General features: G+C 36.7%; 3 protein-coding genes and 2 pseudogenes across 5 annotated transcripts in view; 2 read left to right on the forward strand and 3 right to left on the reverse strand.

The window, feature by feature from the left end:
* The first annotated feature begins 12,212 nt into the window (after nucleotides 1-12,212).
* Nucleotides 12,213-25,901, forward strand: LOC143586694 (ADP,ATP carrier protein 1, mitochondrial-like). 2 transcript variants are annotated; one of them, XR_013144746.1, is made up of 4 exons: nucleotides 12,213-12,785; nucleotides 13,444-13,815; nucleotides 13,912-14,328; nucleotides 25,885-25,901. XR_013144746.1 is itself a non-coding variant. In XM_077068179.1 (3 exons), exons 1-3 carry the CDS (start codon nucleotides 12,315-12,317, stop codon nucleotides 14,206-14,208), a joined length of 1,140 nt encoding a protein of 379 aa, XP_076924294.1. In that variant the 5' UTR covers nucleotides 12,213-12,314; the 3' UTR covers nucleotides 14,209-14,348. The 2 variants fall into 2 exon arrangements, 1 of the variants encoding a protein (XP_076924294.1); XM_077068179.1 differs by lacking the exon at nucleotides 25,885-25,901 and having other exon boundaries at nucleotides 13,912-14,348.
* Nucleotides 25,902-36,037: 10,136 nt separating this feature from the next.
* On the forward strand, nucleotides 36,038-38,785 carry LOC143586695 (uncharacterized; annotated as a pseudogene).
* A 610-nt stretch (nucleotides 38,786-39,395) lies between these two features.
* On the reverse strand, nucleotides 39,396-45,594 carry LOC143586696 (xanthine dehydrogenase 1-like; annotated as a pseudogene). Its single transcript, XR_013144747.1, has 13 exons — nucleotides 45,487-45,594; nucleotides 45,279-45,418; nucleotides 44,266-44,365; nucleotides 42,354-44,181; nucleotides 41,953-42,268; nucleotides 41,622-41,861; nucleotides 41,240-41,524; nucleotides 40,944-41,165; nucleotides 40,644-40,805; nucleotides 40,427-40,561; nucleotides 40,106-40,342; nucleotides 39,863-40,036; nucleotides 39,396-39,781 (listed from the first exon to the last, which is right to left on the reverse strand). The product of XR_013144747.1 is annotated as a xanthine dehydrogenase 1-like (transcript).
* Nucleotides 45,595-57,744: 12,150 nt separating this feature from the next.
* On the reverse strand, nucleotides 57,745-61,176 carry LOC143586701 (1-acyl-sn-glycerol-3-phosphate acyltransferase 2-like). Its single transcript, XM_077068183.1, has 11 exons — nucleotides 61,099-61,176; nucleotides 60,728-60,850; nucleotides 60,078-60,117; nucleotides 59,897-59,970; nucleotides 59,638-59,697; nucleotides 59,486-59,563; nucleotides 59,252-59,410; nucleotides 59,051-59,176; nucleotides 58,765-58,857; nucleotides 58,314-58,400; nucleotides 57,745-58,216 (listed from the first exon to the last, which is right to left on the reverse strand). The coding sequence occupies exons 1-11, from the start codon at nucleotides 61,174-61,176 to the stop codon at nucleotides 57,992-57,994; spliced, it is 1,143 nt and encodes a 380-aa protein (XP_076924298.1). The 3' UTR covers nucleotides 57,745-57,991.
* A 3,947-nt stretch (nucleotides 61,177-65,123) lies between these two features.
* Nucleotides 65,124-72,089, reverse strand: part of LOC143586698 (aldehyde dehydrogenase family 3 member F1-like) — a 7,432-nt gene continuing 466 nt past the window's right edge. The window contains exons 2-10 of the mRNA XM_077068180.1: nucleotides 67,929-67,997; nucleotides 67,739-67,835; nucleotides 67,373-67,579; nucleotides 67,025-67,149; nucleotides 66,782-66,886; nucleotides 66,524-66,696; nucleotides 66,265-66,355; nucleotides 66,017-66,166; nucleotides 65,124-65,478 (exon numbers count right to left, since the gene is read on the reverse strand). Coding sequence (XP_076924295.1) covers nucleotides 65,236-65,478; nucleotides 66,017-66,166; nucleotides 66,265-66,355; nucleotides 66,524-66,696; nucleotides 66,782-66,886; nucleotides 67,025-67,149; nucleotides 67,373-67,579; nucleotides 67,739-67,835; nucleotides 67,929-67,997 — 1,260 coding nt within the window. The 3' untranslated portion in view covers nucleotides 65,124-65,235. The remainder of the gene's footprint in view (nucleotides 65,479-66,016; nucleotides 66,167-66,264; nucleotides 66,356-66,523; nucleotides 66,697-66,781; nucleotides 66,887-67,024; nucleotides 67,150-67,372; nucleotides 67,580-67,738; nucleotides 67,836-67,928; nucleotides 67,998-72,089) is intronic.

Genomic DNA, 72,089 nt, shown 5'->3' on the forward strand with positions numbered 1-72,089 from the left:
CAATCGCATCTGGATCCCTTGTGATGAGAATCTTCGCGCTGATATCCTGAGTGAAGCGCACAAATCTCGATATTTTATTCATCCTGGCGCTGATAAGATGTACAAGGATTTGCGCATTACTTATTGGTGGCCTGGCATGAAAAAGGATATTGCTGTGTTCGTAGCTAAGTGCCTGACTTGTTCTAAAGTGAAAGCTGAACACCAACGCCCATCTGGTTTGCTCGAACAACCAGAAATTCCTACGTGGAAATGGGAAGGTATAGCGATGGACTTTATTACCAAGTTACCTTTGACAGCAAGCAAACATGATAGCATTTGGGTAATAGTGGATCGATTGACTAAATCTGCTCACTTTCTGCCCATTCGTGAAAACTACCGTGTTGAGCATCTCGCGCAGCTTTATGTCAAGGAAATCGTCTGCCGCCATGGTACTCCTTTGAGCATCATATCCGATCGCGATGGCCGTTTTATATCTCGCTTTTGGAAATCTCTCCAATCTGCGCTAGGAACTCGCTTGGACATGAGTACGGCATATCATCCTCAGACTGACGGTCAGTCTGAGCGAACTATTCAAACTCTTGAGGATATGCTCCGATCTTGTGTTCTTGATTTTGGAGGTAATTGGGATTCACACCTGCCTTTGATCGAGTTTTCTTATAACAACAGCTATCATTCCAGTATCGGTATGGCCCCATTTGAAGCACTTTACGGTCGTAAATGCCGCTCCCCGATTTGTTGGAGCGAAGTGGGTGAAACTCAAATCACAGGACCCGAACTTGTTCAAGAGACAACCGATAAAATCGCCAAGATCCGTGATCATCTGCTGACTGCCAGAAGCCGACAGAAGAGTTACGCAGATCGTAGGCGAAAGCCTCTCGAATTTCAAGTTGGTGATCTTGTTCTCCTCAAAGTGTCGCCTTGGAAAGGTGTTGTCCGCTTTGGAAAGAAGGGTAAGCTTGCTCCTCGTTATGTTGGTCCATTCAAGATTCTCGCGCGTGTGGGAAAAGTTGCCTACAGACTTGACCTGCCGCTCGCGCTCAGTAATGTGCATCCAACGTTCCATGTTTCCAATCTCAAGAAGTGTTTAGCTGACGAGAACCTTCACATTTCACTTGATGAAGTTCAAGTTGATGAATCCATACATTTCATTGAGAAGCCTGTTGAGATTATGGATCGCGAGGTTAAGCAAACCAAGCGCAGTCGTATCCCTATCGTGAAAGTTCGCTGGGAGTCCAAGCGCGGAGCCGAGTTTACATGGGAAAGGGAAGATCAAATGAAGATCAAGTACCCGCACCTGTTCTCTGCGCAACCTACTTCGAGATAAATTTCGGGACGAAATTTCTTAAAGTAGGGGAGACTGTGACATCTGCCCCGATCCGACCCGACCCAGGTACCCGTTTCTCTGACCCGATCTCTCTTTTATTATTTAATAGTTATACTTATATTTTACTTTTAATAATAATATATATTTTCCTTCCCGCCTCTCTCTCTCTTTCTTTCCGCCGTCCCGTCCCTCTTCCTTCTCTCTTTCCGCCTTCTTTTCCCTCTTGTCGCCGCCCCGCCCTTACGCCTTGTTTCCCTCCTCTTTGCTTGTCCTTTGGTTCTTCCCGCCTAAGGATGTCTGCAGCTCCACGCGCCAGACTCCTTACATGGAAGCCTGCGTGAAGACATCTTGTTCCTGCGATGCGTGAAGAGAACTCTTCTCGCAGCGCGCTAAGAATGCATGTTCTTCCCGCAATGCGCTAAGAATGTATGTTCTTCCCGCGATGCGCTTAGAATTCTTTTCTTCATGCAGCACGCTAAGGATTTGTGATTCTTCCCGCAGTACGCTAAGGATTGTTGTGCCAGCCTTCGCGCTCGCGCACTCAGCCTTCCCGCGCTTAACCCTTGTATCTTCTGTTTAATCTAGCCGTTTGCTTTTGTGTTGTCTTATCTTCTGTGCTGTTGACCTAACCTATCTAATGTCTGAATAGTTACTTTCGGCGCAGCATGCGTACCAACCCCCATTGGTTGGTAGAAAAAGTGACTGACATTATCTTTTGAGATCTGCTTTTGCCAAGCTTTAGCCAGTACCTTTATCTGACCCGCCCATGCTTTTTACTGTTCCCTGTCAGCTTTTCCTTTGCCCCCTGCAGCTGCCATATCTTTCCATATCTTTTGCTTTTGGAATCTTTTACTTTTTGAGATCTTTTCCCCTTTTTCTAGGGATTGTGTCTCCTAGGGTTTTTCTATAAATAATAGTATTATTTTTCCTAACACTACACACACAAAACACTTAATCTCTCCTGTTCTCTTGCCCCTTGCTCTCTCTGCCGTCTTCCTCTCTGCCTCCGTCTTCCTCCCTGTTCTGCCCTGCTTTTTCGGTAATATATATATTATATATAATAATTTACTTATTAATTATGCTAACTCATAATCAAGACTTAAAACCAATCATTAAAACAATAATCTTATTTATAGGTTAACTTGTGCTTGTTTAAAGTTGGTTCTTGCTTTATCTACCACCGCATCGTTTATCATGTGAGTAATCTCGTACCTAATCCCTTTTTGCTTTTAATGTTTTGGGATGTTCATGTGTTCATACAAACTTAGAGTCTTAAACTTGTTTATGAGCTTTAGTCGCGCAGTATCCCATGTGTTGAGGACGTTTACTTGGCTGTTTATTTGTATGTGTGTATCATTAACCGCTTTGTTCGGCCTATTCCGCAGTTCCGTTGGTACCATTAGTTGAACACGGGAGACCTATCGTTTACGGTTTTCTTTGTTTACACTTGCACAGATGTTTTCTCGTTTTTATGCTCAATTGGGAGCATGGATTGAACTATGATCTATGAACTATCTTAGGCTTGATCACAATCTGATTACACCCTTGTTAAACTCTAGACATACACGTGTTGCGCGCAGATTTACTGTGATTATCTATGATTATCTATTAAACTTGATTTCTCACCAACACGCAAGTGTTTGACGTTTATTTTAACACATGTTCAGGTTTGCAGTAGCTGTTTTGGAGCTTGTGGACACGTAGGACGTTTTTACTTTTGGACCTAGAATTAAAATGTATCAAGACAAGTTAATGTTGTTTGAATGTTATAATTTATAATATATTGATTTATGTTTAATTTATGTTCTTTATTTTCCCCGCTGCGCGTGCGCGATAAAATGTGTATTAATAAATATTGACACCAATAGTGTCACGAGTAATGAAACAATATGTGGCGCCCCGATGTATAATCCGCCTTTGGTCGGGGTGTTACAAACTGGTAGGCCGTGCAATGACCCACTTATAAACTTGATGAATGGGATTCGTGAATCGGCATCTAAGGGGCAAAGAGGAAACACACCAAGTAGCGAACTTGGTCGATATAGTGGAGCAAACTATGTTGAGGGCGCAACGGTCGACGAAATTCGCAATATTGATTTGTTGGCTTGGTGGAAAGGTAAACAAAACGAATTTCCCATTCTATCCGCCATGGCTCGTGATTTGCTTGCCGTACAAGCCTCAACGGTTGCTTCCGAATCGGTTTTTTCTCTTAGTGGGAGGGTGTTATCTATGCGAAGAACAAAACTAACTCCCAAGTCTCTAGAGGTTTGCATTTGCCTAAAGGACCATTTGGATGCGGTGGATCGTGTACAACACAAGGCGAACTTTGAAGACGAAATACCAATAGAGCGTCATATTCATGATGAGGAGGCGGAGGACGGGGTTTCTTCCGATAACGAAGACGAGGGTGAATGCGAGAATGAAGACGAAGAAGAGTTGTAATTATTTGTTTTGGTAAAATTATTTGTAACTTGTTCAACTAATATTTAGTTTTGATTTGTTTTATTATAATTACTTTTGTTACTCATGATTAAGTGTTTGTTACTTTTTTAATAACGACGAACATTTTATTCATCTAAAAAATAACTATTACAAACATTATTAAAACGTAAACGATACTAAACATAACAACTAAAACATAAAAAACAAAGTCCGTCGTTTTAATCCGGGAATACTTATTTTTGGGTTGTAGAGCCGGATGACTCTCCCACTTCCGTTTTTATAGCTTCCAATCTTCTTTTCTCTCGACAATACTTATTCGTATGTTTTCGTAATGTCGAGTTGGACGCTGCTTTAAGAAACTTCGAGCAATATTTGCAACGTGCCAACTCATGTGAGTCGGTCATGAGACACAAATCGTAATGAAACCAAACATCGGGGCATCTTGTTGTTTCGATCACCATAACGTCATCATTGGTTGCCATTTGTTGTCGGTTTAAGGTTAATTGAGGTTTGGAGTGTGTTTTATAGTTTTGGGAGTGGTTTAACAAGTACACAAACAAACCTTGCTATTTATAGAAAGAAGATAACCTATTTATAGTTAAAAAACCGGTTCCAACGGTCAAAAACGGCTATATAGCCGTTGGAACCGGTTCCTAACGGCTATAATGTTTAAATTTTAAAAAAAAACCGGTGGAACCGGTTTTTACGTAAAAACCGGTTCCGGTTCCGGTTCCACCCTACCCGGTTCCTAAAAGTTTGCATTTCTGGGCATCAGTTCGGGTCGGGAACCGAACCGGTTCCTGACTGGAACCGGTGTCATTTTGTACCCGGGGTGAAAAAACCGGTTCCGAACCGGTTCGGGTTTTCAAGGTGAACCCGAATTGTGCACGTCTACCTGTAGTAGTTGGTTGAATAAACCAACCTAAATTGTTTAAAAAATCATGGGGATTGAAGCCAATAAGTTATTATAAAAAAAACAGCAAGTCCTTTGTGCAAGGGACATTGAATGCATATATCAAGAACATAAACACACGTGCAAGTGACCCAACAGTCACGTGCGCCCTTGAGATTTGTTCATCTTAATTTAATTTAAATCTAAATTACATCTTTTCCCTTTTTGTGTTTCCCCTTGACCTTGTTTCCAACAACTTCTGTTCCAAAACAAAAACAAGGAACCAAAATACAAAAACATGTTTGTCTCCTGGACTAAATCAATGGGAAAAGAGATTTACTTTCACACTTTGATGAACATAGTTACTTACATTTGGTTTCTTGAATTAAACATGAACACTAATTTTGAGACATTTTAACCTTTTTTTACACCAATAACAAATGAGGTTGGTGTAAATGTCAAGAAACTAAATTCAAGATTCAAAAGTAGTAAATGCATTAAAACCATATTTCTTGGTGAACAATCATTTATTTTTGGGATGTGATTCATGCAACATTTGAAGTGATACATGATGTTTGAGTCACCAAGATACATTTGCTAGTTTTAATACCGTATTAGGTGCGACATTTAAAGCATATATACCAAGTAGGGTAAAAGTTGCTATGGCTATAGTTTTTTTTTTCTTTTTTAATGATTATGAATTCAAACACATAACTTTTTGTGATTATGATATTCAATTTTGTCCAAATAGCCTACGATACCTAGGTAGAATGTTCTCCTTTTTTTAAACGGCCAACAAAAAACAACTATATTAAAATCACCACGATTACAACAAGGTTGGCCCTAGCTAGAAGCTAACCCACAACACCAAACCACCAGCAGGAAACAACAAGCAAACAAAACCACCTAGTTACACATTAAATCTACTACAAACCTTCCATGACAAAGACACACTATATGATCTATTTTTAACCCAAAAAAACTAAGAGCCTTTATATCTCCCACCACCCTTTCCACCGTTACCGCCTGGCCATCAATACATATGAGAGCATGAAAAGCGTTTAGGTTTTAAGCTAATAAGTGTGAACATAAATAAAAAAAACAAAATTAATAGTTTATTTAAGACATGGCTAACAATTGTTTGGTTACAGTTATGTCGCACATTCAATTTCTATTATAAATCTGTTTTTTTTACAAATTTTCATATATTAAATAAAATAATTCAATTACAATAAAAAGGTAAGTAAGCGGGCAACAAGCTGTGCCGTCACTCCCTTTTAAATGACAAACCCGATCATACTGAAAATAAAATTATAGTTATTTGACATTGATAAGTTACTGTGCACGACTCGTTGAACATTTAAGAAACATGATAGCTTCGGGTTAGACTCTTTAAAAAAATGTAATAGGGTCGAAGAGTTTATAAATCAAACTGGTTAAACTCTTAAAGTTAAACACAAATCTAAAAGATATTCATTTTGGTTAGAGGTGCTCATAAACTGTTGGAACTATCTGAACAGTTTAAACCGAAGCAATGATCCGTTTTACCAGCTTGATATTTATAAGGTCATGGGGTATACTCTAACTCATCTTAATTCCACATAAGCTTCATATCACTCATTTTTTTCTCTTTCACTCTATGTCATCCAAAGAAAATGGTTTAACCTCCTTTTAACACATAATTAATATAACAAATCAGTTGGTAATTAATACATAATTAATGCATATTGTTCCTTTTAACCCGTTAAAAGCATACCCATGGGCCATTTTAACACTCTTAACACAAGTGGGGAGTGGTTTAATCCATCTTTAAAGTGATGTATAGGTTAGAGTATACCCCATGGCCTAAGGTTCGGTTTATAATTCTTTTTTGAGTTTAATGGTTTGGTCAATTATTTGAAACTTGGAAGTTGGAACTTGGAACTAGTCGTGTAACCCGAATCGGCCGTTTAACACGTTTTCATTTTTATTTTTTCATTTCTGAAATTTGTTGCTAAGTTTGTGTTTTATTTTCATAAAACTATCATTATCATTTTAAGAGTTTTAATACAAACTAAACAATTTTGAAAAAGACAACTTGAAAAACCAATTTAAACAGAAAAAAATGTAACCGGCCATTCCCACTTTAGTGAGATCCTAAGGTGGTTAGAATGTACACTAAGCAAGGGCAGATGTATCTCATACGCAGGGGTAGCATCCGTTACCCCTTAATTTTTCGTCGGCTATGTAATTTTTTTTTTGGGGTTTTTTTCCTATTTCGTTACCCCTAAAAAAATATTACGTTACCCATATTTGTTTAAAGACCGGCCAATTTAAAAGTTCAAATTAAATATAGCCCAAAGCAAAAAAAAAAAAACTAAAAAAAAAACTAATCTTGTTTTCTTTTGTTTGAACGAGAAACATTAAACTGATACATACTCAAACGGAAACAGACTCAACAAAATCATTAGTTTTTATAAAGTTCGAATCGAATAAAACCCAAACAAAGCTTATAACCTAAATCAAATAGAAACCATTAATCTATTTTTGTTTTGTTTGAGAAACATCAAACAGAAACATGCTCAACGGAATCATCATTTAAGGTTGAAATTTTTAATACGGTTTAGAATATGCAAATTCCAGAACTTGGAAATAGATTTAATGAATGTATGACCTTGATCGTGTAATGGTGGAAACTAGAAAAGCACACCAATTTTTATTTTGTTTATCAAATATTGAAGCTAACGTTTGTTTTACCGATTGCAACCGCAACCGTTAAAATATGTTTTTCTAAAATGAAACTTATCAATACGGGTTTGCGTAAGCGAATAGATAATGAGTATTTAAATAAAGCTTTAATGTGTGCAGTTGAAAAAGAAAGGTTCGATAAAGTAAAAGAAAAGAATGTAATGACTCGATTTCAAGATTTCAAAAATCAAATAGGAGAAATTTGCACCATATGTATCGTGTTTCTATTTTTGTTTCGTTTACGTAGTATGAAATACAGTAAAAAAAATTTGAACGTTACCCCTGAAATTTATGTCTAGATCTGTCACTAACAATAAAAGGTGAATGGTTTAATTTCTGTATAGTGTAATATTTGGTCGTTAAAAAAATGTAAAAATGGAACAGTGTCACCGCGAACCACTAAAATCCGTCAGTTTAGTCTTCGTTTGTAGATAATGATTCCCTTTCTTACGGATTGTAGCTAATTATTTGACAAAAGGTAAATTGTTAAAATCATACGAACCAGAATGTAAACACCCTTATAAATAGGTTGCATGTATGAGGCCCAAACCATGATGATACAGGCTGAATACTTTAGTCCAATAATTAGTCCAAAAAGCTTTTGAGAGGGGCCCAATATTGATACCGATAAGTCGATAACCGAATTGTTATTTTTCTGTATTTTAGTTATTTAAAAACAAAATAATAAATGTGTTTGCTTACGTATAGTAACAAGAATAACAGAGGTGACATGTCACACTCATCAAAATAATTAAGATTAAAGAACGTTATGTTCGTAAATTAAACTCTTAACCTTTTCTCAAATATGGTAAAAAAAATAAGCACATAAATATAGCACATTGATACCGCAAAAATACAATACTTAAATGTTAAACAAAAAATACAATAGAAAAAGACAGTAGAGTTTTTTATGTTGAAATTTGTTTATAACACAATCAAGTATTATAAATCAGTGTCATAATTAAAATGCTCGATTTTTATACTGAAATTTGTTTTAAAAAATAACATCGTATGGAAAAATTATAAAAGTTCAAACAAAATGAGGAAACTTGAAGTAAACAATGGTTATTTAAAAAAGGAAAATCGGTTTTTATTGGTCCCAAATATCGTCTTTTGGTCACTATCGGTCCCAACTAACGAATTGGCTGCTGACAAAACCAACTTTTAACGTATTTGTTCCTAACGGTCCGCAACTAACAGAATTCTAACGTCGTTAGTTTCAGGCCGCCGGAAAAAGTTTTTGGCCGGAAAACACACATCTTTTTCCCCAAAACTCAACAATTTTGTCCCAAACATCATGGTAACTTTGTACCATATCTTTAGGAACATTTTTATAGTAAAAACCTCAAATATTGAGGTGGCCGGAACCCTAGACCCATCGTCGGAATCAGTTGATGGTGCTTAAGTGATGGTGGTTGGTTGGCGGTGAGTCAATTGGTGGTGGTGGCAGTGTTCAGATGGTGTTTTCCGGCAAAAAAATTGACTTTTCCGGCCAAAAACGTTTTTCGACGCTGAAACTAACGGCGTTAGGATTTTGTTAGCCGTGGACTGTTAGGAACAAATAAATTAAAAGTTAGGATCATCATTGTCCAATTCGTTAGTTGGGACCAACAATGACTAAAAGGCAATAGTTGAGACAGATAAAAACCAATTTTCTTTTAAAAAATATCATTATATCGTTTTTATCCTCTATACTTTTATCTCAATCATTTATTAAAATAATAAAATGGTAACAAATGTGTATATTTTATTTTTGCAATTTATAATTCAAGAGACAACTTAATTTTACTCTATTTTAAGCTTATTACATGGTTCACAGTTCGTTACTAGTTTGGGATATAGTTTCAAAGATACGACCGGAGTACTAGAGCTTAAATGGCCGTAGAGCCCAACATTTGGATCGAACAAAAACGATATCTCCAAGTTAGCTTATTGAGTGTGGCTAAAATCATTAGATAAAAAACAAATTTATTCATAAATCAAATTTGAGGTTGGCGGCATAACGATTTGGTTCACGTCCTGTGAAGTGCAAGATATTAGTCGTTCAAACAGTTGTTCCTAGCCTCGATCGATTCTAGGTGTGCTTTTGGGTTACCTCTAACTTATGACCATCCTTTATAAAGATCCCTTCACTGTTCCTTGCTTCTACGACTCTCTTCTTTCGTATAGTGTCGTGGTCTTCGAAACTTCATTTTCGGTCTTCATATCTTCCCCCATACTAGGTTTCCCTTCTTTTTTAGTTAGAAAACTAAATAATATTGATTAGTCTATTATACGAATGATGTTTGATTGAAAATTAGAATAATCCTCTATCGTATTTCGATAATTCATTTAATGACTCAAAACACATGACATTATAGACTTGTTGACTTAGGGATTGCTTATTTTCACCAACTTATAGTTTATTAACTTTTTGAAAAGTAATAATATGTTTGTGATTACTTATTTTGTGAGAGGAAAAGTTTCATAAGTTACAATGCTGTAACTTATTAACTTAAAGAAAAGTTATAAGGAGGGAAAATAAGGAATCCCAAATCGTCTTTGCTTGTGAAACCATTGCATCTTGAATAAAATATATGCTAAATACTAGTTTCAGTAATGTTCTCACAAAATAACTTCTCTCTGTCTTCCTTCCTACATATTATTTAGTAGTGGCTTTCGTTGGATCGTATACAATTTATTGATCCCTAACTCCCCACTAACTATAATCCTAATCTCATTTTCATCTTTCCATCGCAACTCTTAATACCACTAGATTTTGCTAATTGTTATATAGTAGACTCCAAACTAAGAATGAGCAAGAACAAATATTATACTAAATTTAATATTACATCAACAAATATTCTCTCACGTTATTAGCGGGACCCAAAAGTATATTCTTTTCGAAATCCCACACCAAAGAATCATCGCACACAATCCTCGACCGTCGATTAGCGAATCCAAATCCTACACCGTCCGTGAATGTACAGTAACACTCACACCCCAGTATATTATATATAGCAGCATCATCGGGTTAAAAACCCTAGCCTCCTCAATTATCGCAGAGGTATTTATATTTATATTATCCGTCTTCCTCATTTCTGTAGCGTTTCCGTTAGCCATTACAACTTATTAATCTGAAGAGGTAGAGCCCAGTTGGACCCGCAAGACTCACCTTGAACAGGGACGTCTGCGCAGTGACCAACTGCTCCAGCAGGAACCACCATGCTCAGAGAACCTTACGCGCAGTACGCCAGCTGTACCCGCAGGGAAAGCCTCCCAATGGTGAAGTACCCCGCCTGTTCCCGCAGCTGCGGATACAAGCCATCAGGGAGGGCTACCCGCACTAACAGCAAGGCTACACGCAAAAGGCATTCACTACTTCAGTAGTCACATGAAGGAATGAGCAAGGCGGGAATACTCCCGCCTAAATGAGCCAGTCCGTATGCTTCTGGAAGGTCTTTCGTACTATACCTACTAAGGTATGGGCGGAACAGACAATTTGACCAGAGCAGCCCATGAACCAATCACAGGGTGACAGCTCACCGACAACAATACGAGGAGGAGCACCCTCTAGTACTGTTTGTCACTATTAGCCGCTGCCTACTCACCAACCCTTACGATGGGACGTGCGCAGCCTACAGTTGGTGGAACAGTGCGTAGCCGGCAGTAATGGAACAGTATATAGCCGACCTTTACTGTTGGCCGTAGCCTATCCACCAACCAGCATGACCTGTGCGTAGTCCCCTGTTGGTGGAACAGGAATACTATTCAGCCGGCTGTACCTTCTAGGAAACCTACCTTCGGCTATAAATACTCCAACACCTTGGAATGGTAAGGACATCATCTGATATCTCAATCTTATCTAGCAATCTCTTAATATACACTTATATTCAGAGCAATCTAGTCTGATTCTCACGCCGGAGGGTGGTCACAAGGAGGAACCCCCTCTTCTCAGTGACGAGCTTACGGTGTCTGTTTTGCAGGTCCCCTGAAGAACAACCTTCTCTGCTAGACCTCATCCTTGTGGGAAACATTACTTAACCCCCAGATTATCTATAATCTGCCCAGGGTTCACTTAGTGTTTCTTCATAATCAATCACGTATGCTTTAGTCAAATGTTCAATTTTAATCCTGTTTGATTTAGTTTCAACATGTTATTATGTCATTTTACTGTCGATCGAGTAGCTATTGTGCAAATTTGATGTGTGTTGTTTTGTTACGTGATAATCTGGTATGATCTATGAATTTTGCCTTTTAGTTTAATAATATTATTGATGATATTAATAATAGTTACGTACTGCTGATGTTTGTGGTTGTTTATGGTGGTTATTTTGTTTGAATTGCTCGGTTTCAGTTATCTGCGGTGTATCTATCGATTTATTTGTTTAAATAAACGCTTAGACCCGTCACTGGCCTGACATCATTGTTGACATTGATCTGGTTTACAAAGTTGCTGAGATTATAATGCTTGCTATTTAAAAATTGTTTTTGTTAAATTATTAAGTTATGTTCTTGCTATTTTATAAGATTGTTGTTTATACTATGGATAGATAGTTTTATTTTATGTTAGATGGTGCTCTGTTTGTCATAGGAACATAAATATACTACAACAGATTTTTGAACTTGTTCAATACAGGTCATGGACCGACTATATGTATTATGTTAAATAATTATTCTGCTTGTTTTTTATATTTAGACCATGTTTTTAAAATTTTGTTCTTTTGTTTTCATTGAGCTTATTTATTTTTAACTCATTTAAATATGATTATAGAGTAGTGATTATTTTTCTTTGGTCTATTTTGGTATCTTTAATGATGCTTAAGGGTACTGATTGATCTCATAGTTTTTGCACTACTTGAAACTGACATGAAGATTTTATAAAAACTATTCTAAGCTGACAAGTTTCTGTTTCTTGAAATCCTATGCAGGAATATCATTTGAAACTCAATGGCAGATCAGAACCATCATCTAACCGTTAGGAGAATAGCTAGTCAGCTACACCTTTCACAACACGCCTTAGCTCCACATGGCGGATTCAACAAGCCTGCTGCAACTCAAAGGCAATTCGCATACGGGAATTACACAAACGCAGGGTTCAGCTATCCAGTGACACAATCATTGGTTGCTGCAAATGCTTCACCTGTTTTTGTTCAAGCGCCTGCAGAGAAAGGGCTTTCTGGTTTTGCCATTGATTTTCTTATGGGTGGGGTTTCAGCTGCTGTGTCTAAAACTGCTGCTGCACCAATTGAACGTGTCAAGCTTTTGATCCAAAACCAAGATGAGATGATTAAGGCTGGTCGTCTTTCTAAACCGTATAAGGGTATTGTAGAATGTTTTGGTAGAACAGTCAAGGAGGAAGGAGTTATGTCTTTGTGGAGAGGAAACGTAGCGAATGTTATTCGTTACTTTCCTACTCAGGTTAGTTTCTTCTTGAATGGGCGAATTTTGTTTTTATTTTAATCTGTCTGGCTAAATGTGTAAAGTTAGTAAAGATAAATTAGCACCATGTACTCAGAGCCTATGGGCGTAGATGAGCCGGGCCCGAGCTCGGCTTGTTTCGAGATTTATTTTTTATAGCTCGACATTGGCTCGTGAGTAGTTTGGCCTTGGGCTTAGCTCTTTTAACTTACAAGAGATCGAGCTCGGCTTATATTGAGCTCTATTTTTAAGCCTGAGAACGGGTCGTGAGTAATTTTCAAGCTCCTGCTAGGCCAGGTTATTATTTATTAGTTTATTTACATACAATTAAAATTAGTTTTAAGAATATTTGGATTATAGTTTCTTATATATATCGCATAGTATTTCGTATTTAGTTATTTTTATCATAGTTTTATATATGATAGTTATTATTATATAAGTATATGTTAGATTATTAGTAATATATTAAATAGAAGTTTACAAATAATAAGGTCTTTTAGACTTGCGAGTCAGCTCGAGCTTGATAAGTGAAACTCGGGCATGCTTATTTTTATGCTCAAGCTTGTTTAAGCTCGGCTGTTCAAGCTTTTACGAGCTCGTTTACACCCTTATATCCGAGGGTTTTCAAGTTTCGAATGTTTATTGTTGAACACTGCAGGCACTTAACTTTGCGTTTAAGGACTACTTCAAGAGTTTGTTCAACTTTAAGAAAGACCGTGATCCTTACTGGAAGGTGTTTGGTGGAAACATCGCCTCAGGTGGTTTTGCTGGTGCTTCATCACTTGTCTTCGTATTCTCTCTAGATTATGCGAGAACCCGTCTAGCCAATGACGCGAAGGCAGCTAAGAAAGGCGGTGAGAGACAGTTCAACGGTTTGATTGATGTTTACAAGAAAACGTACGCGTCAGACGGTATTGCTGGGTTGTACCGTGGGTTCCCTCTTTCAGCTGCTGGTATCTTCGTTTATCGTGGTTTGTATTTCGGGATGTATGATTCTCTCAAGCCAATTCTCCTCACCGGATCATTACAGGTTAGTTTTAATAGAATGAAGTTGCTTTAGTAAATTATTCTAAAATAAACTGATGTTGAGCGGTTTATTGTTTGTTATAAACTTATAATACTGCAGGATAATTTCTTTGCTAGCTTTGCTCTCGGTTGGTTGATTACAAACGCAGCTGGTTTAGCCTCGTATCCTATTGATACCGTGAGGAGAAGGATGATGATGACATCTGGTGAAGCTGTGAAGTACAAGAACACATTTGACGCGTTTAACCAAATTGTGAAAAAGGAGGGTGCGAGATCACTGTTCAAGGGTGGGGCTGCAAATATCCTCAGAGCTGTGGCTGGTGCTGGTGTGCTTGCTGGTTATGATCAGCTGCAGCTTATTGTGTTTGGGAAGAAATGGTCCGGTGGAAGCGGTTAAAGACTCTTGAGTTATGGATGATGCTGATAAATTTTATGTTTCTTGAGACTAAATTGGTGTTGGTAAGGATTAAAGCATTATGCGGTACTTTCTTACAGTTTTGTTATGTTACAGTTTGAGGTATTTGCATATGCATGAAAAGGCTCCTTAATAATTTGAAGCCTTGTTATGGATCTTCATTTCCACACCATCTTCCGTGGTCAACGTATGTTTATTTGGACCATTTAGGATCGACTTCCACAAAGTGTAAAATGCAAGCTTGATTACCTAACCACTTAGATATATGAATTACCAATAGATGTGCTAATCAAGATAAAAAATAGAGAATAATGATAAAAACGAGTAAACTCCAAACGATTCAACTAACAAGCAAGATTTTGATTAAGATGAAAGCCAAAGATACAACGATTTAGTCCCTACTATGCTATTCTATCAAAAAAACGAGTCTTAACACAAAACCTGGTACAATGGTTTCAACTTCAACGACGAAGCTAAAACGAACAAAAACAACTTTATATAGACTTGAGCAGTGTCACTTGTAAGCTGACACTTCGAGTGTCGTTGCTAGATAATAATTCATCATGAGTTTGGGCGACACTAGGAAGTGTTGTTATCAGCAACCAAGTCAACCGAAAAGAAGTTTTTAGCTCGTTCTTGTTTCAACCCTTGTTATTACTGATATGTTGCCGCCTATTAGATCCTATGAATACCAACTATGTAAATAGTAATAAAGTGAGTAGTTATTGATTGTTATCTATATGGTAAATGGGTGTTGCAAACACCCATGAAACCGAGTTGCGCATAGTAATTGATCGAAACACAAATGTATTATTTTGAATTTTAAAATTTTACGCAAAAACTATTTGCGCATACTAATGTACAGGTGATTGAAGCACTAACATATTTTTGTATTTATGTTTTGTTTTTATTTAAAATACCAAATTTTATGAAATCGCGAATCCAAGTCCTAGGGACACTCCATAGAGTATATATAGCACAAACTCAAGAACGAATTGACATAACTCACCAAGACGAAAACTCTTAATTTTATAACCAGAAAAATATAACTATATACAGATTCATGTAACCATAATCACAACGTTAATTAGGTTATGCAAACGATGACTCGGTACAATTAGAGACGGGAAAATTGGATTTGAATAATCCCCAACTATTGAGTATTGACAATTAACAATCCCAACTAACGAAATGCTTGTTGATTGTCCCATCTTTGAACATATTTGCTTCCAACGATCTGCACCTACAGAATTCTAACATCGTCAGTCGCTGGAAAAACGTTTTTGCCCGGAAAACTCAACCTTTCAACTATAAAAAAAACGTACGTTTTTCTGGCGACCAACGACTAACGATGTTCGGATTCTATTAGTCGCGGGTCGCTGGGAGCAAATGGAACTGTCAGCCGATATTTCGAAGGCTAAAACTGTTATTTGCCGATAATCAATAGTTAAGATTATTTAAATCTAATTTCCTTTAAATAATAAATAAAACCCATATATTTATGTTTATCTATTAATCTAATTAGTTTTTGAAAATTAAATACCCATTCCCCATATCTATAACTTCTACGTCCAACACAAGCAGCAGCAGCAGCAGCAGCAGCAGCAGGTTGAAAACCCTAACTGCCTTCGTATTTTCTTTAAAATTATTATAATTTTAAATAAGTTCTTTTTCTCCTTTTGTTTAACGATAATGATGCTTAAGAGTACTGACTGATATCACTTGAAACTGACATGAATACAAGTATTTGTTTTTTGATATCTTAAGCAGGATTATCATTTGAAACTCAATGGCAGATCAGAACCATCATTTAACTGTCAATAGATTAGCCAGCCAGCCGCACCTGTCACAGCACGCCTTAGCTCCATATGGTGGTCTCAACAAGCCCGCTGCAACTCCAGTGACACAATCATTGGTTGCTGCAAATGCTTCACCTGTTTTTGTTCAAACACCAGCAGAGACAACGCGTAGTGGTTTTGCCAGTGATTTTATTTTGAGCGGGGTTACAGCTGCTGTTTCTAAAGCTTCTTCTGGCAGCATCGAGCGCGCCAAGCTTTTGATGCAAACCCAAGATGTTATGATTAAGGCTGGTCGTCTTTCTGAACCGTACAAGAGTGTTGGAGATTGTGGTCGTAGAATAGTCAGGGAGGAAGGAATGATGTCTTTGTGGAGAGGAAATGTAGCTAATGTTATCCATTACTTTCCTACTCAGGTTCGTTTCGTCTTCTTTGTGATCATGTTTGTACCTGTTTTGTTATAAATGAGCGGATTTGGTTTTTAGTTTGATCATTATCTGGCAGCTAAATGTATAAAGTTTGTAAAGCTTAACTTAAAGTTGAAAAGTCTTTCCTAGGAGTGTAAATGAGCCGACCCTATGCTTGGCCTGTTTAACTTACAAGAGCTTGAGTTTGGCTCGTTTCAAGCTCTATTTTTATAAGCTCAACATTGGCTTGTGAGTAGCTTAGGCTCGGGTTTGGCTCGTTTAACTTTCAATAGCTTGAGTTTGGCTTGTATCGAGCTCTATTTTTTTAAGTTCAACATTGGCTTGTGAGTAGCTTAGGCTCGGGCTTAGCTCATTTAACTTGCAAGAGCTTGAGTTTGGCTCGTTTCGAGCTCTATTGTTTTAAGCTCAACATTGGCTCGTGAGTAGTGTAGGTTCCCAGCCGGATCTACACGGAATATCTCGTTCTACGTAGGTGCGGAATCCCTACGTAAGACGTTACGAGCGTAGAAGACGATACGAGCTAACACGATCGAACACACGTTACAATAAACAAAGACACGTTGTATTGCAACTGGAAACACGTGATACAATGATCACTGATTACACAAACTCTCTGACTCGTTACAACTCGATTAACAATGAACTCTCTGTTCACCTAAAACTGCCGTAACCTAAACCTTATAAACACGACAACTTCGCCTAACATGTTTAGGCGAAGTTGTTCCTAACTTCGCTTGTTCCACAAGTTCGCCTATACAAGCGAACTTGTGAGAACTTCGCTTACATACAAAACACAAATCCAACTAACTCGATTACAGACACTATATACTGAACTACTGACATCATGTACCAACAGACTCCCCCTTGGCAGTAGCTTCATATCTTTATCTTCAAGCACGTGTCTTGTAATCTTCAACAATCCTGTATCTTCATCTTTAAGCATGAACTCCTTCACGTACACAAACTGATACAATTCTTTGATATTTCTTCGCTTCGTCTTTCCAAGCAGGAATATAAAATATCTTCTTCTCATTCAGCACCTGCAGATCAGCTTGAGACAAGTTCACCAGATGCATCGGATCATAAACTCTCAGCAGCTCTTGTTCATCTTCATCCTCCATTACTGCCTCAGCTGTTTCACAATCTACATACCACCACTTCAGATTTTTCAGCACATCCTTGGGCATTTGTTTCATCGGCACTTCTTTTAAACACCGGATCGGCTTATACTTCATGATCATCCAAGGCTTGCCATCTGCTCTCATCCCTCTATCTTTATCTTCAACGAGCTTTCCTTTCTGTGGTTTCAACAGCTCGAACTTTTTCTCCTTTATACTTTCCTTCCAAACAATCTTCCCAATGACTCTAGCCATGTTATCATCACTCATGTTTATTAATCCCAATCTGGCTAAGTCCTTCATTTCACATTCTGGCAATGTATTCAACGATCTCAACAGCCTTTTGAAGTACTGAACACCATCATATCTTTTAATCACAAAGAGCCTCAACTGCTCATCATATATCTAGCATATAATCCCCTTTCTCGATTCAGCATAACCTCTAATGTTGTAACTTTTCTTGAACATAGTAGGGACCGCCGGTTTCTTCGTTTTTACGAACCACTGAGCATAGCCTTCTTTCCATCTTGGCTGCTCTTCCCATTCCGTCTCATCACTTCCAATCTCTTTACTCATATATGCCTTATCAACATCCGGAATTTCATGCTCAATATTCTCTTCTACAATCTCTCCCTCTTCAATCTCATTATTAATAACTATCTCTGCACCAATCTTCTCTATCTCTTCAATCGGTAATACATCATCATCACCTATAAACTCATCATCCATCTCCTCAACTTCCACGACCACCACCTCATCACCTGTACCGCCCGCTGCACTTGTTGACTCCCCCTGAGATGTGGAAGTCCCAAGAGCTTGTTCAGTTCTTGGCAACTCTCCACCTACACTTTTCGATGCATTGGGATCATCGTCTCGATCATTTCTCTTCTTAGTCCTCAGCTCATCGCCTTTACAGCTCGTCTCCTCCTGAGATGCCAAGAACTCCTTCAAAGCATCAACGATTTTGCCATGTTCTATCAGCAGGGACGACTGCAATAGTCGAGATATAAGTTCGCTTAGGGTTTTAGAAGATAAGTTCGCCGGTTTATGAAAATAATGAACAGTTTGATCTTAAAACTTCTTTATATAGGGTCAGAGTTATACCGGGTCAGAGTTATGGATAACTTCGCCTATTGCAGGCGAAGTTATGCACAAGTTCGCCGATATTAAACTTTACAAAACAAACCCCTATAATTTGAACATCTTGCAATTAAGTTTTAAAACATCCTTTAAAAAGTTAAATGATACGATCAAGACCAAGTAACCAGGTATAAAATCATACAACTACATAAGTAAAAAAGAATTTTAACAATAAAGTACACGGGATCAAATTTCAGTCTCAACAGGGACCACTATGTTTTAGAAAAGATCCGAACAGGAATCATACTAACTACGTGACTGTCACACAGATCCGTGTTCAGCTGTATAATGACATAAAGAAACAGGTTGTAAGCAGGTAAATAACTTAAAATGGTTTTCATCGCTTCTATGATACGGGTTAGGTTCAATTAAGCTCAAAACTTAAATGGGCAACAACTCAGAGATTATGATGCCTCCTATCTATTCTCAAAGCGTATTTGGCTTTCCCCAAGTCACCCCGAGTTGACCTCGACCCGTAGTGTCTGATTAAATAGTAAGTACTCTTCGATCTTTAGACTCTTCATCCCGTTCTCTTTCTTACATCTTGATTGAGAAGTATGAACATTATGAACTCTAGAATGTCTCAATAACACACATTTTTTTTAAGTATTTACACAACTTCAGAGTAGTAAACAACTGCAAGTCCCGAATCTGGATCACTGCAGTTTCTTGACACGCTATCTTCACGGGAATCAATTCACTCACGGGCTCGTGTATGACTGGGTAATCGCTTTTCTGCCTATCATTCGGAAAGATATATATGGAGACATACACAACTCTTAAGGAGTTTCCACGTAAAATCGAGTAGATTTAGTTAGTATCACTTCTACTTTTACGCACCATAAGAAGCTACCATGCCATACAATGACTGTTCTAAAGTCTTTTAGGCCTAATAACTTCACTAGTTAAGCACACAGAATCAGTATATCTATCACTTTCCAAGGTTGGATCAATTTTCTGTTAAACATAGTAAAGGAACTTCTTACGAAGTAGTAGACTTGAAAAATAATTTCATCTCCCAAAAAAAAAATTTTAACTTCAATCGCCCCGATCAAATTGAAGTTTTCAGGTAAACGGCTATCCTGAAGATCCAATGGATCAGCTGGACCGACCACATACAAGTATATGTCCTTCTAACTACGTATGACCGACTAATTTTCAGCGAAAGAATAAAAACACATCATAAACCGCCCCGGTCACTTTCAGTCATCTGGTTAATGGCTATCCTCATAGTCTACACGTAGAAATGAGGACCAAACATATCCGAAGATATGTCCTTCAAACTGAGGCAACCGACATAACTCTAAGCGATAGTGATGTTTTTTTTTTTTTTTTTAAACAAAAACACAAAACACGGTTACTCGGGATTGATCATCCCATTTAGCTCAACAAGGTTTTGAAAACGATTTTTGTCAAACGCTTTAGTAAACAAGTCAGCGAAATTATCTAATGTATCAACCTTTTCGAGCACAATCAGTTTCTTCTCAGCACAATCCCGTATAAAATGATGACGGATGTCAATGTGTTTAGTTTTGCTATGCTTTACGGGATTGTTAGTTACTGAGATAGCAGCAGTGTTATCTATGCAAATAGGAGTATGAGTGAAATTCAGACCATAATCGCGCAATTGCTGTTGTATCCAAAGAACCTGGGAGCAGCAGTTCGATGCTGCCATGTATTTTGCTTCACAGGTTGAAATGGCGACTGAGGTCTGCTTCTTGCATTGCCATGACACTAATCTGCCTCCAAGAAACTGACATCCACCTGTTGTTGACTTCCGATTCTGATTGCACTCTCCATAATCAGAATCCGTGTAGGCTACCAACTCCAAGTCTCCTCCTTTCGTGTACCACAACCCCAGCTTAGGTTTGCCTTTAAGATAGCGCAATATCCTCTTCGCACCCTTCAAGTGAGATTCCTTTGGGTTTGCCTGAAAGCGTGCACAAAGACAAACTGCAAACATAATATCAGGTCTAGAAGCAGTTAAGTACATTAAAGAACCTATTATTGCCCGATATTGGGTTGGGTCCACGTCTGCATCACTGTCTGAATCAGCACCCAATTTATGGTTGACGCAGACTGGAGTATCAAATGGAGTGCTGTCCTCCATCTTGAAGCGTTTGAGAACATCATGGACATACTTAGTCTGATGAATGAACATCCCATCTTTCTTCTGATCAACCTGCAGTTCTAAAAAGAAAGTTAGTTCACCCATAACACTCAGCAGATTATGCTTCAGTTCTTCAACGAAATTCACTTTCTCTAAAGTCATTTTTCCATTAGTCACCATCCCAATTCCTGTGATCCTTCCACCACTTTCTCCAGCAAAACTCACTCTTCCTCCCTGAACAGGTTTCCATTCGTGTAACAAATTCTTGTTACCCGTCATGTGCCGGGAACAGCCGCTATCCACAACCCATAGATTGTTTGCAGCCCTGTTCAACTGTTCCTGCACGATTAAAGCAGAGGATTAAAATCTGGGAACCCAAGACCTATTGGTCTTGGGTCGATACATCCCGTACTTTGGCTGTCCAAAGTTAGTATCAGTATAATTTCTGTAAGTTCTAAAAGGATACCTTCTTGTAGATTGACTATGAGGCCATCCAAACCTTCTTGAATTAAATGAATTATTACTTATGGTTTGGTTGTTAGCAATGAAAAACTGAGATCGATTTCTTTGAAAACCTGGATTAGTCCAATTTCTGAACTTTGATGAGTTTTCATTTTTACCATTATTGTACTTACTATTAGTTCTGTTCTTAGTTTTTGAAGGCCTCATACCTCTGAATCTCTGCTTCAGAGGGCAATCAGCAATTAGGTGTCCTAATTGATTACATCTGAAACAACTCCTGTGTTCAACTTTCTTTTCAATAGTTGTTTTAGATGTTGAGGCTGCATTACTGCCCGTTTGTCTCACATATGGTGGGACATACGGGTTTAGTGGAGAATTCTTTTCATTTGATATATGTTCCTCTCCACGTTTTGGTAATAATGCCTCTTCTTTTGTCTCACTCGACTCGGATGACTTGTCCGAGTTTGATGAGACAGGACTAGGAACCGAAATCTTAACACTCGAAATAGGCTTACTTGTTTCGCCTTTACTAACTTCTGGTTCTTTAATAGTAACCTTAACCGGAACTGTCTGACCAAAATCAACATCAACAGATTTCTGATTACTAGGATCATAAGTATAGTTATGATTGTAAGGTGGTGGAACTTCATGATATCCAATTCCTCCCCTTTTAACTGGGGAACCTTGATCACTAACGAGGTGATCAAGTATAGCGGAGGAATTTCTAAATTGCTCAAGTTTTCTGTTAAGTTCCACCACTTTCACCTGGTGATCAGCTATCTGTTTATCCCTTTCAGCTATTAGTTTGGTTTTCTCTTCTAACACTTCATAGCTAAGATCAATTACTTGTATTTTCTCAGCTAGACTGGCTTTAAGACTTCTAATATCTTTCTCACTAGCTTTTATTTTTACCTTATAACTGTTTTCTCTAGCTTTAGTGAAATGATGATCTTCTTTTAATGTTTTAAATTGAGCATCCAAACTAACAAATTGATCAGTTATAGTTGTCAATTGTTCAGACAGATTTTCACATTTAGTACAAGGGAGTTTGGTACTTACCTCGGTGAGCTGGTCTGTCACTTCTGCCGTGTAGGCTTCATTTTCTCCAATCACTTTCTTACTTCCTGCAGTTTCGATGTTCGCCAAATTGGCCTGTTCGAACACTTCCTCAACATGCACATTCCAGTTGTATTCTTCATTCTGTCTGGATATCATGGCTCTATTCTCATTACCACCCCCACTCTGTTGTGTAGACCTGTTTTGACTGCGTTCTACACGTTCATTTGTGCACTCTTTCGCAAAGTGTCCATTTTGTTGACAGTTATAACATCGCACCTTTGACTTGTCAAAACCTGGTCTTTCACCAACAAACTTTCTACCTGTCTTCTTCATAAACCTCTTAACTCTTCTCACAATCATCGCCATCTGCCACTGCAGATCCATCTCTTCCAGATCATCAGCATCGATCTGATCATAGTCTTCGTCCAAAGTTGCAGGATCAACAATCTTACCCTTAATGTAATTTTCATATGAAGCAATGAAAGATGCATAGAGAGCAAACTGCTGTTCAGCAGATTTAACACTCATGGGCATCTTTGAGTAGTTGTTGTTCGAAACACTTGGGGAAAAACTACTCTTGGTTGCTTGAGGTTTAGAAGCATTTGATCCACCAGCTACAAAACACACATCACCATTCATGTTGAGAGATACATGACCTTCATGTGTTGAGTTAGCGCCCGAGTCTCCCTTTGAGTAGTAAGCAGATGATTCAGACTTCGAACTTGAACTTTAGTTAACTTTTGCACCATACATTCCTGGATCCTGAACCTGATCAGTTGGTGTCTCTTTTCGAACCATGTTAAGTTCAAAAGTTCTTAGTTTGTTGACTGCTGTTTCCAAGTCATAGTCGGCAAACTCTTTGTCTTCTCTCAGCAAGACAGTGTACATGTCCCATTTCGGTGGGAGAGCATCAAGAAGCTTTTCCACGATCTCATCTTCTTTGTAAGCAATGGAATAATTGCTTAGTTCTGTCATCAGATGATAATATCTAGTGATGATATCATCAAGTGATTCATTCTTCAAGTACTTGAACACCGAGAATTGGGTTTTAAGTAGTTTAATCTTTGATGCACAAATCCCCACATTACCATCAAATCGGCTTTCAAGCGCTTCCCAAAGTTCTCTAGCACTTTTATACTTCCTGAAGGTGTGAAGAATCTCTTGTGGAAGAGCCATTGTTATCGCTGCATGAGCTTTGCTTTCAGCCTCATACATTTTCTTTTCTTCTTCTTCCATCTTGTTGTATTTCTTAATCTGATCACGACCCTCATACTCAGCAGTTGGTGGAATGTATCCATCTTGAATGCACACCCACATTTTAGCATCTTGGTACTTGACATATTGCTCAAACCGATCTTTCCACGCCACAAAATCGGTTCCCTTAAGCATCTTCGGTGCCTTAGTAGCTGAACCCGCTTCCACTTCCATCTTCACCAGTTCCATAATATTTATTGAAGTCATCTTTCACGAAACACAAAGAAACTCGAAAAATAAAAATTTTATTCTTAACAGTACTGTAGGCGAAGTTGTGGATAACTTCGCTTAAGTCTTAACTTCGCTGATTCTTAACTTCGCTCCCCCTTTTAAGTTCGCCTGATTCGGCGAAGTTGTAGATAACTTCGCTTGAGATAAGCGAACTTGTGAAGTAGGCAAAGTTCTGGATAACTTCGCTTGAGATAAGCGAACTTGAGAGGTAGGCGAAGTTGTGGATAACTTCGCTTAACCTTATATCTTCGCCTAAACCCTACAAACAGTGACGGCAACTTCGCCTGATGAACACGATGATTTTGTAGGTTTGATTTCTGGATTTTGCGAGGTATGCGAAGGTGTTATGGGTTGTTTATGATGGTGGGAGGTGAGTAGGACACAAAAACTCGGTAAACTCGTCCCGCGAATAGTCAAACGGAACGATTTCTACACCCGCGTGATAATCCCGAACCACACAATCACGAGCAAATGCTCTGATACCAATTGTAGGTTCCCAGCCGGATCTACACGGAATATCTCGTTCTACGTAGGTGCGGAATCCCTACGTAAGACGTTACGAGCGTAGAAGACGATACGAGCTAACTCGATCGAACACACGTTACAATAAACAAAAACACGTTGTATTGCAACTGGAAACACGTGATACAATGATCACTGATTACACAAACTCTCTGACTCGTTACAACTCGATTAACAATGAACTCTCTGTTCACCTAAAACTGCCGTAACCTAAACCTTATAAACACGACAACTTCGCCTAACATGTTTAGGCGAAGTTGTTCCTAACTTCGCTTGTTCCACAAGTTCGCCTATACAAGCGAACTTGTGAGAACTTCGCTTACATACAAAACACAAATCCAACTAACTCGATTACAGACACTATATACTGAACTACTGACATCATGTACCAACAAGTAGCTTAGGCTCGGCCTTAGCCCGTTTAACAGGTCAAGGTCGATTGGCTAGTTTCAAGCTCTATTTCAAAAGCTTGATAGTGAGTAGATTTCAAGTTTGGGGTCGGCTTGTTTATTATTTTTTAGTTACTTTAAATACATTTATATTTATTTTTTAGAATATTTTATTTTTAAATTATATATATCACACAATATATAGTCTCCATTAATTCTCTTATAGTCCTATAACTTCTGTTATTTAAATTAGAATTATATAAATAGTAGGCTCTTTTAGCTTGTGAGTCAGCTCGAGGTCGGGCTCGTTTGTTAAACAAGCTTACTTTAGGCTCGATCTCGTTTAAGCTCGGCTTGTTTATATCAGAGGGTATTTGAGTTTTCTGATGTTTTGTTGTTGTGGAACACTGCAGGCACTTAACTTTGCATTTAAGGGCTACTTCAAGAGCTTGTTAAACTTTAAGAAAGACCGTGATCCAAACTGGATAGTGTTTGCTGGAAACATCGCCTCAGGTGGTTTCGCTGGTGTTTCATCTCTCGTCTTTGTATTCTCTCTGGATTATACCAGAACCCGTCTAGTCATTGATGCGAGGTTCAATAGTTTGATTGATGTTTACAAGAAAACATTAGCATCAGATGGCATCGCTGGGTTGTGCCGTGGGTTACCTCTTTCAGCTGCTGGTATCTTTGTTTACCGCGGTCTTTATTTCGGGTTGTATGATTCCCTCAAGCCAATTTACCTCACCAGAGATATGCAGGCTAGTTTTATTTGAATAAAACTATTTATTGAACGTTTTTTTAGAATATAGACTGATGTTTAAGCTGTTTGTTGTAAATGTTATAAATTTATAATACTGCAGGAAAATTTCCATGCATGCTTTGCTCTCGGATGGTTAACTACAAGTGCAGCTGGTTTAGTCTCGTATCCTATTGACACGATTAGGAGAAGGATAATGATGATGACATCTAGTGAAGCTGTGAAGTACAAGGACACATTTGACGCGTTTAACCAAATTGTGAAAAAGGAGGGGTTGAGACCGTTGTTCAAGGGTGGGGCTGCAAACATTATCAGATCGGTGGCTGGTGCTGGTGTTCTTGCCGGTTATGATCAGCTTCAGCTTATTTGCTATGGTCATGTTCCGGTTTGAGGGATTTGCATATGCAGGAAAAGGCTTGTTAATAAAAATACTTACTCCTGTTTGCCTAGATTGTGGATAATCAACAGAAATGACATTCTTTAATTTTTTCAAAAACCAAATTTCTTTTACTTTTCGGGACTTGAACCCAGAACGTCTGATTGTTTTAGAGACACCGTGTCTCAGTCACTGGGATCATCTTTATGGTTTGATCGTTCATTGTACTCATTATCGATGATTTTATGTTTTGTGGCTCATAGCTAGGCCATTTTCTTTTGGGTAACCATCTTTTGGGTTCAGGTGCTTGATCAGGGTTAGCAGGGTCAGGCTCTTTTGGGAACTTTGGCTTTTTTATCCTTTGCTTATTTTTTATTATTATTTTTTTCATTAGGTTCAAAGTTGTCATTTCTCTAGTAGGTCTCATTTCAACGTGCCTTGCACCACAAGACTTCTCTCCAATGCATTGACTAAGTTATATAATTAGCATATGTAAAATGTGAGATTATTCTTTACATACAAGGCCTCTATATAACCGACATGATAAATTCGGAGAGCATGTCTGGATAAATTCGGAGAGCATGTGGTTCATTGCAAGGAGATGCTTGGGTTCAAATACCGACATGATTGGATGCAGGACGTTCTTTGAGACATCTTAAGGCGGGCTGGGATATCAGCTAAAAGGTGCTTGATCAGGGTTAGCAGGGTCAGGCTCTTTTGGGAACTTTGGCTTTTTTATTCTTTGCTTATTTTTTATTATTATTTTTTTCATTAGGTTCAAAGTTGTCATTCCTCTAGTAAGTCTCATTTCAACGTGCCTTGCACCACAAGACTTCTCTCCAATGCATTGACTAAGTTATATAATTAGCATATGTAAAATGTGAGATTATTCTTTACATACAAGGCCTCTATATAACCGACATGATAAATTCGGAGGGCTTGTCTGGATAAATTCGGAGAGTATGCAGTTCATTGCAAGGGATGCATGGGTTCAAATACCGACATGATTGGATGCGGGACGTTCTTTGGGACATCTTAAGGCGGGCTGGGATATCAGCTAAAAAGGAAGCCCCCGTAAACTTCCTTACAGACCCCACGGAAGGGAGATCCACTCTACGACCGGCAGATTTGCTCGTCTTTGGTTGGGCCGGGGGAAAACACGCTTGTGTTGACCTCACATGGGTATCTCCTTTAGCTGGTTTGAGGGATAATGAGTTTGTAGCTGGGCAAGCAATGAAAAGGACTAAAACAAAGAAGGTGGAGAAACATGCTAAAGCCTGCGAAGAGAACCAACATGTTTTTGTCCCTCTGGCTTTTGATACCTTTGGCTCATTGGCACCGGAAGCTATCCGTTTCCTAACCAGGGTCCAACAGGTTGTGCATAGCAATGTGTCGACTCCAAAGGGGCAGGGGTATGTCTTTAGCAGGTTAGGGTTTGCAATTCAGAAAGAGGTGGCAGCGCAGCTTATTGCCTGCCTACCTGCTATGATGATGTAATATCTTTGTTTCTATTAATCTTTTATTTCTATATAACCCTATTATACACGATATATATGATTACTCTCTTTGCAAAAGTGACACCAATAAATATCAAACTAAGTGGCTCGGTTTCTTTCTTCCCAAAATTTCACCTTTTTCGTCATCATAAGTGAAGTAATTTCTATCAAACAGATAACATTTGAGTACTTGGTACTGTTGGTACTATGATAGTTTCACAACCTTTTAGACAACGTATTGTGGGCGTCACCCTAGCTAGGTCAGCCATTTTTGTAACAACTTCATTCGCCAAGTCATTACAACATAGGGCGCCAAGGGCAATAGCCCATTTGGGTGCTAATCTGGTAATGATGCCAAGGGCGTGGAGTGTGGGCCCAGCTCATTTCTAAACCAATCAAATCATTTTTTCATAATTTTTATATAGAAAAAAATCAAATAATAATATGGGTGTTAATTAAATTATTATGCGTTTTTTAGGGAAAAGTTAATGAAGCCCTCATGTCTATGTGACGGTGAGGCGACGGGATGCTATTCACCTTTTGGTTAAACCAATACACATTCTCTAAAGCATTCTTAGCCCGTTCTCTACAAATTTGTGAGTGAATTTTGTAAATTATATAGTATATGAGTGGTTATGACTTATGAGTGGAGTAGAGATAAAATGTTATGTGAATAAAAGGAGAGAAAAAAATGTTATGTGAGAATGTTAAATTTGGGGGTTTACACTATCCGCGCGGTATAACTTTTTAATATTTTCTAAAGATGGTTGTGAGTGGAGAAGTGGGAAAATATTAGGATAAAAGTAAGAAATATTATTTAATTGAAAACGAGAAAGATTAAAATAGTAATCTTATTATAATTAAATGAAGGGTTTGGATCAAATACAAACGAAATTAACGTGCTAATTATGAGAATCAAGTAGAGTAATTATATATACAAGTAGAGTAATTATGTAATTACATCGTTGAGTAATTAATTATTCTACGATGTAGTTACATAATACTCTAATTGTGTATATAATTACTCTATTTGATTTTCACAATTAAAATGTTAATTTTGTTTGTACGTTAAGTTTTCCCACTTAATATGCATAACAAATGGGCTAGGAATGTTCTTAATTGTGTTTTTTTATTATATTATATATACCTTGAGAAAGAAATCCGACTAGGAAGAAACAAAGAAAATATTAAAAATAAACTTTATGACCTGATCCATCTTTTTAGAATGGTTAAGCAACTAGCAACAACATTCAGCTAATGTAAGTCAATTCTTTTTAGATGAAATCTTCAACTTTAAACTACGGATTCTCCAATTTTTTTTTTAACTTGAGAAATTGTTTTATTATTTTACTAGTGTTATAATGTTTCGGCATTCAGTTATCTATCGATTTAAAAAAAACAACAACCTATCAGATGTGGTCACGAAAACTAACCAAAGTTTAATAATAACAACAAAATACATATAACTAAAATCACATAAACAATCTCCTAATTCTACTCATTCTAAAATGTTAACACAACCTCAAAATCCCCATTATCTTTTTATTTTGAATGTGTATGTGTCATTGTCCAGTCACTTGAATATGGGATAAAAATATAACACGTAATTTTCTTTTACCGGGTGTCATATGACCAAGCCAACCCCCATATCATCATCAACTATACATTTTTCATCCACTAGTGTCTCGTGACCAGTTCCATCTACCATGATTCATTATTTCCATGTCATCAAGATGTGATGCAAAGTACTGTATTTATATTTTCTATCAACAAGCTGATGCAAACACGTGATTTTTTGTCAAACATCTCGTTTATTAATAATAATAAAGTTGTAAACACAAACCCGTTCTAAGAGTTTATTTGTACTTTTCTTGCACATTAATTTTTTTAAAAAGAAATGAGCAAATTGAACCATATAGTTGAGAACATGTCGGAGCATGTTCTGGTGCTTATTCTATCCCAACTTGTAAGATATACTAGCCGGCAATGGTTCATTCTTTGCCAATATCCTATTTCACGATCGAGAATCCTTGGACTTTGGATATCTATATTATATTGAGTATCCAATTAAATCTTTTAAACTAGTTTTATTTTTCAAACACAAAATCTAGTTACTAATCAGGATACATTTTTTTAATGTAACCTTATGAAATCCACAATTTCACATAGTTCAATGTATTCTTATTATAGGTTTTAATGTTTACATCAAGACAGGTGACAAACGGGTAACAAGCAGCATCGCTAGTTCAAATTTTTGATATCAAAGGAACGAGATATCACTTTATCAAATTAGATGTTTAACTAAAAATTACGGATTTTGCGACTGCAATGCATGCGTTTTACATCCAAAGCATCATTGTGTTGATGTTGGCATGAATATCAAAAAGAAAACAAATGGATTAGTGCGTTATAATTATGCAATATGCATCATTGCATGAGTGTGTTATAATGTGAATATCTTAATGATACGATGTTAACCATAAAAGATAGGCAACCAAATGAAAGCGTTAACCCCACTTGATTATTAAATTATATGTATCTTAAATGCTAGTGTCGACTCTAGCTCCCACACAGTTTCGGAGTTTCTACTATTCATAAGTTATATATTCTTATTGCATGGTATTGAGTTTTCATTTTTTTTCTTTTTTTAGGTGAATGGAAATTCACTCCATTCAATTTTGTCCACGTGCTTCATGTACATAACTCAGGAAAATGAGTTTTACACATATTTCATTAGGCCATCCGGTATGGTTGAGGGTCCTTGAATGACCTCCGCATAACACCATCCCCTTACCCGTTTCTTATGCGTGACATGACCAGCATGAGCTAGGTCACGCGGGTCACAAAGGCCTTCTCCATTTCTTGTTTTTTTTTTGTTTTCTTTAAAGATGGTGAAAATGGGAGATGAGAAAGAGAATGAAGGATGAGAAAGATGGAGAATAGTTGTGATGAGTGGTGACAGCTGAGAATGAAGGAACGGGGAAGATGGAGAATGGTAGGATTTGTTTCATATAGTTTGAGTTTTCTTATCATAATATTAAGTTAAATGTGCCCTTTTCTTTTCTTTCTAAATTCTGAATTTTCAATAAATACTATGTAAATATTAACAAAGTGAGTAATTATCTATTTAGTAAAATGGGTGTTACAAATTAAAATAAAACCGTGTTGCGTCTAGTAATGTACAATTAGTTGAAGCATAAATGTATTATTTTAGCTTATAATATACAATGTTTTATATAGTTGCGAATATATTATTTACTCAAATTCGATTTGTCCATACCAATGTGCAACTGATCAAAGTTTAAAGCATCGTTTCAAGGTAAGTTATACATCAATCAAATCGTATCTTTCTTTCGATCAAAAACCATGAAACATTTACTTGAAACTCGGATAAATTTAACAGAGATTCAATGAGAAAAAGAATGTGTAAATGTAGAACTGGTAAAAATAATATTCTCATGTAAAATTATTATTGACTAACCATAAAAATAAGATTATTAAAATTACAACTAAACCTCCTAATACACAAATACCTCCTCACTTGTAAACAGTTATTATGTGGAGGTGCTTCTATGAAGCACACAACCATGTTGATTATTGAGTTGAGGCCCTTCGTCAAAAAAACTTAATATAAAATGTGGTAGTTAGTAACTACTACAAATTACCTGGTCTATTATTAAATGGGGCATAAAATACAAAAACGGTGAAGACTTTCCCTTAATTTTATTAAGTCAATGCGTCTTAAGGGAGTTGGATTGGGACATTCTTACTAACATATGCCTATTAATTAATATATTATTAAGTATACTAATTTTGAACAATATATATATATATATATATGAAGTTTCTCTACCTACACATTATATATGAGAAAATTAAACTACAGGTATACAAATGAACCAAGTCATATAAAGTATATATATGTTTATAACTAATTGAATATAATAATAGGAATAATTTACCTAATACTAATTGAGTTCCTTTAGTATACTATTAAAGTCAATTATAAGTTTTTCTAACTATAAATTATAAAAATTCTTCAAATCATACAAGTTTCATTATTATTCTATTCCTGTGAGCCTTATTTTTTTATTTTTATTTTTTACAAATGAAAAGATTTTTTTAATGTTAAGCACACTAACTGAAACATATATAAATCTCGAATAGTATCAAATTTGTTTCTTAAATTTGACATTAAATAGAAGATAACATTGAAAAAAAAACAAATTCACTAAATAATAATATTTTTTTAAATTAAATTCATGATTTTCTTAACTCAACTTTTAAATTTAACACTACTAGTAACCAACTGTTAAATAACATTTATAAAACGTTCCACAACAATGAAACGTTAAGTGCTTTTTAGGTTGTGTATTAGTGATTTAACTAACAAAAACTAGTTATAGAACCACATCAACACTATGTTATTGTCATGTAGACAATGAATTTTAACTTACTCTTTAACATACGCATGAGTTAACTAGGTTTAATTAGACTTTTTTTAATTGTGATTGGTTGTTGGTGAGGTGGACCTCAACTTTTAAGCCTCCACAGGCGTTATCGTGATGATGATGAAGGGGTGGGGGTGGGGGTGGGGGCATGACACCAAAGGGTGTTGTGGTTTGACGGGGTTAGATTGGCCAATGACGTCTCCACACCTCCATAACGAATAATCTAAGCTAATAAACTATAAGCGATTTCATTATAACAACATTGGAGCTTGTTGATTATTTCATAGTTGTATTCCTATAATAAAAACAATGACAATTAAAACTATAATAATATACTAACAATAAAAATAACATAAATATAATAATAAGAAAGAATAATTAATTATAATATGTGGGTGATCAGACGAGAGACCTAACAATTGATAAGAAAGAAAATTGATCACCGACTACAGTAGGCCACGACCTTTTCTTCTTATTCTTATTCTTTGACGAATAATACATTTTACCATCCAATCTATTTGAGAATAATATAAAAAAGAAGCTCCATCTTCTAACTAAAGCTCTATTAAATAGTTATTTTTATATAGCACGGGTTCAAAGTCGCATATCCGACTTAATAGTGAACCGAAAATCCGAAATATCCGGGAAAATATAATTATAAATTTTTTTAAGAAATATTTTTAAAAAGGTCAGACTAAATGTACCTCCCTCCCTTGCCATCCATACCCCCCCATCCCACCCCTTGAACTTTCATTTTCCCTTAACATTTGTAATTGACATGTTAGTCCCTCTCATTTTATTATATAATTCTCTCAAAATATTAAATAAAAAACTATTAAATTTTTTTATTTTTGTTTTACAGTTTTATATATTTTTGTTATTTATTTTATTATTTTATTTCTTTAAGATCTTATCAAAAGTTTGCTTATTTTTTTTACATGTATTAAAAAGTACTGTATGTTTTCTCTAGCTAGATTTTTTTTATAAAACGTATTCAAAACAATTTGATTTTATTTGTTAGGTTTGAATACATGAGATTAATGTTATATGAGAAAAGAGTCAATTTTTTTGTCAAGTGGTATGTTATTTAACCTTTTTATTTATAAAAAATAATATTATTTTTTATAAAAAAATGTAAACTATAACGCTCTCCAAAAAAATTAAAACATGTATAGAAAAAAAACATTTTTTTAAAACAAGAAAAAACATTTTTTATATAAGAATAAAAACATTTTTCTAAGTAAGAAAAAATATGTTTTTATTAAAGGCTTTTAAATATTAATAAAAGGGTAAATAACAAAATATGCTAAATAATAATAGAAAAAAGTGCTTTTATAAAAATAATAATGATAATAAAAGATAACAAAATGACAAGGAAACAACAAAAAGGTCTAGATTGTATTAGTGTAAAACTTGAATAAGGGGATATGTTTAGTAAGGTATGTTTAGTAAAAATGGATGAGAGGGGGTATGTTTAGCAGCACCCTTTTTAAAAATATTTTGGATATCCGAAAAATCATCTGAAGTATTTGAAATATCCGAAATTATCCGAAATAACTGAAAATTATCCAAAAATATCCAAAATATCCAAAAATCATCCGAAATTTATAAATAATATTTATTATTTAATAATAAAAAATACTTTGGATATCCGACAATTTCTAAATCACTATCCAAATCTGAATCTGAAACCGAAAATTCAGATATCCGAGATTTGGATATCCGAATTTTCGGATAATTTGGATTCGGATTTTCGGATATTTCGGATATGAATTCGGATTTTTTTAACCTATTTTGTTAGGGCTAAGTCTAAGGTTGACTCGTCGATCGCCGTAAGACCGTATCCCCTGATACATGGAAACAATATGGAATCCGTAAGCTCTCACTTTATGTCGGGTTCGAATTGAATTTAATTTTACATTACGATGAATTAAGTTGTAAATAAGAAAAAAAAAGATATTTATAAAAAATAGTAGTAGGGGTATTTGGGATTCCTTATTTTACCTCCTTATAGGTTATAAGTTATAAGGTGCTTGAGAAAATTAGGTTTTGTAAGTGTATAAGTTATAAGTTACAATTTGTAAAAGCATTCTCATCCTATACTCTAAAAGTAAGCAAAAGAAGTTTGCAAATTATATGGTGGTGTTTTAAGTATTTGTGAGTGTAAATGATATGGTGGAGAAATAAAATGTAGTTATTTTTTGTAAATTTAGGGAAACAAAGTTTGCCTCTATTTATTTTGTAACATTTTTTGAATTGGTTGTGAGTAGATGAGAGATAAAACTATAATGATAAATATATATAAAAAATATTATTTAATTGAGTAGAAAATAAAAATGTAGTGTTTTTTAGTGTAGTTATAGAAATGATGATGAATGATAGGCTGAGAGTGCTTTATCTTCTACCTTATGACTTAAAATAAGTCATAAGGAGGTAAATAAGCAATCCCAAACACCTCCTAAATTCACAAGTTGAATTTTTATACTATATAAGCAAAATATTAACAATAAATCAGGTATTTTTTACGACTAAATATTACATTCTATATAGATATTCCTTTTATATATAACACAAACCGAGCTACATCTGGATAATGGATAAGCGACCAACAAGTTGCGCCGCTATCCCCTTTTGAATCGCAAAACCTATTCTACTAAATATAAATCCTTGGTGTGAAATCTGAAACCATTGATTTATTTCACACCATAATTGCAAATCTGAAACCTTAAATTTCTTTTTTTTTCCTATTTTTTTTCACTATTTTCACATTTATGTTAAGGGGGAAGGAACGCCTTCGGATAGCTATCTTTGAGTATGATACCCGAATTAAGATACCAAAATGTGGTTGCCCCTTACCCGAGCACAATTAGCCGTTGGAGACGATATATTATAGTTACAAGTTATATTTTAATTTATTTATGTATTTTAACAATTAAACTTTATTATATATATTTAACCTTAATCAACCAATTTTTACGTAAAAACTTTCATTCGTCCATCATTCAAACTCTATCATACCCATTTTATTATTTTTCAAATCACCTACAACAAATGCCACTGAGAGCACGACCGTTTCCATGAAGTGATGATGATTGGTCGCTTTGGCAACGACTTGGATGTACATGATGAACAATAACAACCACAATTGCCGAGATGCGTGAATTGGAAGCATATTTAGAGGCACATTGTCAATATTGAAACCTAATCTCTAAGAGGGGTTTAATTATGAGGTTGCATGGGATGTTCTAAGAAATCATATCTTCTTTGTGACTATGGATCCGCCTCCGAGGTCAACATGACCCTGACACCGGGGAATCCAAAGTGGATGATTAATGTTATGTTTTTGAATTTAGTATTCTAATTTATGTTTTATTTTCTTTAATGAATGTTTAAGTTCTAAAAATGAATGTTATTTTAGATTTTATTTGCATTTAAAAAAGTGAAAAAAAGGATGGGGGTTGATGTTGAAAATGATACGACAGTGTACTTGAGACTTGAGAGAAGCGCCCCTTCCTCGTTTAAAGTTTTTTTTAATAATCACAATTTGGCTTTTGATAAGACAAAATGGATTCCTAGTAACAAAAGAAAACGGTATTGTTGAAGATGATAATACAAGAAGAAACTTTTTCTAGAGAATACAACATTAATGCCATACCAGCTATCGACTAGTTATAATAGATTGCATACTTTAAATGGTAACATATTGTTTGTTTTTTCAAACATGGTTAACTTTGCCCACCCCCAACAACACCACACATGCACATAAACGCATGCACATGCAAAATCTGATATCGAGTCGTTCGCAAGTTGATTAAAACATTTACACCCCTAGTTGTGACCAACCATTACAACAATTAATCTAACTTTCTAGACTTGATATGTTGTTGTAACTTTTATTTACACAAATACCCTTGAAGTGTCTAACCGGTTATAATTATATATCCAACTTATATTGCTTTCAATACCATAATATATTTGAATATATTTAAATGGACACATGTATCACTCACTCTAAAATCTAAATCTCACACATAGTGATATGATGTATACAAAAGTGTTACACTTTTCACGAGCAAAAAGGTAGCTTTTTAGAAGTTTTATTGTTTCAATACCCGTTTTGCTATATTTTTTTTTCTTGGATATATGCATAGAAATGAAATAAGAGTAAAATACAAGACGTAGCTAATTAACCAACCAACCAACCGCTGGTTGATGTCTTCATGGTTCACCTCAAAATTCTTGGGTGGAAACATTCAAATATGAAAATATCCAACAGTTGGAGAAGACGTGATATTTGGTGGGTTGTTTCCTCTAATATGTTTAAATTCGTATAAAATATTAAAAGAATTATTGTGACAGCTTGTTTTATGCATTAAACAAATATACATGACTTGTATAAATTGAGTTCAATTCTCATTAGTTTTCAACAAATAAAATCATTCCTTGCTCAAGGTTTTTAGAGATAAGAAGTTCAGAACTAAGAAAACCAAAAGGTTACCTTCTCATATGGTAAGGTTTAGGGAGTTGAGGCCTTGGCCTCAACTTGTGTGCGCTTTTGCTTTCTTAGTGATCGCCACTGTCGTTGCTGACGAATCATATAAATATGATTCACCATTGCCTTATGGTGATTGGAAATTGCCTCCACCGGTGAAAAACAAATGGACATATCCACCTTACATTTATACCTCCCCACCACCTCCGTCGCCATCTCCACCGCCACCATATTTATACAAGTCTCCGCCTCCACCGTCACCTTCTCCACCTCCCCCTTATGTGTATAAATCTCCACCTCCACCATCACCATCTCCACCGCCCCCATACGTTTACAAGTCTCCTCCTCCACCATCCCCATCCCCACCACCTCCATATGTGTACAAGTCTCCTCCTCCACCCGTACACTCACCACCACCTCCATATGTTTACAAGTCTCCACCCCCACCATCACCATCCCCGCCACCTCCATATGTTTACAAGTCTCCTCCTCCACCGTCACCATCTCCACCACCTCCATATGTGTACAAGTCTCCTCCTCCACCCGTACACTCACCACCACCTCCATATGTATACAAGTCTCCTCCTCCACCCGTACACTCACCACCGCCTCCATATGTTTACAAGTCTCCACCCCCACCCCCACCATCACCATCCCCACCACCTCCATACATGTACAAGTCTCCTCCTCCACCTATACATTCACCACCACCTCCATATGTGTACAAGTCTCCTCCTCCACCAGCACACTCACCACCACCTCCATATATGTACAAGTCTCCACCCCCACCATCACCATCCCCGCCACCTCCATATAATTATAAGTCTCCTCCTCCACCCGTACACTCACCACCACCTCCATATGTTTACAAGTCTCCACCCCCACCATCACCATCCCCGCCACCTCCATATGTTTACAAGTCTCCTCCTCCACCATCACCATCTCCACCACCTCCATACGTATACAAGTCTCCTCCTCCACCCGTACACTCACCACCACCTCCATACGTATACAAGTCTCCACCTCCGCCATCACCATCCCCGCCACCTCCATATGTGTACAAGTCTCCTCCACCCGTACACTCACCACCACCTCCATATGTTTATAAGTCTCCACCCCCTCCATCATCGTCCCCGCCACCTCCATATGTTTATAAGTCTCCACCCCCACCATCACCATCCCCGCCACCTCCATACGTGTACAAGTCTCCTCCTCCACCCGTACACTCACCACCGCCTCCATACGTATACAAGTCTCCTCCTCCACCCGTACACTCACCACCACCTCCATATGTTTACAAGTCTCCACCCCCACCATCACCATCACCATCCCCACCACTTCCATACGTGTACAAGTCTCCTCCTCCACCCGTACACTCACCACCACCTCCGTATGTTTATAAGTCTCCACCCCCACCATTACCATCCCCGCCACCTCCATACGTGTACAAGTCTCCTCCTCCACCCGTACACTCACCACCACCTCCATACGTATACAAGTCTCCTCCTCCACCCGTACATTCACCACCACCTCCATATGTTTACAAGTCTCCACCCCCGCCATCACCATCCCCACCACCTCCATACGTGTACAAGTCTCCTCCTCCACCCGTACACTCACCACCACCTCCGTATGTTTATAAGTCTCCACCCCCACCATCACCATCCCCGCCACCTCCATACGTGTACAAGTCTCCTCCTCCGCCTGTACACTCACCACCACCTCCATACGTATACAAGTCTCCGCCTCCACCATCACCATCCCCGCCACCTCCATACGTTTACAAGTCTCCTCCTCCACCATCATCATCTCCACCACCTCCATACGTGTACAAGTCTACACCTCCACCTGTACACTCACCACCACCTCCATATGTTTACAAGTCTTCACCTCCAGCATCACCTTCTCCACCACCTCCATACATATACAAGTCTCCACCTCCACCCGTACACTCACCACCACCTCCATATGTTTAGAAGTCTCCACCCCCGCCATCACCATCCCCACCACCTCCATATGTTTACAAGTCTCCTCCTCCACCATCACCATATCCACCACCACCATACGTGTAAAAGTCTCCACCTCCACCCATACACTCACCACCTCCTCCATATGTTTACAAGTCTCCACCTCCACCATCACAATCCCCACCACCTCCGTACATTTACAAATCTCCTCCTCCGCCGTCTCCTTCACCCCCACCACCATACATCTATAAGTCACCACCTCCACCATCTAAGTCTCACTTACCACCGGTTTACTAATACAATTCTCCCCCACCTCCGGTCTATTACTAAAACACGAACACTTTCAACATTTCAACATGCAAAAAGTATAAAGTATTTCCTTTCTGTGAAGTTATACATCAATAAATTTTACAATATGTTTTTATTCTTACACAAATGTATCCATGAGTTAATAATGTCTCAATGTGCTATAACCTTGGTATATTTATTTTTTAGACATCATGTACCTTATTGTTCCTTATATTGATTGGTTTTTCTATCATCATTTGTATTTCTGAATGATAAATGTTTGGTACTTGTATTGTATTTTTACCTCTTTTTACATAGCTTATATAATAAATGCTCTAAGCCAACTAGAAACATGAGTAAGTCTCCATCTCTACCATGACTTATCCCTAGCTACCACCTTAATATATTTAATAATTCTCCAATCTCCACCCATTCCATCACCATTCACCACCTCCACATGTGTTATCCTACCACCATCTCCTTCACCCAACCGCCATATGTTTAGCCAAGTATAAGAGATCCAAATAATAATACATGGATATATGAAATAAGCAAAAACCTAGTAAGTATTCAAACTACATGCACCATGAAATTTTTGAAGTATAAATGCACAACAATTTACAAATATGACGTATATGAATATATGATAATGATTTCTTTTTAAAACTACGCATATGTAAATGAGCTAGGCTTAATTACACAAATCATGGTTTATATATATGCACCATGTTTAATTTACATACATGTAGCCACATAAATCAGGAACATAACTGAGATCTAACTAATATAGAAGGCGCGTATGTGTAGGTTGAATATGAGTATTTATGATTTAAAAAAGTGGAAGTTTTAACATTCTGCCAAGCTCATACAGTTCTGCAAGAGACTGGCTTATTCACATCAGATATACATCTTATATAACAGTACAAAGTGATCAATGCACATACACTTCTGCATTAATGCATACAACATGGTTTCACTAAACACTGAGTTTGGGTCGGAAATCAGGTTTGACAAATGGCGCACTAAACTCGTCATTACAAGCCATTCGTATTCGCTCGGGAGTTGCAGGATTGTCAAGAGGAAACCAACCATAACACCCTGATTCAGATCTTGCAGCTATGATTGCATCTTTAATGGCAAAAAATACAGATGAAGCCAGAAAGAATGGCGGTTCGCCAACAGCTTTTGACGAATGTATTGCCTTGTCATTTGGTGCATCCTGAGTGTCACAAAACATATTAACTATAAAACATATACTTCATACATTTTTGGTGTATTTGTTTAAAAGTGAGCTATGCACCTTGAGTAGAGAAACCTTAAACTTGAAAGGTACATCATTAACAGATGGAATTTTGTAATTTCCGGGACCTGCGGTGAACAAGAAACCGGGCGCAATCCATTTGTGAGATTCATCACCCCATTTTAACTCCTCGAGAGCCACCCATCCCATACCTTGAACAAATGCTCCTTCAATCTGCATCCAAAAAAAAAAAACTTTTTAAAAAATGCCATCAAGAAATTATGTAAATGTATAAGAATGAACCTGTCCAATATCAATGGCTGGGTTGATGGAGAATCCAAGATCCAATATGACATCAGCAGCCCTCGTGTGGAAATCCCCGGTTAACGTATCGATTTCCACTTCAGCAAATGCAGCTCCATATGTGAAATATCTGAACGGATGGCCTTTTCCGGTTTTCCAGTCGAAACTAATGTCAGGGGTGATATAAAACCCGTGTGCAGAAAGATCTACACGCTCGACATAGCACGCATTAACCAACTACAAAAGAGACATAAATGAAAAACAGTCCTTCAATTGTTAAAATTGCTAAATAATTCAAATGTCATTAATGATTTAATGTACCTCAACAAAAGTAGCACATTTTTTCATAGATGCAATTGGCTCCATTCTTGCTTTTATTTGCATACACGCATCTAAAACTGCAGCGCCATACATATCAGAACTAGCTGAAGCGGCTGTTGGAGATGCATTAGGAACCTAATCACATATCAAAACTCAAAAGTTATTAATAATGTAACATTCAACAAAATATTATTTCTAAGTAAATATCTTTTATTACCTTGTCAGTACTAGTTTCAGAAATAAATACCGAACTAAGCGGAATTTCAAAGGCAGAAGCCGCAATTTGGGTCACTTTTGTATGTAAACCCTGACCCATCTCTACACCACCATGTGTGACTAACACGGTCCCGTCTGTATACACTTGAACCAGTGCACCTGCCTGCAGCCATTGAACCCAAATACATATATTAATTAGTATATGACCCCAATATAAAACAGGCCATATACTAATAAACCGAATAAGAGCACTCTAATAACTATAATTAACATTAATGACACATAATTAAAATATAATCACCTGGTTCATGAACTTGGTTGTAAACGCAATGCCAAATTTAGTAGGAATCATGGCAATTCCGCGTTTCTTCCATCGGTTACGACGATTAAACTCTTCAACTTCACTTCTAACTTTTACAAAGTTGCAGGATGTCTTGAGTTCATCCCACAACCGATGCAAAGTACAGTCTTGAATTTGTTGACCAAAGTGCAATATTGACCCGTCACGGATGAAATTCATTTCCTGAAACCAAATCATACTTTTTAATGTTTTAGTGATAATAAATGCTAATCTTGATTAATTATAAAGAACATTACTCTTATCTCTTCTGGGCTTTTGTTAACTTCTATAGCAATTCTTTGAATCCAGTTTTCAGTAATTAGCATACCTTGGGGCCCACCAAATCCTCTAAACGCGGTGTTACTAGGATAATTAGTGAAACAAACATGCCCGTTAACTCTAACATTTGGAATCTCATAAACATTATCTGATTGAAACATCGCTCGTTCGAGTACTGCTTGAGATAAATCAAGTGAATTCCCGGCATTGTTATAGATTTCAAGATCTAAAGCTAGCACCTTTCCTTCATTTGTGAACCCAACCTAAATAATATAATTATATCATCATTTTTAGTCAACAGTAATCAAATCATTACTTTGACCAGTTAATATGAAATCTAAACTAGTTATACACTTATACCTTATATTTTCCAAGAAAACTATGTCGTTGACCGGATACCTGCATATCTACGTCTCTGTCTAGTGTAAGCATCACGGGCCGGTTCAACAAGTATGCTGGTACAAAAGCAACAGTTGCAAAGTAAGCCGATCGGGTCTCTTTCCCGCCAAATCCACCACCAATTCGTTTCACCTTGCAAACCACTTTTGACATTGGGAGACCGAGCGCTTGGGCCACATACTTTTGGTGCTTTTGTGGTGCCTAAATGCAACCAAATAATAATATAGCATCATTTTTAATCATTATATGGAAAAAAAAAAGACTCATTCGTTTTTTGGGTACGGGTTTTTACCTGAGTAGATGAAATCATGTGAACCTCATTACCACCATCCATGGTCCAAACATAGGTGCTATGTGGCTCCATGTAAAAGTGTTCTTGACCCCCAATATGAACCTCACCCTCAATGATCTTATCGCATTGGTTTGACTGAAAACATAAGTCAACATCCCACATTACTTAACTGCCTGTGAGAATTCGGAAAATAACTTTTGAGCTTGACAGCATCCTCGATGGATAATATTGCAGGCAGAGGTTCATACTCAATAACCACTTTTGTTGCAGCAATCTTTGCGTTTTCGTGAGTGTCAGCAACAACCACTCCTACAACCTGCAATACATAATTAGGATCATAAGACATATATGATATATTATTAACGAACCCGTTTTGACCGGTTAATTCTGAAAACAAGTACCTGGCCCACACAAGTGATGGTCTCAGAAGCAAAAACTTCCTCATCTAAAACAATAGCCCCGGTAAGATTATCACCCGGGATATCTTTGGCAAAACAGATGCCAGCAAATCCATGTGATGACCTGGCACCCGAGTCATCGATTGAAAGTAAACGCGCGTGAGGCCTTTTACTTAATATCAAAGCAGCATGTAAACCGTCAGGTGGCATCGGGGTGTCGTCTGTGTACTCAGCCTCTCCTGTTACTTGAAGTCTTGCTGACATATGAACCTCAGGTGACCCCACAGCGGTTCCGTGTTTTGTAATTTCATAATCTTGACTACCCGTGACAGGTGGACGGTGACATGGCTCGATAGCCGATAGATAGGACTCAGGTACAGATTCGTTAAACGAATCTTGACCGTCCATTTGATGACACACCCACAAGAAGAATTTGAAAAAGAAACTTAAAGTCAAAGACTTGCGGAACTCCACCATGCCACCTGGCGCGTGTTCACCAATCCCAACATCCTGTTTCAAGATTTCCAAAGAAGCCTGCAAAAGCTCCTTACTCCACTCCTTAGTTATCAAATAATCCTTTGTCTTTACAGCTGATAATGAAACCGGACCGACACCACCGTACACTATACACGCATCCGAAACAATCCATTTATTATTAATCTTTTCAAGAAACACACGCATTCCACCGTTCACAATTGCAATGTCATCATCCCGTCTATGAGCCTGCTTAAACTCTTTCACAAACTCAAACTCACGAGTCCACGGAACACAAACCGATAAAAGAATCTCGTTTTCCCCCAAATCCACTTTTCGATAATCCAAAAAGAAATCTCCCGCCAAAACCGTTCTAACGTTTCCTTTACAGCCAACAACCTTAAACTTTGCTCCTGACGCCATCCAAAGTGGATTCAAATCTGAAATCGGGCTCGCAGTGCATATATTCCCGCCAACCGACGCCACGTTTCTTATCTGGGTCCCGGCAAACCACTTTAACTGTTGAATAATAGCCTTGCAAGATGTTGTTTCATAAACCGGTCGTTCTTCAACAACTTTTTTTAAAAATGTTTGAAGCTCGGAGAGCCTAACACCAGCACCGATCTCCACACCGTCATGGTCAGCAGTCAATATATTAAGCTCGGGTACACGGGTCACAGATATGAAAACCAGGTAGTGAATTTTCTTTAACCTGGTTTCGATTCCCAATTCCGTGTTTCCCACAACTAATTTTGCATCAGGGTATCTTGACTTCAACTCCAATACATGTTTTAACAGTAGCGGTCGATGCCATTTGATCCCACCGAGTCCACTTAAGTTCAAATAACTTGATTTCCTCGTTAAAAGCTGTGGCGGGAAAATGAGTTATTTGTTTGCATATGAAGTTCCATCAATTTCGTTATAAGAAACCGGTTTAATGGTTTCTTTATTTGGCCTACAAGAACAGGGTTTACCAGTTGAAGGACAAATAAAGTCACCATCTTTATGTTCTTGTAATGAAACAGAACCGCCACTTGTGTATAACAAATCATTGGTTTTTGCAAAGACTTGAAATGCATCAAGGATTGGTCGGTAACCGGTGCATCTGCATAGATTTCCCGCAAGGTTTTCTTCAATTTGGTGTTGGGTAGGTGGGGTTTTGCTGGATCTTAATAATGCATACATTGACATGATAAATCCAGGTGTGCAAAATCCACATTGTGACCCGTGACGACTTGCTAATGATTCCTGAACTGGATGCAAACCGAGTTTCCGATTCCCTACTCCTTCCACTGTGATTACATGCATTCCTTCAACAGAATATAGTGGAGCCAAGCAAGCATTGATTGCATAGTGCCTGAAAAAAAATGATAAAAAAATGTACTAAAAACAATTGATAAAATAATAAAGAACTGATTCGGGTATAAAGCTAGAGACTAACACGCATTTGTTGGAATTATGATCAAAGTAAGATACCATGACAGTGCATGCACCACAACCGCCTTCACCGCAGCCTAGCTTGGTTCCTGTCAAACCTGCATCTATATCACCACAAGAGGGAGCAAAGGGAAACGGTACAAGTCAGATGTTAAGTCGCGCATTGAATGAGAAAGGCGACATACTAGAATTGATCAATTGTATCCTAACATAGTAACATCGTGTATTTCTATCTTCTACTACTCCTACTTTGAACCATAACTTTTGTATCATTTAGTACGAAAAGAAATCACATATTTGCATAAAGATTGTGAATGTGAAACTTAATGTATCATCATTTAAGGATAGCATATCAAGTATAGATTGTGGTTCAACTTCCAAGTTCTCGTGAAACTTAGTATATTATTACACATAAAAGGCAGTATCTTCATTTTTAGCAGCGTATGTAACTACCCCAGTACCCGAGTGAGTCTTCCTGGATGTCAACCGTTCATAATGATTTTGGCGCTCCAGGCTCGACTCACCCAGGAACACCATCAAGGAGGAAACCCCCCACTGTGGTAAAACCCCCCCCATTGAGTCAGGTTTCGAACCTGAGACCTCAAGGATCCCAGGCCTTAACCATAACCTCATTTCATTGGACCAGAAGGCCAATTGCTAAAAAACAGTATCTAATACCAGATAACACTACAAAAACAACTTTACCCCGGTACCAACAGACAATAGTATAATACAGGACAGTGGATAACAAAAATCACGTTCAGGGCCGGCTATGAGGTAGGGCCCGGTGGTCGACGACACCGGCCCGACACCTCAATAGGCCCGAACTTTTTTTGTTTAAATTATATATATTTATTTAAAAAAGAATATGTATTCTTAATGTTTAAACGCAAATACTCAACTAATTTTAGGACCAAAATTTTTTTCGCCTTCTGTCCAAATTTTTTTCACATTTCTCGGAGACGGCCCTGAGCGTGTTAATCAGAATTTAAAGATAAAGTTTGTAGTGTTTTAAACCTCTGAGATATTGTAGTAGTGTTAAGTGAGCCAAACCATCAGGAAGAACTTTACAGACTCCATTAACATACAAAATAGCTTCATTTGATGATGCTTCTGTCTCATCTTCTCTCTTCAATGACCCCATAAGCTTGCTGTCTCTGTGTCTAAATTACTAAAATGTAAATCTGATTACATAGATGAAGATGGCTACTTTATTATGACTTACTTTTTGTTTATGTTTCGTGGAAACTCAGGTTGAGTGGTCGGACTTCTCTTTTGTAATCCATGTCAGCAGTCTTTATCTCTTGTGGCTCTGGATGGTAATTTACAAACATGCCCCCGGGTTTCCACTTTCTATTTATTTATTGGCCAATCATGCCAAATACCAACAGTTTTATGCTTTTTATCCAATTTGTTATATTATTTCTGTAAAAGATTTTTTTTTAATAGAATAAGAAATTATAATTTATACAATTTAATAAATAAAACTTTACTTGTGACACGTGTCCTCAAATTAGCCACCTCTTTCTCTCAAAATCCCGCCTCTCACCACACTCCTTTCATAACCCTAATCTACAACCACAATCACTCCCAAACATCTATTGTGCAAATCTATATCTTCTCTTCAGAAAATCTTTCGTAATGTTTCAATCCATCAAATCCCATTCTCAAAATCACGGGCGACCGAAACTTCCAATTTCATCTCCATCGCTGCTATCAAACTACAGCTTCCACGCCGTCGATGACTTTTCAAACGAAATCAAACCCTAATCGATCTGTAATCAGTATATCTAAATCCTCTCAATGCCAACAACCCTCATCAAAACTTAGGGCGGAGTCACCAACAATTGATTTCTCTCACATGGTACCTCTCTTTCTGTTAGTTTTTTATGTCTTTTGAAATTTCATTTAATTCAACTACTTTGTGAATTAGGGATTCGATTTTTATATGTTTCCGTTATATGATATCTGCAGTTCCAAATATGATGCATTTTAACTCTAAACCTGATGTGAACAGGGGATACAAGGTACTCAGCCATCTTGATTAGTGTGATTACAGTGGTACATTATTGTTCACAGATATGCATTTCTTCTTTTTATTACATTAGTGCTTTGAATCTTAACAGTATTTTATGATTTCATAATACTTTGATTAAAACAATATGGTTTACATAACAATAACAATAAAGTTTTTGTCTTTCATAAAAGTTTTCTTATAAAAGCCCATTATAAGTATTGATTGTTAAAAACTTATAATATTCAATTTGATTTCTATCGTCTCATTTTTATTTGAGTATATATTTAACAAATCTACAGATTTATTTTGATTATTTCAATACACTTCACACAATAAACGAATTTGTGGTTATTGCAGAGGATAGTAGTGTTTCTAATGCTTACGGTTTCTATCGGTTGTTTATATATTCGCCGATCAATGAAATTGTTATATTAAGAAGAGGTACGTTATTATTCAACTTCAAGTCGTTAATGTAACACCCCGACCAAAGGCGGATTATACATCGGGGCGCCACATATTGTTTCATTACTCGTGACACTATTGGGTGTCAATATTTAATAAATATATTCATTCACGCATGCGCAACGTATACATAAGATATAAATAAACCAACATAAATCAATATATTATAAATCAAAATATTCGAACAGTAATAACTTGTCTTGATACATTTTAATCTAGGTCCAAAAGTAAAAACGTCCTATGTGTCCACAAGCTCCAAAACAGCTACTGCAAACCTGAACACGTGTTAAAATAAACGTCAAACACTTGCGTGTTGGTGAGAAATCAAGTTTAATACAATACATAGATAGCAATAAATCTGCGCGCAACACGTGTATGTCTGGTGTTTAACAAGGGTGCAATCAGATTGTGATCAAGCCTAGATAGATCATAGCTCATAGTTCATAGTTCAATCCGTGCTCCCAATTGAGCACAAAAACGAGAAAACATCTGTGCAAGTGTAAACAAAGAAAACCGTAAACGATAGGTCTCCCGTGTTCATCTAATGGATCCATGAAAACTGCGGAATAGGCCGAACAAAGCGGTTAATGATACACACATACAAATAAACAGCCAAGTAAACGTCCTCAACACATGGGATACTGCGCGACTAAAGTTCATAAACAAGTTTAAGACTCTAAGTTTGTACGAACACATGAACATCCCAAAACATTAAAAGTAAAAAGGGATTAGATACGAGATTACTCACTTGATAAAGATGCGATGATAGATAACGCAAGAACCAACTTTAAGCAAGCACAAGTTAACCTATAAACAAGATTATTGTTTTAATGATTTGTTTTAAGTCTTGATTATAAGTTAGCATAATTAATAAGTTATTATATATAATATATATTACCGGAAAAGCAGGAAGAACAAGGAGGAAGACGGAGGCAGAGAGGGAGGACGGCAGAGAGAGCAAGGAGCAAGAGAGAATAAGAGAGATTAAGTGTTTTGTGTGTGTAGTGTTAGGAAAAATAATGTTATTATTTATAGAGAAACCCTAGGAGACATAAATCCAGAAAAAGGGGAAAAGATTCCAAGACAAACAGAACAAGACAAAACAAAAGATAACAAAAGATATGGCAGCTGCAGGGGGCAAGATAAAGCTGACAGGGAACAGAAAAAGGCATGGGAGAGGACAGATAAAGTTACTGGCTAAAGCATGGCAAAAGCAGATCTCAAAAGATAATGTCAGTCACTTTTTCTACCAACCAATGGGGTTGGTACGCATGCTGCGCCGAAAGTAACTATTCAGACATTAGATAGGTTAGGTCAACAGCTCAGAAGAAAAGACATTTACAAAAGCAAACGGCTAGAATAAACAGAAGATACAAGGGTTAAGCGCGGGAAGGCTGAGTGCGCGAGCGCGAAGGCTGGCACAATAATCCTTAGCGCACTGCGGGAAGAATCACAAATCCTTAGCGTGCTGCGTGAAGAACTAGAATTCTAAGCGCATCGCGGGAAGAACATACATTCTTAGCGCATTGCGGGAAGAACATGCATTCTTAGCGCGCTGCGAGAAGAGTTCTCTTCACGCATCGCAGGAACAAGATGTCTTCACGCAGGCTTCCATGTAAGGAGTCTGGCGCGTGGAGCTGCAGACATCCTTAGGCGGGAAGAACCAAAGGACAAGCAAAGAGTTAGAAGAAAAAGAGGGAAACAAGGCGGAAAGAGAGAAGGAAGATGCGGGAAGGAAATATATATTATTATTATTAAAAATAAAATATAAGTATAAATATTAAATAATAAAAGAAAGAGATCGGGTCAGAGAAACGGGTACCTGGGTCGGGTCGGATTCGGGCAGATGTCACAGTCTCCCCTACTTTAAGAAATTTCGTCCCGAAATTTATCTCGAAGTAGGTTGCGCAGAGAACAGGTGCGGGTACTTGATCTTCACTTGATCTTCCCTTTCCCATGTAAACTCGGCTCCGCGCTTGGACTCCCAGCGAACTTTCACGATAGGGATACGACTGCGCTTAGTTTGCTTAACCTCGCGATCCATAATCTCAACAGGCTTCTCAACGAAATGCATAGATTCATCAATTTGAACTTCATCAAGTGGAATGTGAAGGTTCTCGTCAGCTAAACACTTCTTGAGATTGGATACATGGAACGTTGGATGCACATTACTGAGTGCGGGCGGCAGGTCAAGTCTGTAGGCAACTTTTCCCACACGCGCGAGAATCTTGAATGGACCAACATAACGAGGAGCAAGCTTACATTTCTTCCCAAAGCGAACAACACCTTTCCAAGGCGACACTTTGAGGAGAACAAGATCACCAACTTGAAATTCGAGAGGCTTTCGCCTACGATCTGCGTAACTCTTCTGTCGGCTTCTGGCAGTCAGCAGATGATCACGGATCTTGGCGATTTTATCGGTTGTCTCTTGAACAAGTTCGGGTCCTGTGATTTGAGCTTCTCCCACCTCGCTCCAACAAATCGGGGAGCGGCACTTACGACCGTAAAGTGCTTCAAATGGGGCCATACCGATACTGGAATGATAGCTGTTATTATAAGAGAACTCGATCAAAGACAGGTGCGAATCCCAATTACCTCCAAAATCAAGAACACAAGATCGGAGCATATCCTCAAGAGTTTGAATAGTTCGCTCAGACTGTCCGTCAGTCTGGGGATGATATGCCGTACTCATGTCCAAGCGAGTTCCTAGCGCAAATTGGAGAGATTTCCAAAAGCGAGATATAAAACGGCAATCGCGATCGGATATGATGCTCAAAGGAGTACCATGGCGGCAGACAATTTCCTTGACATAAAGCTGCGCGAGTTGCTCAACACGGTAGTTTTCACGAATGGGCAGAAAGTGAGCAGACTTAGTCAATCGATCCACTATTACCCAAATGCTATCATGTTTGCTTGCTGTCAAAGGTAACTTGGTAATAAAGTCCATCGCTACACATTCCCATTTCCACGTAGGAATTTCTGGTTGTTCGAGCAAACCAGATGGGCGTTGGTGTTCAGCTTTTACTTTGGAACAAGTCAGGCATTTAGCTACGAACACAGCAATATCCTTTTTCATACCGGGCCACCAATAAGTTATGCGCAAATCCTTGTACATCTTATCAGCGCCAGGATGAATAGAATACCGAGATTTGTGCGCTTCACTCAGGATATCAGCGCGAAGATTCTCATCAAAGGGAATCCAAATGCGATTGAGATAGCAGAGAATTCCACTCAGATTAGGGACAAAATGCGCTTCCGCGCCACACGCTAACTCGGCGCGAAGGTTACCATTACTGATGGATGCGCGCTGCGCGTCACGAATGCGCGATTCAAGGTTGCTTTGGATCGGCGCAAAGTGAAGATGCGTGCGCGGCAAGATACAGTTAAGTTGGCAGGGTTTTCGGCTGAGCGCATCGGCTACCACATTAGCCTTACCAGGATGATACCGGATCTCACATTCGTAATCGCTGATGAGTTCGTTCCATCGGCGTTGTCTCATGTTAAGTTCCTTTTGATCAAAGATATGCTGAAGGCTTTTATGGTCAGTGTAGAGGATACACTTAGTGCCATAAAGGTAGTGTCTCCAGATCTTCAAGGCAAAAACAACTGCACCTAGTTCGAGGTCGTGAGTTGTATAATTCTTCTCATGAACCTTGAGTTGCCTTGATGCGTAAGCGATAACCTTGCCTCGTTGCATAAGAACACAACCGAGACCTTGGTTGGATGCATCGCAATACACGACAAAATCATCATTACCCTCAGGTAGCGCAAGAACAGGAGCTTCACACAACAAACGCTTGAGCGTTAGAAAGGCTTCTTCTTGCTTCGAGCCCCAAATATATGGTTTACCTTTGTGCGTTAGAGCTGTTAAAGGCAAAGCGATCTTCGAGAAGTTCGAAATGAAGCGCCGGTAATAACCAGCTAAGCCCAGAAAGGAACGGATCTCAGAAGGAGAGGATGGCGTAATCCAGTTCTTGATTGCTTCAATTTTGGATGGGTCGACATGAATACCCATCTTGTTCACAACATGGCCAAGAAACTGTACTTCATCAGACCAGAATTCACACTTGGAAAGCTTAGCATAGAGTTGCTCAGCTCTAAGCTTTTGCAACACCAACCGAAGATGTTGCTCGTGCTCGGCCTTGGTCTTAGAATACACCAGAACATCATCGATAAACACAATCACGAATTTATCCAAGAAAGGCCTACACACCCGATTCATTAGATCCATGAAAACGGCGGGTGCATTGGTTAAACCGAAGGACATGACCAAGAATTCAAAATGGCCATAACGAGTTCGAAAAGCAGTCTTCGGGACATCTTCATCGCGGATGCGCAACTGGTGATAGCCAGAGCGGAGATCAATCTTCGAGAAACAAGAGGCACCTTGGAGTTGATCAAAGAGGTCGTCAATACGCGGTAAAGGATACCGGTTTTTAATGGTGAGTTTGTTCAACTCGCGGTAATCAATACACATGCGAAACGATCCATCTTTCTTTTTAACGAACAACACCGGAGCACCCCAGGGCGAAGAGCTAGGGCGGATGAATCCTTTAGCAGTCAACTCTTGAAGTTGGCTTGCCAATTCTTGCATCTCAGCGGGCGCAAGACGGTAAGGAGATTTAGCTACGGGGGAAGCACCAGGGACAAGATCAATACGGAACTCGACTTCACGAGCGGGAGGGATACCAGGAAGATCATCAGGAAAAACTTCAGGGAAATCACGCACAACAGGGATATCGCGAAGCTTCTTCTCTTCAGCAGGTTTAACCACATGGGCTAAGAATGCAACACACTTCTTCCGCATGAGTCTTTGGGCTTCGGCGCAAGACATAAGCTTAAGACCACTGGAGGGTTTTTCGCCGTAAATATGAAGATCACCATTTTCTCGAGGTATGCGAATAAATTTCTTGGCGCAAATAACTTCGGCGCGATTCTTCGAGAGCCAGTCCATACCAATGATAACATCAAAGCTTCCAAGAGGCATGGGGATGAGGTCGATCAGAAAATCGTTTTCGTTAAGGTTAAGCGTGCAATCTTTAATCACCGAGTTAATTAAAACAGTTTCACCGTTAGCCAATTCAACTGAAAAATTATCTTTTAAATCGTTGCGCGGTCGCGCAAGCTTCTGCTCGAAGGCGCGAGAAATAAAACTTCGATCGGCGCCAGTATCAAAAAGTACAGAAGCATAAAATCCGTTAAGCAAAAATGTACCATTAACTACGTCATTATTCGCTTGCGCTTGGTGCGCGGTTATATTAAAAGCTCGTCCACGCGTCACTTGGTTTGAAATCTGGTTCACCGGATTCGCTTGTGTGATTTGCACTTGTAGTCTCGGGCACGCGTTCCGGAAATGACTGGGATCACCGCAGTTAAAGCACGATCTGGGTCGTGGGTTAGGGTATGTTGGTTGTGGGTTCTGCGGGTAAACTGGTGGTATTGGCGCAATTGGGTTGGCGGAAGGGACTCTACAGTATTCGGCAGAGTGACCAACGCGGCCACATCGGTTACATTGTCGACACGGGGTTTGGGTTGGGTGGTGAAGTCTACAGGTTGGGCAAAAGGGTTGATTTCCTGTGTAAGATTTCTTAGGTGGCGGGGCAGGGAGTGCTGGATTGGTTAGGGCATAGTTGTGAACTACAGGAGGTGTTGGGTAGGCTGTCAGTGGGTTAGGCGCGTAAACTGGAGGTTGATAAATGGGTTGCTGGGCAATGGGCGGGTTGGTAAGCGCATAGGCCTTGCGCCTGCGCTTGAGGTTGTTACGGTTTGAGGGTTCAGGTTTGGTTTCTGTTGGTTCAGGGACAGTCTTGGTGAGTTTGGTCTTCTCAGTTCCCCGCAGGAACAGGGTTCCTGCTCTGACATGGTTGTCGCTGAGCACAGCGGCCAACTCAATGGCGTCAGAGAGGGTAACTGGGTTTCTGGCCCATACAGAATCTTGAATTTCCATGGGGAGACCCCCAAGGAATTTCTCTATGGCTCGGCGGGAAGGGGTAACAAGGTGAGGGACAAGCAAACTTAGTTCATGGAAGCGCGTCGCGTACTCGCGCGCTTCACCGCTGTACTGCTTAAGATTCCAAAATTCCTCCTCCAGGCGCTTAACTTCGTTGGGAGGGCAGAATTCTCGCGTAAGAATTTCCTTAAATTCCTCCCAGAGCATGCTGGAAGCAGCTTCTGCGCCACGCGCATGAGCTACTCCATTCCACCACGTAAGCGCTCTGGATTCCAGGACACTGGAAGCATATAGGGTTCGTCTGTCTGAGGGGCATCGGGTATGGAGGAAAGTGTTTTCAATCTTTTCGAGCCATTGGAGCATCACGGTGGCTCCTTCAAGACCTGTGAACTTTGGAGGGTTACCCGCGTTAAAGGACTTAATGTTATAACTCGAGGTATTGTTTTGGCTCAAGGCTTGGGCTATTGCGGCGGCCATTTCCTGGGAACGTTGCTGTCTACGCATGCGCGAGGCTTCTCTTCTCTGAAATCGGCGAGATAGCGGAGGCATTCTATAAAAATTTTAATTTTAGTTAATATCTTGGTTTTAGCGCAAAGTTTTAATCTTATAAAGCTTGGTTTCACGGAGTCAGTTACAGTCAAAAGTTAAAGTAAAATAAATGACCCTAAATGCAGACTTAATAAAGGTAACAAATTCGAATCAAGAATCGACAATTCATGTATCACCATGACTTTCCGAATTCCCAATTTAAAATATACGGGCAAACGAGTATTGGAGATTGGCGATTCATGTATCACCATGACTTTTCAATCTTCAATATAAAACATACAAGAAAATGAGTATTGGAGGTTGACAATTCATGTATCACCATGACTTTTCAAGTCTCCAACCTCAGAACATAATCGTAAATGGAAATTGAAAATCAACTATTCATGTATCACCATGACTTTTCGGATCTTCAAATCCCAACAAACGAATAGGCAGAAAAAAATCAATAAAAATCGAAATTCAGCAAAAATCGAAATATCGCGAAATAAAACATAAAATCATATACTGCGCAAATGCGAGCATATTCATAAATAACGAGTAATTAACAATAAGCGTGCAAACATGAGATTTCTCTCATGCGCGAGAAGGGACTCTTAGGTATTCTAGGCCGTTACGTCTAACCACCTATCCTAAAGTCAACCTGGCTCTGATACCAATCTGTAACACCCCGACCAAAGGCGGATTATACATCGGGGCGCCACATATTGTTTCATTACTCGTGACACTATTGGGTGTCAATATTTAATAAATATATTCATTCACGCATGCGCAACGTATACATAAGATATAAATAAACCAACATAAATCAATATATTATAAATCAAAATATTCGAACAGTAATAACTTGTCTTGATACATTTTAATCTAGGTCCAAAAGTAAAAACGTCCTATGTGTCCACAAGCTCCAAAACAGCTACTGCAAACCTGAACATGTGTTAAAATAAACGTCAAACACTTGCGTGTTGGTGAGAAATCAAGTTTAATACAATACATAGATAGCAATAAATCTGCGCGCAACACGTGTATGTCTGGTGTTTAACAAGGGTGCAATCAGATTGTGATCAAGCCTAGATAGATCATAGCTCATAGTTCATAGTTCAATCCGTGCTCCCAATTGAGCACAAAAACGAGAAAACATCTGTGCAAGTGTAAACAAAGAAAACCGTAAACGATAGGTCTCCCGTGTTCATCTAATGGATCCATGAAAACTGCGGAATAGGCCGAACAAAGCGGTTAATGATACACACATACAAATAAACAGCCAAGTAAACGTCCTCAACACATGGGATACTGCGCGACTAAAGTTCATAAACAAGTTTAAGACTCTAAGTTTGTACGAACACATGAACATCCCAAAACATTAAAAGTAAAAAGGGATTAGATACGAGATTACTCACTTGATAAAGATGCGATGATAGATAACGCAAGAACCAACTTTAAGCAAGCACAAGTTAACCTATAAACAAGATTATTGTTTTAATGATTTGTTTTAAGTCTTGATTATAAGTTAGCATAATTAATAAGTTATTATATATAATATATATTACCGAAAAAGCAGGAAGAACAAGGAGGAAGACGGAGGCAGAGAGGGAGGACGGCAGAGAGAGCAAGGAGCAAGAGAGAATAAGAGAGATTAAGTGTTTTGTGTGTGTAGTGTTAGGAAAAATAATGTTATTATTTATAGAGAAACCCTAGGAGACATAAATCCAGAAAAAGGGGAAAAGATTCCAAGACAAACAGAACAAGACAAAACAAAAGATAACAAAAGATATGGCAGCTGCAGGGGGCAAGATAAAGCTGACAGGGAACAGAAAAAGGCATGGGAGAGGACAGATAAAGTTACTGGCTAAAGCATGGCAAAAGCAGATCTCAAAAGATAATGTCAGTCACTTTTTCTACCAACCAATGGGGTTGGTACGCATGCTGCGCCGAAAGTAACTATTCAGACATTAGATAGGTTAGGTCAACAGCTCAGAAGAAAAGACATTTACAAAAGCAAACGGCTAGAATAAACAGAAGATACAAGGGTTAAGCGCGGGAAGGCTGAGTGCGCGAGCGCGAAGGCTGGCACAACAATCCTTAGCGCACTGCGGGAAGAATCACAAATCCTTAGCGTGCTGCGTGAAGAACTAGAATTCTAAGCGCATCGCGGGAAGAACATACATTCTTAGCGCATTGCGGGAAGAACATGCATTCTTAGCGCGCTGCGAGAAGAGTTCTCTTCACGCATCGCAGGAACAAGATGTCTTCACGCAGGCTTCCATGTAAGGAGTCTGGCGCGTGGAGCTGCAGACATCCTTAGGCGGGAAGAACCAAAGGACAAGCAAAGAGTTAGAAGAAAAAGAGGGAAACAAGGCGGAAAGAGAGAAGGAAGATGCGGGAAGGAAATATATATTATTATTATTAAAAATAAAATATAAGTATAAATATTAAATAATAAAAGAAAGAGATCGGGTCAGAGAAACGGGTACCTGGGTCGGGTCGGATTCGGGCAGATGTCACAGTTAACATATAACATTTCATTTATGAATGTCTTGCGTATACTTTTTTTTTGAATTATTTAAAGTTACTTAATCAACATAAGCGATAATATTTATTCACACCAGATTTCTAGAGAAAAGTATTGGTGAAGCAACATCCTCTCATCGGTTCGTTGGTATATCTAGGGTCTCGTCACTTGAAGAAGAATTTCTTAATGAAATTGATTTCGTCAACATTCGTGTAATTAATGAAATAAGAAAGGTATGTTCTATTATTTTGAATTAATGTTTATATATTTAACTAAACATGTTTATTAACATACCATTAATGATATATGTGAAATCCCTTATTATTGCTGGTAAGATCAAAGATGTATGCATTAAAGAATCATGGTATTATCTTGGATGTGATTTATGTAAAAACGGAATATGAACTAATTTAGTCACTATTCAAAAGAGAGAAGATCCAGGTGATTTTGATCTCAACAAGGAGTACACCGTGTCAATGACAAATGCACTTAAACTACAGTATCATATGTTATTCCTAAGTTTTAAATATTTTCCTACTTATCTACAATGCAACTTTTTCATATTCATTCCCTAGGTGGTATACTCATAAAATTGGTATGCTTTATTATTTAAAGTTATTACAAGTATTATTTTTTTAGAAACAAGATCCCCATAAGAGTCCAGGATTGCACGGGGACTGTGACTCTTGCTATGCTTGAACGGGAGGTTTATGAGCTTTTAGGACAAACTGTTATACAAGCCTTGAAAAACAAGAAAAGGTATACTGATTGTCGTTTTCAACCGTTTATAATAACTTTACTATACTTTATAATGTTTTCAGTAAATATATTTAGTGTTTTCCACAGTCGGCTGAATTTGCAAAGCTTCCTACTCATTTCAATATCTTACTAGAAAGAAAGATCGCCTTTAGAATCGAGATCAAGAACAATAATATTGATAAAGATGTCGATTTTTTTCAATTTCTTAAATGACTGAAGATCCAAAAACTATTTCCGGACTTGAAAAAACTCCATATCAAACATCATTATAATATTTCTTCATTTATATAATAAACCAGCCGTATGTGTGCAAGTAAAACATACTACCTTTTATGTCAAATGCAGGCTGACGAATCTGATTATGAGAATCTAACTAATTCATAATTGCTACCAAAAACTGATGTTACTTTGAAGGATATTAATTTTTTAAAATATTTGTTTTCTTTATTTTTTTTATGTAGGATTCTATTTTCTTTACTGCTAACAATGAACCCCAGCTTTTCAATAATGATGATAATATGGGCAAGACCGCAAGACTACCGATGTTGATTTAAAGAGAAGATTGACGCAAAGGGTGTGCCCGATGCAACTTGAATAGCAGACTGATGATTCCAAAAACTGAGAAGTAGATGCTGATTTTTTTATCGTTACAAATAAATTCCTTTTTTGTTATCCATTTTTCAATGTTGGCTCATTTACGTTTCTTTACAATTTGTTTTCTTGGGTTTTTGTTGATGTTTTCCTTTTATCAGATGTCTGGTTTTAAAGAGGCTGTTTTTTATTTGATGAAACGGTGTCTCTTTTAGAAATTTATGTTGTTTAAAATTTTTTAAGTTATATAAGATTTGATGTTGTATGATCATGAAATATTATGTTTGAAATAGTTAGGTACCAACAAACGATATGGTTCTCGAAGACACTATTAAACATATGATTTATGTTTGTAAATATAAGTTCTTTGAATTTTGTTAATATCATTATAGAACCAACATTATGCGCTTACTATATTGGCAATACTCTTAAAACCTTTTATATTTAATGTTAAACTCATAATTTATGGTATTATGGTTTCATGTTGTATGATATGAAATAATATCATAGCACCAACATTATGTTGTATGCACTTACTATATAATAACATTTTATAAAATTAATTTGTTAAACCCGTGTAATACACGGGTACATAACCTAGATTACTATAAAACGATTACAATAGAGTGGCACTAGACAAGTATAAGTACAACACCACAATGACTACCATGGCACATACATTGAAAGTTTGATAATCACATTGGTAACAAAAATGTATATTTACCATATTAGTACAACAAGTGAAATAGGTTGTTACTTAATGGCTAATACAATGAACATTTACAACCAGCAATTGGCTTACAGAACCTGTTTAAGGCTTCATAGAATCTACAAGAGGGTAAAACTCTTTGTACTCAAAAATGGATCAACACGTTATGTTCGGATCGGTTTGATCAAGGAATAAGCTTCTGATTCAACGTGTCTTCTTTATAATGGATTGTTTGTGATAGTAGAGAGTTTGATTTTTCTGATTGAGAAAACAGAATTAGAGTCTGCATCGAGATCACAACAAACAACAAAAGTAGTGCACAAAATGCAATTGTTCCCCATGAGAACGAACACCATTCGAAGAATTTAACTGCCCCGAATAACAGAAGACATGACCAAACAATAACCACCTGTTTCATATAATAAAACCAAAATGGTGAAAACTAAAAAGTGTGTGATAAAAGAATGAGAGAAATTGTGAGACCCGAATTCGAGGTAGACGCTTACAAATAAGGATTTATTTGGTCTACCAATATTATGGCATTCAGTTCCCGCAAATGAGTTTTGAGACTTATGTAACTCCAATGAAGCATCCTGAAAAGCCAGTAATATTAAAGGTGGTGATTTCAACTCACTTCTGAATAATGAGTCAAACGGATTAAACATCTACCGATTTGTTTTTTTAATGCATAAAACGTCCTAAATCACCGTATTTAAAATGTTATCTACTTATTCATAAAAATATATTTGGCACACTAACTGATAAACGATTAAAAGAAATTTTACAATGTTCAGACCAAATTTGTTCCCGGTCAACCAACCCAGCCCGGCCCATTTTGACTGGTTCTAAAAGTTTACTTGTTTATCCATGAGCATGTTACCTAATTTGTATGACCTGGCAATTTGTCTATGATGTTATACTTGATGAAATGATGAGTGTGTTAACTGTTAACCATACCTTTTCGACAAATATGTCTCTACACCATTGTTTAATGCCACTGTCGGTTTCTGGTAGTTCAGAAATCAAGTGTCTCTTGATATGTATGTGTACCTACAAGAAACAGTTTTTATAGGTCTTTTTATAGCATAGCATGAATAAAATGTATATTCGAAATAATTTAAGTGGAATAAAAGCTACTTTAATATTAACAATATAAGGTGAAATAATGATGTCATGTATTGGTATTTTGTTAAAACAAAGACAAGTATGAAGCTTTGTGAACTGTAAAAAACCATGGATTTACTGTGGAAGATCTTCCTCTGAACATTCTTAATATTGTTGGTAACGGTTCATCTTTAGGAATAGCCACCGTACAGTTATAAATTGCTGGAACAAATGAACGCAAGTTATTGACCGCAGCAACAAAGCCCTGAAAGATACAAACCTGAGAACCATAACATCGGTATCTTATCATAATCAATGTTAAAGAAAATAGGTGTTAAACCTTTGTTCTAGGAATCAAAATGTTCCGGGGAATCGGTAACTTCATTGCAATAGCATACTCTTGAGCAGCAATAAGCTTTGCCTGTGTAAAGCGAGTCCCTTCAACAAAAACAGCTAACCAGAATGGCATTGGGAAATCGGTTAGGTTCTCAAAACCTGCCTGCAAATAAATATTAAATAATAATTTATAAAAGAATTACGAAAGTTTCATTTATGAATTTCTTTGAAAACTCACCTTCAATGTGTTTTCATCTTTGGACCAGCTTCGTTCCAAAAATATATATTCAGTAAACCACATTGACCAACCGATTACCTGCATAAGTAATTAAGCATAAAGCATGCCATCTATGATGAGTGGATGAATATATGTAAATGTAATTAACTCACCGGGAGGAACTTTAATGACTTTTTAATTAAAGAAAGAGCGCTACCAAGACAACCTGAACGCTGCCAACAAGAAATAAAAATAAATAAAAGAATAATGGCATAATGTTCAACAGAGAGAAAATGCTTTACATTTGTAGAACAGTTGGTTCTAAATTAAGCGCATAATGCACACATATTGCAGTTTTCAAAGCTTAAAAGTCAAAACCTACGGGAAACCGGATGTTTGCTGGTTTAATGTTGTAAACATCTAAATAGTTACCTGAGCCAAGACCCATCCGATGAGCCAATCAATGTCGCTTTTATGGTTGCAAATAAGCAGCGCGTGTTCTTTACCTGAAGATAATGAAAATATTTTCTCAAGGCTGCATACAAATGTGATACTTTAAACTACAAGAACTAAATTATACCACAGGTGACTAAGGAGTAAGGATATCTCTTACCCATTAAGTCAAGTGTTTCAGAATCTACATACAAATTTACCTGCAAAAAGGTGAAGCAAATCACCCTCAAATTGTGAAACTTATTACATAGTGATGTTTATGATCATATAAGTTTGTGATGCAGCTGAAAATGAACATACAAATCAATAACACACAAGCTTTGTTAAGTGTATGTATGCATGTGTGCACCACTTGGAATATATGAGGAAGTACAGGAAGCCAAAATTATCTTATATAATTACAAGATATATTTGTTTATGTTTTAGATGGGTTCAATGGTATAGTAAGACCATTTGTTATGGTCTGGCGCCCGAGGTGTTTTAGTGCCAAGTCACCAACTTTGGCAACTGAACACCGTGCCCGTGCCATGCAAAAGAAACGGGGTGCCGCCCTTCTTCCCTCTTACCCGTTAGTGCATTAGCGCCCAAAGGCTCAAAAGGTGGGTCCACCACCAGGACTAACAACCAATCACGTCTTTTTATTTTATTTTGTATACCTAGTTAACCCACAACGTGCTAGTTAAAGTCTCACTGTCAACATGACACGACGATTTAACTAGTCATTGCTAGTTAAACCATAACGACAACTTTGAGGAACATAAATATAAAATGTACACAATAACAATAATAATAACATTAAAGTAAAAGCACCTTAATGTTTGCCCACCAGTCGAAAAGCCATATAACCTCCAACCACAACAGTTCAGCAAGATGAGCATTGATCTTCCTGTACACATTCTTTGAACACGGGCGGATAACGACAAATAATAATGCCTAAAAACAAACATCATCAGTTAATTAAAAGATCACCAATTCTTCATAACAAATTTTGTCTTCAGAAAAATAATAACTTCATACAACACTCTAAATTACTTCAAAGTTGAATACTTTAATACGTAAGACGTTATTTCGGATCATAAAATAAACATAAAATTTGTGTTGAAACATTCATATATTTGAAATGCCATATAAAAGATAAAACTAAGGCTAGAATCCATATCGGATAATAATAATATTAAGACCTGGAGAAAATTGATGATGAGACCAGATAGAAAGAAGAGTAGACCAATAGGTAAAACGACGACGGATGCAATGGCCATTGCGAAAGAATGCAAGGTGACTTGCCAATGAAAAAGATTGAAAATGGTTTGAATATCAAAGAAGAAAAAACGGAATGACGAGTGGATGAACCACCGTCTTTCTCGTTCGTTAACACCCCACTATAACTGTATTCGCGCATTACGGAATTATAATCATATGTTTATTTGTGGGTTCGGTCCAGTTCGGTTTCGGATTTAGACAAAACCAAAAACAGAAATTTAGGATTTTGAGTTTTTAAAAACCGTTCAGTTTTGGCTTTTCTAGTTTTGTCATTTAGAAAAGGCGAAAATGAATAGTTATAAATAACATAAATTTCAATAGAAATGAAAATATATAAGTTTGGTTCGGTTTTAAAATTTTAGTTACATGCAAAGTCGAAATCAAACCGAAAGTTTGGATTTTATAAAAACATAAAACCAGACCACGATTATTGTTATGGTTCGGTTTTTTTTACTTTAGGTCCTTTTTTTCGGTTTTATGTACACTCTTAATTTAATTTATTGATAGACGTCTGTAAAATATTTTTTAATAAATATACATTTTTTCCCTTTTTATTGTGTTACGACCTATAAGTATATGTTTTTACTTTTTAGAAAAAAACATTACTTTAGTAATATTTGTATATTTTTGTGATTACGTTAACTTTAATATATGAAGCATAAATGCAAACAGATTGTCGAATTTAGATTTAAAAAAAATTGTCTTGTATTAATTTTGTTTCAAGTAAATTATTATATGAACTAGTGTGTACAAATGGGCTAAAGCACGAGCTCAATCATAAAAGCATCCACAACAATAAACTTATATCTCAATGTCACGTTGGATCCCAAACTTTTTTCGAAAACCCCAATTTTTTCAACAACAAACCTCTACAAACCTTCACTTCACACTTCACATCATCACATACTTTTACCATTAATATAAATCAACTACTAAGTATAAATAGTATAAAAATACCGAAGGTCATATAGATACCAATGTTTATATTGTTAAATATGAAACTAAAAAAAATATTAAAAATAAATAAATATGAAAGTGAAAATTAAACATGATTACTAATTTAAAGTATAAAAAATATTCTAAAGATATATATATGAAACTGGTGCTTTTCTTCATAAATTTGGTGGGATCCAGTAAAGTATATATGCAATTAATCTATTTTATTCACTAAAATGCACAAATATCAAGGTTTGCTTATGCAAACTTCATTCACAACCAACATTCAAAAACAATTTCTACATTCTATATCTGTCATATCCACATGATAGATCCGAACGATGTCACATGAGCACCGTTGTGAATGCTCTAAGTCCACCCCCATAAAACACATCGGCCTATGAAGAAAAAAAGAGCATCATGAGTTTTTTATATGAAATGTTTATACGTACAATTTCATTTATAAGCGTGATTAAAGAAAAGTGAGATAAATAGTATCTTACCATAGCCACATCATGAACATGAGTTGAACCAAGTGATGATTTGCGTGCATCCTCCAATTTTCATATTCCATGTATCATTTGAGTTTGGTTATGGACCCGCAACACAACTCCAATCTTCATCGAGCTCAGCTTCATTGTCATTAATCTCATAAATTCGCTTTATGCCGTTTTACATCATATTCATGTTCATATTCACATTGAAACACATAATTGCCTTCGTTTTCAGTATTAACACATTCGTGGGGAGTCATGATGTACCTATAAATCCAACCCCCTTATTGATATATTCTCAATGTCCGTTTAACCACAAATGAAAGCCTCATAAACAATAGAACATCGAATGTTTTATACAAAGAAGTCTTTCGATGTCTATGAACTATCTCTTTTCATTTTTAATATTATTGTTCTATAATTTAAGTACTTAGTTCTTTATACGTAATTTCAATCATAGTATAAGTGTATAATCCTCAACTGTATGAAAATTAAGTGACACATATTTTGCACAACTTGATGTTGCTATGTCCCTTTGATGCATCTATATAATTATATCTGAAATAAATATACCCACGTTAGTTTGTACATAATCCATGAAGTACAACGTTTCCTTTCGTTGTCAATATTAAATCCATATTGTTACGGTCTATTAATATGGTCATTTGGTACATCTGTATAGTTAAATCTAAAATAAATCCATCCATGAAGTACAACCTTCCCTTCTTTCCATCATCCAATTAGAAATAACAAGTCTGACCCAAACAAAAAGAAGATAATAAACAATATTTCTAGTTAGGGTTGCAAACTAACCGAACGTTCAGTGAATAGTTGGTGAACCATTCGGCAGAAAGTTTTTTCTATTTATATTTTTTAATAAATAAAAGAATACAAACAAGAAACTTTGTTTGTTTCTAAGTTCGTTCATTTATGTTCGTGAACGTTTGGTGTTCATTTATGTTAGTTTGTGTTCGTTCTTTTTAAAGGGTTTTTATATTATAAATATTTTTATTTAATTTGTTTTAATCATAAAAAATATGGAACCCTGGTTATGTCAAGTTTGGATAATTATGTTAAAAGTATATATTTTTTTGGTGGATTCTGCGTAATGCATGTTTGTGATTAAAAATGGAGATTCTGTTCTAAAATAGTAAAATGAATATATGATTGCTTGTATTCATTTGTGTGTCTTTTATGTCCGTGAACATTTGTTTGTGTTCGCTAAATGTTTATGAAAAATTCACGAACATGTTAATTTCCTTAATAAACGAACACGAACAAGAAATCTCGTTCGTTAAGATGTGTTCGTGAACCATTCATGAACATGTTCATTTCTTTAATAAACAAACATGAACAAGGCTTTGTTCTTCTTCATTCAGTTCGTCGGTAGCCCAATTTCTAGTTTTTCATTCCTTCATATTTCATAAACATAAAAGCCTTTTAAATGCTTAAAAACAAAGAACTAAGTGACCACTAATTAACCAAGATAAAATAAGGAATTACATGAAAGAGAAATTAAGAACCGACCGACTAAAGTAAATTATGCATGGCAAGTGAGGATGTTGATTGTAAGACACATCTACGTAAATGGCGGATAGCAACGTGGGGTGTTTGGCTACAATACAACCCCTTTCCTTGTCATATTAACTCTCATCTCCTTTGTCGTGCTCTACACTATGCATTATGGGTCATTGTTCTTATTTTCAATCATTTTTTTAACACATCAACGTCAATTTATTTATCATTTAACCTATTTTATATCCCATTCTTCATTATTCGTCACTATTCCATTTATATAGATTAAAAAATCACAAAAAAAATGATTCGTTAAGAGGGCAAATGACCCGCGTGACCATGGTCATTTACACCTCTTCAGTCTTCACCAGTGAGATGATGGCAAGGGACGGGTTTCCAATGAGCTGCGTAGACATCATGCGTGATGCTCATAAGCATACCCATTAGTCTAATTTTTTTGTTTGTCTCTAATTCTGTATTTTACTATACATTCGATTTCCATATATACCATCTTATAAATAAAAATTACTCATATAATTTGCTGCTTTTATATTCTTTTTATTATTATTAATTTTTTTCTTTTACTTTCTCTTTTATTAATTACACTTCTTTCACTTTTATAATAATACTTTTTTTCAAGAAAATAGTGATTATTTTAATAAAATATATTTGTTTTACATTATCTTTTATTTTTTGTTTTAAAAAAACTTTAAAATCTTATTTGTTTACAATTAAATAGTAAATGCAAGTCAAATTACATTCGATAGTAATTATGTGTTTTCAAAATCTATTTATATATTAATTTTTACATAATTTTGAATTTAATATTTTTAAAAGCATTAATGTATATAATACATTTTTCTACCTATAAGACATACATAAAGATTTAACAATTTTATGTATTGATATTTGTTGGTTTAAGCTAGTATAGGTCATGTATAAAAGGTGTATATTTTCACATTACAAATCTGTATAATCATCGCATACTTATTGCCTACAAATATAATTTTACATTCTTAGTTATAACTTCAAATAGTTACACATAATAACAACATTAACAAACAGCATTCAAACAGTTAATAAAACACGTTGAAGGTAATTAAAAGTAATCAATCAAGCTTTACCTTTTAAGCCTAACTTAACGAAAACAAGTGTAATGTAGTCATATCGTAAACCAGATTTAAGTAGCTGTAGTTTCTTGTTATTCCAGGGAGGATATCTGAACCCAAAGTCAATAAGATATCCTCTCATCATCACTGCCTTCTGATGACTGAAATTTTCGAACGAGTATTTTCCGTGGTACCTTCCAAATCCGCTTCCACCAACTCCTCCAAACGGTAATGTATCAACTGCATACTGTAATGTTTTTCATGAAAAAACATAACCTATTGTTAAACAGTCATATATACTAATTAATAACTCAGATGATCACGGTCCATGAAAAAAATTATGGGCCGAACCGATAGCTTAAGTTTCAGAAAATGATAAACCAAAAAAATTGTTTTTTAAGTAAACTGTCATTATGCAAGTTTTAGAAACCACAAGGGCAGAAAAAGAAAAGATTTTATATGCAAGTGCCAAAAATGACTAAAACCAGACGAAAATGACAGTTTACTCTTGTTTCATTTGTTAAAATGATAAAAGTGATTATCAATATAATTAATATACATAACTGTGTATTTATAGACAAATATATAAATATAAATATAAAAAAAGTTATATGACCGGTCACTAGTTCAAAACCCTAGGATGGAACGTTAAACTGTCAAAACCGAACCATAACAATCTCAAGCCAGCTAATTTGCTTCTCATTGGGCGGTCTAGTTCAACATTTTATGAATACCATTGTTTAAAATTAAAATATTGATTAATATATAAGTTGTTGAATAATTACCTGAACTATGGAATCATTGAATGTAATGCTTCCTGATGAAGTTTCCGAAATCATCTTTTTCTGTAGTTTTTCATTGGATGTGAAGCCATAAATAGCAAGTGGTTTTGGCCTTGCCCTTATAAACTCAACACTATCTTCAATTCTTTCCACCTGCATGCAAAAGTCAAACAGGGTTGACCATTTGTTACCATTGATATATGCATGCATGTAGTACATACAATATTGGTAGAGGGTGATAGTTTTCTTACAGTGATAATCGGAAGCAACGGCCCAAAAATTTCTTCGGTCATGATCGAGGAATCAAGTGGAGGATCAACCAGTATTGTCGGCTCGATAAATCTACAAGGGCTCAAGATTCATTAATTCCCAGCCCTCCATATTTGAGTTTTTTTAACCGCAAACTAACATACTCTTAAATACTCGTATAATCATAAAAACCACCAATGCATGCACCCTTTCAGGATTTAAATTTATATTGTTGAAAGGATTAACATAAAGTTTACTTACAAATTTTCTTCATCGGATTTACCACCATAAACGATTGAAGATTTGACACCAGGTTCCTCTAAAAGCCCTTTCAGTCTTGTAAAGTGTTTCTTGTTTATTATCCTAGTCATGCTATGAGAATACATTGGATTGTCTCCAAATGATTTCTTGATGTATTTTTGCAATAGTTCAACCTAAAGTATTTAAACTGTTAATTAATTCTGGTGATTAATGTTATGTATATCGATATGGATATGAAATTCAAGATTTGTTTGTTACCAATGTAGGTGCAAATTTCTTCTGTGTGAGAATGTAATCAATTCCGATACAAGCTTGTCCTCCGCACACACCATATTTGCCCCAAATAATTCTCTTAATCGCAATCTGCTACGAGAAATAAACATGAGACATGTTTATATTGTTGAGGTGTATTTTAAGTTTTAGCCATACATGCATAAAGAAATAGCATTGCCTAGCTTGATCTAATATTATCATTTAATATTAAAAAAGAAATTGAATTACCTTTTTGTCCCAAGAACTAGAGATGAAATCAACCAGAGCAGGACATTTTCCACCCAGCTCTAGAGTCACTGGAGTTAGAAATTTAGCAGCAGCTGTCATAACAATTTCACCCACTCTTGCACCTCCTATATCGAAAATCATATTTCAAATTATGAGTCTTGTATTTCTCTAAGGTATGCATTGCAGAAATGTATTATACAACATAATACTATTGTTATATTGCATCATATGAGCATGTGTGACACCAAAAATGAGATGAATAATTAAAACTAGAAAACTACATGGTAATATAAAAAAGAATTAAGTCAAGACATACATACTACATAAAAGCCAAAGAAAAGTTTGGACCTGTAAAGAATATTTTGTCAAATTTGTGTCGGAGAAGATATTCACCGACATGGTGTCCACCTTCAACGACCTTAATTGCCGAGTTATCAAGGTAATCACGAATTGTGTTAGCAAGAACTGAGGAACATGTTGGAGCTAGCTCGGAAGGCTTTAGGATTACTGCATTTCCTGCGGCTATCGCCCCTATTGTTGGTTCAAATGATAATCCTGTTGTATTCAGTTTTGTAACAAAAAAACATGTTTTAAGAGTCGTTACAAGAGGATATCTACACAACAAAGTAATAAATAAAATAAAACTTTTATTAATCAAGCATGACATAACAGTTAACAAGGGTTAGTTATGTAAAATTCATAAAGTTGAGGTACCAAATGGAAAATTCCAAGAGGATATGATGAGTACAACACCAAGCGGCTCCGGAACCAACTTAGCCGAGCTGGGAAACGAAGCTAGCGGCAATTTAGCCTGTCAACATGAATTTACTATTTTACCCTCAAAACACACTACTAAAGGATTAAAACATGCCAAAATACTTTTATAAAAGCTTTTGAAATTTACCCTTTTGCTAGACATCCATTTCTTTAAGTTCCCTAGTGCATAGTTTGCAGATTTGATCACTATTCCAATCTTCAAAATTTCAAATCCAAAAGAACATTATTAAATTCAAATAATTATTAAGCACACTGAATTATCATTGACGGTATTGTTTTTTGTTTACTTCTTTTGTTTTGTTCTATAAAAAGCCACACTTGCTAAGCAGGCAGAAACCAAAACAAAATGAAATATAAGATAAATGCATAATTATCTTTTTCAGTATAATACCATTTTATTAGGACAATAACTTCAAGCCTCTTTATATAACAAATTTCGTGTACGCTACCCTCTTCTCATCACTCAAAACTTCAATATTCAAATAATTGTATTTTACCATTCATTACTATAAAAACATGTCGCTTTTACAGATAAAATATAAATATATATATATACGAACATTATGGTGGTGTAAGCGGCACTCCCTCCCTTTTAAAAATCGAGGGTTCTCACATTAAGTAGGTTAGATCGATGGATTTAGTTGTAGATTATTAGACGTTAAAAAGAAAAAAAAAACAAAGATGCTAAATAGTTAGATCTAGTAAAATATGTTGTCCTTTTTTTTTTGAACGGTGACTTTCATAGTGGTTGAAAATTCAGCCATAGCTCTCGAAGAGAGCCCCAACCGCCCCACTCGGGCCAAGACTATGTTGCGCTTGGCATCCGAGTTTGGCTAGGCGTTCCACGAGAAAATTTCGAGCCCCCTGCCACTTGACAGGAGTTGTCCGCCCACAAGAGCAAGCTCTCAGGGAAGGGACACTCCACTACCAGAAAATGAACCTTTAATAACACGCGAACAATGACATACAATAAATAAATGACGTGCAAAAAATTGATTGTCATAAAAAAATGTCATTTTTTAAAAACAATTGAAGAATCGATGACAAATATTTTCGTCTGTCATCATTTTAGTGTCAAAAATAAGTTAAAAAAACACGGAAGACACCTCGTTTATTTGTGTATGTGTTATGTTTTCGCGCGCCCTAATTATTAAACACCGGATACGCCCAAAACGCACATTACCCTGGAGACCTGATTGCAAGTTCAAAAAACCCAAAATCACTAAATCGATCCTTCAATTGTGAGTTCGAAGCTCTAATTCCTTCGATTACGAGTTTGAAGCTCTGATTCGTTCAATTTCAAAGCACGCAGAACAAGCTCTGATTAGATCGATTGCGACTCTGAAACGCCCAAAACATGAACGAAACCCTAAATCACTACATCAATCTCATCGCCTCTCACTAAATCGATCTCAACTTTGTGATTTACGACTATAAGTTCAACGCCACGGTGTATTCACCTGCTGGAGTTGTAAGTCACTTTTGTAGACCTGTTTAATCTATTATAAGTGTTAATTTGGAATTATGGTTGTTCATCTCATTTAGGGCTTAGCTCATAACAATTAACACTATCATGTACAGTTAAGTTTAGTTTATAGATTATGTTCAAATTAGTTATGTTCATATATATGAGGTACTTACGATTCATCCTCTGATTTGTACCATGAAGTCGTATCTTATTACTTTTTTGTTGTTAATCTGCAGATTTAATTTCTGTAACCAAATGCTGATAAGTTGATTTGTGGATTTTTTAGTGTGAATGTGTAAACTTAAATGTTCTATTAGGTTACCAATAGTTGAATCGTATGATTTAGTAAGAATGTATTTGGTAGGTTTCATTGCATTTGTAGGGATGTAAGCGAGCTGAGACCGAGCTCGACTAGGCTCAAGCGCGACTCATTATGACATACGGCAGCCCAAGGTCAGCTAATTCGAGCTCTTTTTTTAATATGTATGCTGCATCCAGATCATATTAGGCTATTAGGCAAATATTCTGCAACTAAACTTGTAATTTGATTGTGATTTTACTACTTCCTTTTGATGTTGATGCGGATTGCAATGAGCAATCTGAGGAACTTAGAGTCTTGAAAGGCCTGGAGTAATAATATCAAATCATATATAACATATGTATATTTTGTGCCATATGTCTTCATCATTTTCTAGTAGGTATGTTTATTGATAACTTTTGTTTTCTTGTGTTTATTATTAATATTTATGAAGAGATCAGTGAGCAAGCTTCCCTTGGTGGGTCATATAAGGTTTGTTCAAAATTTGAATCGCACATTCTTTAAGTTGTTGTTATATAACTTATTGCACTATTTATATACCATATTCTTGGGTTTTAATAACTCTTGGTTTTTCAGCAAATGCCTCAGTTGTATATGCCTTCAATAGGAGTCTAAATCATCAAGTACAAAGGGTGTTTCAGGTATTTAAATGTTTTTATGTTACTTCACTAACCACATTATATATTGATTGTGTCAGTTATCAATGTCTTTGGCATTTAGGCTATGTGTTATGAGCCCCTTATATGTTACCTCAACCCTAATAATCTTATATGTTACTTCACTAACCACATTATATGTTACCTCAACCCTAATAATCTTATATAAATCCCCACTACGCCCCCTTTAGAGCCCCTTCTAGCAAGCCTACATGGAAACATTTTTTTCATCTTAGAGACCATTCTTTAAAGTCCACAAAACATACTCTTATGGAAATTTAGTTGATAAAGTTTTCCAAAATAAGGAATAGTTTTCATGTGCATCCCAAAATTTTGTTTCTTTTACCTATTTGGCGTTTTGTATGGGGCCGTGGGAGTAAATTGATCATTAATTTGTATGTGATTTCTAGTAATGTTTAATTCTCATCATTCTGTCTTTCATAAATGGAACATTGGCCAACATATTTTGTATTGGATGTAAATAATTAAACATGAAGACTTCAATCACTTTTGTTAATACAGTTTTTTTTACTTGTTGTCAGTGAGAGAATTCAAGAGGCTCACAAAGACAAATCTGCACCAATGATGATGCTTTTTCCAGGTATGACATGTAGAACTGTAAACAAGCTGTTCGGCTCAGCTCATTTATCTTAGCGAGCTAAAATTTGGAGTTCGTTTAACAACTTTTAACTAAAATTTTGCAAGCTTTAGTGTTTTACACAGTGATATACGTGAAAGCCAAAATAACAATTCTAACTATTGCCCAGATTTTCAATCATAAGGGTATTTTCAATATTCTTTTCACTAAGAAGTGCCATACGGCTTTAATGTACAAATATATCTATAAATTTGGGCTTTATTTTAAGCGAGTGAGCCAGATTGTTAAAAATGAGCCAATTTTGAGCGAGCTCTATAGGACCCGCGATCTTTATTAACAGCCGCAGTGAAATGCATTTAAATGTGAGAATGTGGTTACTGCAAACAGTTTTGCTTGCCTTCAAACTAGTTGTATCATATCACTATATAAGGATGCTGCTCCTGATTAATTTGTTTATGGGTGTTTGGGATTTGCCTTTATGTTTATGATTAACTTGTTTACAAATTTTTACTTAGGTTTGGGGGTATGAAAGATGATGCACAGAGCTGATATTGATGGAGTTTGTGAAGCATTGTCGAGTTTTGTGGCAACCATCATTTTCTGGTGAAATTTTGTGTCGATATTAATGTTTGCTTTGTATTAATAAAAAATTGTTAATAGTGAAATGTTTGTTAGTATAATATGATATATTGTATGAACTGGATTGTTGTGTTAATATGCATTTAATTTTGTATTATGAGATTAATTGCCATCTAATGTCAAGAAAAGTAAGTCTAAAAAATAATAAATTTTTATAAAACACATAAAACCATGACACACTGATGCATGTCAAAAGTGAGTGTCATAAATGCATGACAAAAGTGAGTGTTCATAAAGAGATGACACACAAATGTGCGTCATCTTCATTTATGACAGGGCCTTCCTTGACACGTGTTGGCATGTCATCTACCCCTTTAATGACGCGCAATACGCGTCATTAAAGGTCTAATTTCTAGTAGTGCTCTAATAGAAAACTCGTGTCGCCATCAAGATTCGAACTTGAGAGGCCAACCGGCATCAAGTTCTTACCCATCATTTGGTTGGCCACTTGAGCTAGCCCAAGTGGTTAAAATATGTTGTCCTTTGATTCCAATAATTTTACAACTATATGATATCTATAATAGCTTAAATTAACAAAATAAAAGCAATAATACACACACGCGCATATATCAGTAAAAAATATCACGTGCAAATTATGTAGTTTCGTA

This window comes from Bidens hawaiensis, unplaced genomic scaffold, assembly GCF_021521415.1.
Source record: "Bidens hawaiensis isolate Kalapana, Puna unplaced genomic scaffold, B.hawaiensis_p1.1 tig00034770_1, whole genome shotgun sequence".
In the NCBI taxonomy this organism is placed as follows: Eukaryota; Viridiplantae; Streptophyta; class Magnoliopsida; order Asterales; family Asteraceae; genus Bidens; species Bidens hawaiensis.

Excerpts from the sequence above, each read along its gene's own strand:
- LOC143586694 (XM_077068179.1), top strand. The coding sequence starts at position 12,315 with ATGGCAGATCAGAACCATCATCTAACCGTTAGGAGAATAGCTAGTCAG. Across the intron at positions 12,786-13,443 it reads TTCGTTACTTTCCTACTCAG|GCACTTAACTTTGCGTTTAA; the intron begins GTTAGTTTCTTC and ends TGAACACTGCAG. Across the intron at positions 13,816-13,911 it reads TCCTCACCGGATCATTACAG|GATAATTTCTTTGCTAGCTT; the intron begins GTTAGTTTTAAT and ends ATAATACTGCAG.
- LOC143586701 (XM_077068183.1), bottom strand. The coding sequence starts at position 61,176 with ATGGCCATTGCATCCGTCGTCGTTTTACCTATTGGTCTACTCTTCTTT. Across the intron at positions 59,971-60,077 it reads TGAAACACTTGACTTAATGG|GTAAAGAACACGCGCTGCTT; the intron begins GTAAGAGATATC and ends CATTATCTTCAG. Across the intron at positions 59,698-59,896 it reads TCGGATGGGTCTTGGCTCAG|CGTTCAGGTTGTCTTGGTAG; the intron begins GTAACTATTTAG and ends TCTTGTTGGCAG.